General features: G+C 43.8%; 2 protein-coding genes and 1 long non-coding RNA gene across 11 annotated transcripts in view; 1 reads left to right on the top strand and 2 right to left on the bottom strand.

Moving 5' to 3' along the window:
* The first annotated feature begins 3,684 nt into the window (after positions 1-3,684).
* Positions 3,685-29,646, top strand: LOC143443511 (uncharacterized). 3 transcript variants are annotated; one of them, XR_013112590.1, is made up of 5 exons: positions 3,685-3,785; positions 3,952-4,153; positions 12,910-13,923; positions 16,765-17,128; positions 19,566-29,646. It is a non-coding gene; the product is annotated as an uncharacterized LOC143443511 (long non-coding RNA). The 3 variants fall into 3 exon arrangements; XR_013112588.1 differs by lacking the exon at positions 19,566-29,646 and having other exon boundaries at positions 3,687-3,785; positions 16,765-17,199; XR_013112589.1 differs by lacking the exons at positions 3,685-3,785; positions 3,952-4,153; positions 19,566-29,646 and adding an exon at positions 10,246-10,486 and having other exon boundaries at positions 16,765-17,199.
* A 3,482-nt stretch (positions 29,647-33,128) lies between these two features.
* On the bottom strand, positions 33,129-34,657 carry Znf239 (zinc finger protein 239). Its single transcript, XM_034511178.2, has one exon. The coding sequence runs from the start codon at positions 34,655-34,657 to the stop codon at positions 34,052-34,054; it is 606 nt and encodes a 201-aa protein (XP_034367069.1). The 3' UTR covers positions 33,129-34,051.
* Positions 34,658-62,548: 27,891 nt separating this feature from the next.
* Positions 62,549-63,039, bottom strand: part of Znf32 (zinc finger protein 32) — a 4,612-nt gene continuing 4,121 nt past the window's right edge. For all 7 annotated transcript variants that reach the window (XM_034512684.2, XM_034512688.2, XM_076940369.1 and 4 more), the window contains one exon: positions 62,549-63,039. This exon is cut by the window's right edge. In XM_034512684.2, coding sequence (XP_034368575.1) covers positions 62,733-63,039 — 307 coding nt within the window. In that variant the 3' untranslated portion in view covers positions 62,549-62,732.

The following is a 63,039-nucleotide window of genomic DNA, read 5'->3' as shown; positions in this document are numbered from 1 at the left end:
AAGGGCGGGGCAGGTGGTGCACTCTTATAGTCACAACACTTAGGGACAGAGGCAGGAGGATCTCTGAGGTCTCCATAGTCAGAGGCCAGCCAGAACTACTTAGTGAGAACCTGTCTCCAAAACAACTGATACAACAAACTTAATTTCTTTCTACTGCAGCTTCACTTTAAAAAAAAAAAAAAAAAAGATTATTTTAAAGTAATGTGTGTTTCTGGGTCTGGTATACACATGTGCCAGTACCCAAGGAGGCCAGAGGCATTAGATCCCTTGGAGAGATGGAGTTACAGGCAGTTGTGAGCCGTCTGACATGGGGGCTGCAAATCAAACTTCGCTTCCTCTGTAAGAACAGCTCACGTTCTTGTTAGTGACCCAGCCCCACTGCTTCGTCTTTGGTTTTTTAAAGACTTCAGCAGTCTCCAGGGCGGGCCTCAAGCTCCCTTTGGAGCAGAGAATGGCGTTTACCTGACTCTTCTACTGGGCCTCTAAAGAGTAGGATTAGAAATGTTAGCATACCCAGCTTCCTACGTGTTTTTGTTTGGTTTGGTTCTGGGATTTTTTTCTGTACCGGTCAATTCTCCTGCCTCAACCTAAGGGCTGGGATTACTGCTATGTGTCCTTGTGCCCATCTCTGTGGTAGCTTCTCCTACACCCAGCAAGGTTGGATACATGGAAAGGACACTGACTTTAGAGTCCTCTGTCAGCCTCACATTCCTGACTCAGCACCAGTTTCTAGCAAGTGTGGGGACAATGACTGGGACAGCCAAGGGGGCTATTGGTTCTTGACTTCCTCCTCTAGGAAAGAGGGCAGGAGGACAGAGCCAGGCCAGGAGGGAAACTGAGGGCTGGAAGACAGAGCCAGGCCAGGAGGGAAACTGAGGGCTGGAAGACAGAGCCAGGCCAGGAGGGAAACTCAGGGTTCCCTGTGAGAGCTGACACTGCTCTGCACTGAATAAAGTCCACTCCTCTGGTACAGATGACGGAAGAAAGAACTATGTCCCTGAAAGACAGATGTTCTATCACAGAGCTCAGTCCCCAGCACTTGAACTTTTGAGTTCTAGTCTATCTCTACATCAGTAGCCCATGATCCTCTTCCACCTTAGACAATCATTTTTGTTTGTTTGTTTGGTTGGTTTGGTTTAGTTTTTTTTTTTTTTTTTTTTTTTTTTTTTTTTTTTTTTTATTGTTTTGATTTCTCCAGATAGGGTTTCTCTGTTTAGCTCTGGGTGATCTTGAACTCTTTAGGTGGAGAAGACTGTACACCAACTCAGAGCTCTACCTGCATCTGGCTCCAGACTGCTGGGACTAAAGGTGTGTGGTGTGTGAGCACTCAGGCCAGCAGCCTCCAACCTCCAGTGTTAGGATCCCAGGCTTGAGGCACCACGGCTCTTTACCTGTGCTTTGTCAGGAGACACTCATTGTCCTTTTCAGGACTTGATAACTGTTCAGCAATATGTACTGCTGATATATATTTTCTAAAAAAACTACTTCACAAAAGTCATATTTGGCCTTGGGGGTGCACAACTTTAATCCCAACACTAGAGGCAGAGAGGCAAGAAGATCAAATGAGGCCAGCCTGGTCCAGAATTGAGTTCCAGGAAAGCCAGTGCTCCACAGAGAAACCCTGTCTTGAAAAAAAAAAGGGGGGGGGGGAATCACATTTGAATGAAAAAAATCACATTTGAATGAAAAGAAAAAAGAAAGAAAGAAAGGAAGGAAGAAAGAAAGAAAGAAAGAAAAAAAGAAAAAGAAAGGCCATGACTGCTCCAAGGTATGGTGGAGAAAGCTTATTGTAGATACTAGGAAGAGCATAGCCAGAGGCATCTGGAAGGGTTCTGAGTGAACATGATCCTGAGGCAGGCTGTGTGAGGAGACAGGTGGGGAGAGGGGAGAGCCAGGAGAGTAAAGGGTAGACAAAAGGTGCAGGTAACCAAGATGGCTGGAGTATATAGAGGAAGGCATCTGGGGAAAGACCAGGGCTGGTCTGCAGAAGTTTAGGGTAGGGGGACTGATATGACAGATAAACCCTGCAACAGGAAGAGACTGAGGGATGCTGGGAAACCCTGGTGGCCAGGTTTGATTTGATATGTTAAATAAGCACCACTTCAGCTGGCCCTTTGTCCTTGGGTTGAGACCTAACAGTATTTTATTCTGCAAAAGTGGTGAATGTTTTAAATCTTTGTAATGATGCTTTTGATAATGTCAACCTTGGAGTTTTCTGACCCACAACAGAGAGGAAGAAAGTCAGAGGTAGTTGTTAAATTAATGATTAGTTGAACAAAATAGTTTGGTATATGTGACAATGAGAGAAAGAATGGGGTTGATCCCGGAACTGAAGAGGCAGATGCAAGAGAATTACAAGTTGTAGAAAAAAATACATAATGCATCCATCATACATATATCATACATATACACATATATCATACGTTTATACATACATATACATCATAATACATATATATATATATATATCATACATACATCACACATGCATATATCATATGGACATGCATATATACATATACATGCATACATACATACTACACAATACACACATACATACATACATTGGACCTGCTGGTATAATCCTATAATCCCAGTCTGTATGGATTACAGAGTGACTTCCAGTTGGTCTTGGCAATTTAGTGAGACACAGCCTTACAAAAAATAAAATAAGAAACATAAAGCAAACAATCTTGGTGATTTTGAGGCCAGCCTGGTCTCTACAATTAATTCCAGACCAGCCAGGACTACAGAGTGAGACTCTATCTCAAAGGATCAAATTAGCTAGGTTTGGTGCCGCATGCCTTTAATGCCAGCACTCAGGAGACAAAAGCACGTACGTAGATCTCTGTTAGTTTTGAGGCCAACCTGGTCTACTACTAAGAACCAGGTGGGTCAAGGCTATTTCTTGAGATTCTGGTTCAATTTTTTTTTTTTTTTTTGAAGGAAAAAAAGAGGGTTGGAATGGTAAAAGATTCAACTAGGCCATGGTACCAACAATAACAAATAGACAAGCAAGCCAGAGAAGCCAAGGGAGATGGCTCAGTGTTTGTTGCTGGAGCATGAGGATATGTTTGGATCCCCAGCAAGCACTTAAAGATTGGCCCAGTGAATCTCTATATCCCAGATTTGGAGCTTTGGAGACAGAAGGAAAATGTGGGCTTTCTGGCCAGCCAGTCTAGCTGTACACACACACACACACACACACACACACACACACACACACACACACACACGGGGGATAGGGGACGGGAACACAACCAAATCAAATAGAAACTGGAGCTTCCTGTGGACAAAATCAGCTTTCCTCAAAAGCATCATAGAATGCCTGCCTTCAGGAGCCATTAGTCTTCCCACCCCACAGCAGCCCACAGAACATCCCTAGATGTTGCAAAGTCACTATGGCTGCTTTCTACAGAGCATTTCCTGAACCACAACACCCAGAATACCCTGCTGGGGATGGGGTTGCAGAGGTTGGGCAACATTTGGAGGACCGGCACATTGTTGCCCGAGGCCTGAAACAGTTGCCATTCTCTAACTATAGTTTTGGCTCTAGTGCCCCCCTCCCTCACACCCACTCCTTGGAAACGCAGGACAGGGAACTGAGTCACTTGGTGTAGGAGGCCCGCCTTCTACACACCCCACTACCAAACTCAGAGAACAGTTTCCGTGCCTGTTTCTCTCCGTTCGGTCCCTCTGTTGTGTAAGGACAAATCACTACAGCAGCCCATGCATACATTTCCTGTGGGTGTTTCTCCCTTTAAACCCTAACAGATAAACGAAAGGTCAGTACTGGGGCTAACTAGTGGACAAACTCCATGCTTCAGCAGCTGGGACTCACTGACAAGCTAGGGAGCCTCCTCCCCCTCCTCTCCCCTTCCCTCCTCCTCCTTCCTCCTCCCCCTCCTCCCGTCCCCACTTAATTTCCTCCTCCTGTTTTTTTTTCTCCAGGCTCTAGAGGATGTAGCTCAAGTTGGCCTCAGACTCAAGCTCCACCTGCTTCAACTTCCTCAGCAAAAGCACAGGAACTTCCGGTGTGCAGCACCACCTTCACAGAGTTCTTCCAGCCTTGCTGCCGAGAGGTGAATGTAGTTTTCTGCCAAGTGTTGATTCTATGCCTGTCTTGAAGTGCAGAAAGCCTTCTGAGCCTACGGTAAGCCTGAGCCTTCTTTGCGACAGGTTTCATGTAGCCCAGGCTGGACCTAACTTTCTATGTATATGAGGATGACCATGACATCTTTTTTCATGACATGTTTATTTGTTTTAGCTTTTTGAGACAGAGGGTTTTGTGTGTGTGTGTGTGTGTGTGTGTGTAGCCCTGGCTTACTCACTCTGTAGAACTGGCTGGCCTCAAACTCAGAGACCTGCCCGCCTCTGTCTCCCAAGTGCTAGAATCAAAGGTGTGCACTACCATACCTGGCTTGGCTTATACTCTGCTAACCTTGAAAAAGATAATTCAATTGTATCTTTTTCTAGAGTGTTGTATCATAGTCTTATGACTATGACTAAGTTGTGTGTCTGTGTTCTAGAAGGGGGCTAGGGCTTCAGAGTACAGAGATGGACTAGGAGTTAAGAGAACCTGCAGAGGACCTCGGTTCTGTTCACAACACCCATGCAGTGGCTTACAACCATCTGTAGTTTTGCTTCCAGAAGACCCAATGGCTTTTGCTGGTTGGCCTCTGTGGGCACCAAGCATGCGCATATGATGCGCGAATATCTGTGCAGGCAAAACACTCATATGCATAAAATAAATAATCCCCTTTCCAAGCTCTAGAAGGTTGTGGGGAAACATGTTAATGGTGGTTTTGCCTCTACTCTTTCTCTGGAGTCTTCAGACAGACTTCAGAACAGCTCTTTCTCCTTCGCTTGTCTAAACTCAAGGACCTCCTTGCAGCCAACTTATTTGCAGATCATTTGTATATTCTGCAGGGATAAACTGCCTCTCTTGACTCCTAAAGGTCTCCAGTGGCCCTTATAAACACACAGTGCCCCTGGCTACCAGCAGAGTCTGGGGAACAGGGTATTCTTCTGAGAAGTTCTGACTCTCTTCTGATGACCTGGGGAAAATATTACCAAAGACCATGAGCTATGGACTGTTGTTATCCTTATGCATGCAACTCATTGGTGTATCTGTGCCTCCATATACAAAGAACACTCTTAGAAAACAAAAAGAGGGGGGAGGGGTAAAAAAAAGAAAACAAAGAGTATACAAAACTAAAATCAAGCTGGGTGTGGTGGTTCCTACCTTTAATTCTAGCACTTGGGAGGCAGAGGCAGGAGGATCTCTAAGTTCAAGTCCAGCCTAGTCTACAAAGCGAGTTCCAAGACAGTCAGGGCTACACAGAGAAACTCTGTCTCGAAACACCAAAAAGAAAAGAAAATCACTCCAATTATTTAGGAGGCTGACACAGTAGGACCAAAGGTCTGAGGACAGCCTGGCAAACAAGCAGAAATCTCAAGGGGAAAAAAGAAAAGCAGACAAAGAAAACAGAAAATAATAAAGCTTAAGTCACAGAAACATAAAAGGTAAGTGCCAAAGTGATGTAGGTGTAACTCAGTGGCAGAACCCTCTCCTTGCAAACCTTTCCCATCTCCAGCACAACGGCTGCGCCACCATGAATAACAAACAATAAATATAATTTAAAATATGTTATTTGTTCCGAGAATATACTTATTCTGATACATGGGAATGAACTGCCTAATGTTCTAGATGTTATTGCAAACTAAATGAAGTTTCTCATAGATTTTAATCATGAAGGTACCTCTGTCCTTTCCCTACCTACAATCAAGGCAAAGGTCTTTTGAGGTAGTTATACAGTCCTTTCTCCAGTCTTGGGGGCAGGGGGAGGGGAGCACAGTATCCCATAGTGTTAAGAGGTTTCAGACAAGAAGAACATGAATAGGCATGTTTACAAGAATTGTCTTGTGTCTCTGTTCCAGCAGTTCTCAACCTGTGGACCGTGATCTTTTTGGCAAACCTCAGTCTCTACTTAAGCCCTGGTTTTGTGTTTCATCACCCAGTACAAGGGCCACATATAGACCATCCTATAACTTATAGGGGAAATAACCATATCAAGGTTGTCCCTCCAGATGTTCTGTTCTCAGAGGGATCACCTGTGTGTCTTGTGTTCCTTGGTAGAGTCCATACAACTACTCTAGTTCATGTTTGGTTCTCTCAAGCCTCTGTTTAGGGGCTGTGTTAGGTGACTTTTCCAGGAGCCATGTGAACTTCTGTTCACTCCAAATAGAACACAGATGACAGGCTAAAGACACAATTACACCCAAGCCACCATCATGAGCCAATGAGTGTACTGGAGTCATTCTCAAGAGTGTGGTGTAACCCATGGCAGCCATGTTACCAAAACCCTCACCACAGTGTGTGACCACTCATGAGAGCTGCAGGCAGCAGCACCGAAAAGTCTTTTCCCTAGCAAGTTTTTGCTAACATACCCTTGGCAGAAGGGTCTTATGAGTCTTTAATTTTCTGTCCCTTATTTTTCTTGAGCCTAGTAAATTTCCTTCAAGAGTCTAAAAGCCTCCTCTTAGGGAAAGTTTCAGTTTGGAAAAAATAGCCACATAACACTGTCAAAACTGTAAAAGCAATGAAAAGCAAATGTGAAGTGGAAACTCATCATTCCTATTGGGATGTTGGCTTTCCTTGGTACTGGCCATACTTGGCCGAAGCCCTGTTTCCATGGCTAAATTCTTGTGGGTTGTTTTGTTTTGTTTTGTTTTAATTTCAAGATAGAGTTTCTCTGTGTAGCCCTGGCTGTCCTGGAACTCGCTCTGTAAACCAGGCTGGCCTTGAACTCAGAAATCTGCCTGAATGTTGGGATTAAAGAAATGCACCACCATAGCCCAGCTATGGCTAAAATTCTTGTAATCATGTTTTTTTTTTTTTTTTTTTTTTTTTTTCAGTTGAGATGCACAGTGGGAAAACATGTTCTTTACACATGCCTCTAGACTTTTAAAACTCTGATGTTTTGTTTTATTTTCCTGTGTGTGTGTGTGTGTTGGGAGTGTGTGAGGATGTGTGGGGGGACTAGGGATCAGTGTTGGGTGTCTTCCCGTGTCTCCCGCCTTATTTTTTAAGATGAATTCTCTAATTGAGCAGTCTAGTCAGAGAACCCATAGGCTCTGATGTCTCTACTCGACACAGTGCTGGGGTCACAGATGTGCTCAGCCATGCCTGGCTTTTGTGTGATGCTGGGGGTCCACACTTGGGTCCTGCTTGCTTGCTTGCTTGGTAGGCACTTGACTGACCTAGCCGTCTCCCCTGGCCCAGTCCTTCCTTATACATGAATAAAATAATGGTGGGTGTAAATGTCACCTTTTCTTTACCTAGTCCCCCTACTGAAGAGCACCTAAGATGATTTGGCTACTGAGAATTGAGACACAATGACATGCATGTGCAGGAATCTGTTGTATGCTGACTTTTGTGCTTTTTGGGTTTATTATATGTAGGGGACATAGGAAGTCCTCAGTGACTGAAGTCCTCAGTGTGTCTACCATAGACATGGGCACAGCTACAACACAGACCAACTCCTAGAACCCATGGGGAAGGGGAAAGCCTTCTTTGGATGAACCTCAGAGGGATGAAGCAATGAAAACAAAATATGAACTGTAAACTCATCATTTCTGTTGGGACGTTGGCTTTCCTTGGTCCTGGGTATATTTGACAGCAGCTCTGTTTCCATGGCTAAATTCTTCCTGGGTCCAAGTCCCAGGGATTGACCAGCATGTACACAAACTTCTAGGAAGCCAGCCTGTGGAGACCTGGTGTTGAGACTTGCTAACTCCTCCCCTTGAGCCGAAGATAATAAACGGGCTGAGGCTCTGGTTATGGGGCAGTAGGTGCCAGTCCATTAGATGCACACTCTCCCCTGACTCCAGCTTTTCTGTACATGTGCGTGCGCATTACCTTCATTACCTGGCCATCCCTAGTGAGGGATCAAGGGCTTCCAACTGGGCTACATTTGTTGTTTTTCTTGATAACTGTGGTAGTTAGGGTTACTACTGCTGTGATGAAACACTATGACCAAAACAGGCTGGAGAGGAAAGGGTCTATTTGGCTTATGCTTCCACATCACTGTTCATCATCAAACCCCAACAGGACAGGAACTCCAGCAGGGCAGGCACCTGGAGGCAGAGCTGATGCAGAGGTGGAGGAGGACGCTGACTCCTGGCTGGCTCAGCCTGCTTTCCTATAGAACACAGGACCACCAGCCCCAAGGGTGGCACCACCTCCAATCAATCACTAATTAAGAAAATGCCTTACAGCTGGATCTTATGGAGGCATTTTCTCAGTTGAGATTTCCTCCTTTCAGATGACTCCAGCTTGTGTCAAAGTGACATAGGACTAGCCAGCACAGTGACAATCTGACTTGCTCTGTTTTGTTTACATTTCCCTAATGGCTAAGGGAATATTTTTTCCTATACAGTCATTTTTTTTCCCTTTGAAAATATTTATTTCATGTGTATAGGCATTTTGCCTACATGTATGTTTGTATACCATGCGTATGCCTTGTCCCTTGGGAGGCCAGAAGAGCACATTAGAGCCCCTGGAACCAGAGCTACAAATCATTGTGAGCCAACATGTGGGTATTAGGAATTGAACCCGGTTCCTCTGGAAGAGCAGCCAGTAATCTTAACTGCTAAGCTGTCTCTGCAGCCCCCACTTACTTACTTTTAAAAGTAGTTAACTTTCAGGTTGAGGATTTAGCTCAACATTACAACACTTACCTGAGCATGTGCAGGGCCCTGGGTTCTATCTCAACACAACACAAAACGGGAAGCCAACAAAATCCCCAGAAAATAAGATTGGGGGTGATGGTGTATGTAGAAGTCCACAGGCAGAGGCAGGAGGATCTCTCTGAGTTGGAGGCCAGCCTGGTCTACATAGGGAGTTCCAGGATAGCCAGGCTGCATAACAAAGACTGTCTGAAAAAACATACAAACACAAACCAAACCACACAATAACAACAGAAAAGAAATGTGGCACCTAAACTGGGTACGGTAATCTCATACTCGGAAGGCTGAGTCAAGACCACTGTTTAAGACTACTAAGGCCAGCCTATATTACATAGTGAGCTCCAGGCTAGCAGGGACTGACTTCAAAGTAAGACCTTGTTTCAAAACACATCTGTGACTTTTTTGGTCTACTTCAGCAGACTAGAGTCACTTGGGGGGAGGAAATCTCAACTGAGGACTTGCCTTCATCAGGTTGGCCCTTCGAGCATGTGTGAGAGCCGGCATTTTGTTGACTAATAATTGATCTGAGAGGGCCTTGCGCACTGTGGGTTGTGCCTAGGGCAGGTGTTTCTGGATTGTATGAGAAAGCAAGCTGTGCAAGCCAGTCAAAGGGGGAAGGGGAGTCCCTAGAGGAAAATAAATTTGACTTTCAGCAAACACTTAGAAAAGTAAATGGCAAAGAAGACAAAGAGATTAGATTGTTCTGTCATTGGGTTTCAAGACATCCTGCTAAGCTGAGGGGTGAGCCTGACATCGTATTTTCTTCTTTCTTTTTACTTTTGTTGTTTGAAACAGTATCTTAGGATTGAGATAGCCTGTAGCCTGGACCTTAAACTCATTCAATGGCAGAGGTTGGCTCTGTACTCCTGGTCTTCTTCCCTCCTTAGTTAGATAACTGGGATTAGAGTACTGCACTGCACCTTGCTTTATTTTCAGAAACAATACAAGTTCTAACCAACTTCAAGTTTAAGGCCAGCCTCTGCTACAAAAAGACCAGCCTCAGCTACAAACCAAGTTCAACAGAGGCCAGATTTTTGCAATCGAGACCCTATTTTATATATTTCTCTCTAAGTATTACTGTTTAGGTGCTGAGTGGTCTCAAAGCCTTAAGAATGCTAAGTGCATTCTCCACCATTGAGCCTCTCCGGATTGTGTTTACTTCTCTAAGAGACATAGTCTCATTGGCTACGATAGTCAGCCTACAAGTTCTGATCCTCCTGCCTCAGCCTCTCACTGTCTTCCTACCTTACCACTTTGATCCAGCAAAACCCAGATCCTTGCTATTGTTCCCAGGTTCCTGGGGTGTAGGCCGAGCAGGGGTAGAGAGCTGGGGATCACGGGGCTTCCCCAGGCTCTGCACACGAGGGAATTGTGGAACAGGTCCCACCGGGAGTAGGCTCCTAGAGGTTTCCACAGTGACAGTAAACAAGCCTCAAGCTCCTCAGCCATAACTGCCAAGCTCCTCCTCTAGGTAGGTGCAGAGAGAGAGAGAGAGAGAGAGAGAGAGAGAGAGAGAGAGAGAGAGAGAGAGAGAAACAGAGAGAAACAGAGAGAAACAGAGAGAAACAGAGAGAAACAGAGAGAAACAGAGAGAAACAGGGAGAGAGAAACAGAAAAACAGAGAGAGAAACAGAGAGAAAAACACAGAGAGAGAAACAGAGAGAGAGAAACAGAGAGAGGAGAAACAGAGAGAGTTTCCGGGTGTGTCTAGGAGCACGGAGACAAAGAGCTGGAGGTGAGGGCCGGGCTGCCAGCTGGGTGGGCTGTGAACTGTGCCCCTGGGGTGTTGGACCGCAGGCGAGGGATCTGTAGTCACCCAGAGTCTGGGCAGAGGGAGAGCTAATTGGCCCCAGCGAGACAAGGAGACAACCCTGTGTTTGCCCTGGAGAAAGCAGAGGAGGGAAGCTAGGAGAAGCCTATCCCGAGGAAGTCTAGAAATACTTTGGCCAGAAACCTGTGGCCATGTAAGGACTTGGAGGGTGAGGTAGCTGCACTTATTCCTTAGGGTACCTTCAGGGGTATTAAACAATAGTGGGGCCAGCCTTTTCATAGGTAGGCAGTAGTGTGCTTTTGCACAGCTGCTCTTGGGAGGGTGGCCCCATGAGAATGTTGGGTGCTTACTCCCTTGAGACCAGATCTCAAAGAACTTGACTCTTGCAGTTTTATTGCGGCTGGCTGGCCAGTGCTCCAGGGATCTGCTTGTAACTCTTCCCAAAGCTGCAGAGCTTCTAAAGGGGTGCCTGGGATTGGAACTCAGATCCTCTGGCTTGTACAGCAAGTGGGCTTCCTAGTGAGCCATCCGCAGCCTATAGGTTGTTGTTGGCAGTGTTCTGTTTTAGACAACACAAATTTGCATAAGGCTGTTAAAAACTCTTGGCCAGCGACAGTGGGCGTATGCCTTTAGTTCCAGCACTGGGGAAGCAGAGACCTGTGGATTTGAGTTGGAGGCCAGACTTATGTACATAGTGGAGTCCAGGGCAGCCAGGAGCACATGGGGAAACCCTGTTTCAAAAACAAAAAACCAGCCGACACCCCTACCCCACTCCCTTTCCCCTAGAGATTTGCTGATTGTGTGAATGTATTTTGCCTGAATGTATGCATAGGCACAGGTGGTGCCTAGTGTCCGGGACGGGAGTTAGGGATGGTTGTGAGCCACCTCGTGGGTGCCGGGAATTGAAAGTGGGGATCCTGAGCCTCCTCCAGCCCCATCTTTTCCTTCCTTTCTACTGAGGGGATGCTTTCCAATCTTTGAACTTTCTTTTACAATGTTTCATTTCTAAGCTGGGTATAATGGTGCACAGCGGGACTTGCTGCACTCTGGAGTTCATGTCCATCCTGGGCTACATAATGAGCTTGAGGCCAGCCTGAGCTACATAATGAGACTCTAGCTTCACAAACAAAACCCTGGAGTTGGAGAGAGAGCTCCATGGTTAGGAGGAGTTCTTGACCTAACTGAGCACAGATCTCTTAGCACCCACAGTGGACTGATGAGAGCCATCTAACTCCAGCTCCAGGGGATCTCATACCCACAGAGACACATTAAAAAAAAAAAAATCTTAAAACAAAATCCCAGGGCTGGTGGGATGATGGCTTAGCTGGTAAAGGCACCCATGGCCAAGATGACTGACCACTTGTGTGTGACCCTCAGAACCAGCGTGGTAGATAGAAGGGGACTCCTGTACACCTTTGGCCCCATATGTGCATGATGGCCATGGCCCTTCCCCACGCTAGATAAATAAAAATATTTTTAAAATGTAAAAGAAGAAATAATAAAATAAATAAGAAGGGCTGGTGAGATGGCTCAGTGGTTAAGAGCACTGACTGCTCTTCCAGAGGTCATGAGTTCAAATCCCAGCAACCACATGGTGGCTCACAACCATCCATAATGAGATCTGATGCCCTCATATGGGTGTCTGAAGACAGCTACAGTGTACTTACACAAAATAAATAAATAAATTCTTAAAAAAAAATAAATAAATAAGAAAAAAATTGAGCTGGGCAGTGTTGGTGCACACCTTTAATCCCAGCACTTGGGAGGCAGAGGCAGGTGGGTTTCTAAGTTCGAGGCCAGCCTGGTATACAGAGTGAGTTCCAGGACAGACAGAGATACACAGAGAAACCCTGTCTCGAAAAACCAAAAAAAAAAAAAAAAAAAAATCTTCAAATTTATTACTCACTTTACTCCGATACGAGCAACTTGTTTTCTGCATTTTTAATCAACTCCTAGGTTCTTTTCTGTATTTAATGTCCACTGGGAGCCCCAGAGAGGTAGCTCAGTAGTTAAGAGCTCACTCTACTCCTTCAGAGGACCTGAGTTCAATTCCCAGCAACATGTCAGGTGGCTGTAACTCAAGTTCTAGGCCAGAACCTCTGCCTGTACATACACATAATTAAAGATTAAAAAAAAAAAAAACCCTCTGGCTATGCTTTATTGAATACTTTCTTATTGAGACAGGCTCTCCAGTGCTTCCCTGACTTGCCCGGAAGATGAATGTACTTATTCCCACCTCCTGAGTGACAGGCCTACAGGCATGCGTGAGCGTGCGTGAGTATGCGTGGGCGTGCATGAGTGTGCGTGGCCTGCTAAGTTTGTTGTCTACAGTACTTGGGCTCATTAATTTTCTTAGCCTCTTTGTCTTTTCTGTTGTGTGCATGCAGGGTGGCAGAAAATGAGGTGCCTGGGAGAAACTCTTCTGTGTGTCCCCCTGATGTTGCCGACATCAAGGCTGATAACGGCTGCTCCCAGCAGGCCTTTCTCTGCCTGCTGCCTTCAGCAGCCTGTGCTAAACTGATAACACTCACTATGAAAGAGGCAGCAAAGAGCTATGATATGCCAGGACAGTGGAGGCAGCGGAGCTGGGGTGGCCTGAAGGCTTAAGAGAGCTGGGGGTGGCAGTGAGGTGGCTAAAGAGAACCAGCGCTCCTGCTTCCCAGCTGAAGACGTCCTGGCCCAGGCTGTCCCAACAGTCCATGCCTGGTTTCCCATCCCTACCTGGGACTACGACAAAGCTCAGCTGGGTGCGCCTCCTCCCTCAGCTCCCAGAGTGGTTGGATCATGCACAGCCAGTGCTCCTAACTCAAGAGGTCTCGGTGCTCCTTCTCAGGATTCTGATGTCTGCTCTCTGTCTGCTGCTAACTTCTCAAGTAGCCCAGCTTGTCACCAGTGCCAAGTTTCCAAGCTCAGACAGAAGGCAACTGCCATTTAATTGCTGAAGACGCTTCAGAGGCCTGGGAGCCTCTCATAGCAGAGTGGTGGGTAGGTGATGCTGGACCCCGCCCCACCCCCTTCTCCAAGTTCTGAGTGATATTGGGCTTGAAGGCTCTCATCCTGGCTCCAGATTGCAGTCTCAGCAGAGAGAGGTATCCTGGGTTGTCACCACTGAGTTTTATGGAAAGAGCCAGACACAGGGTGTCTGTCAACAAAAGAAATAGCTAAACAATTTAAGGAGAGGCCAGGACAGGAATAAAGAAAAAAAAAAGAAAAGAAAAAGAAGAAACAAAACAAAACAGAAGACAAGAAAGTGGAGAAGTGATAAGACCTAAGTGGCCAAGTCAGAACCTGTAGGTGCTGGTCCCAGCCGAGTCCCAGAGAGCCTGCCTCACTGCAGGGCTGCTACAATGCTGACGGCTGCCAAGGGTCAAGGGTCCTAGTGAGGAAAGTACACAGAGATGGTAAGATTGTCCTAACAGCAGCTGCTGCTGCTGCCTGCTCTTCCTGTCTGCAGCTGCTCGACAACAATGCTGAGGGGAATGGAAACTGTGGCAGGCTCACATTTACAGAGCTCCCTCTCTGCTTGCTCCCCTCCTCCCAGGACAGCATGTGTAATCCTCGCATTTAGAAGACTGAGGCAGGAGGATTTTGAATTTGAGAGCTGACTGGGCTACATAATGAGAGCTTGCCTCTCCATTCCCACCAAAGTGAATGAAGGCCAGACCTCCGGCTGTAGATGTAGTTGCCAGACGGTGGTGGAACACACCTTTAATCCCAGCACGGCATGTAGGAGACAGAGGCAGGCAGATCTCATGAGTTTGAAAGGTCCGGGACTCCCCAGAAAGGGATCCACTTAAGTCACAGGATAGCACGCACCCAAAGGACACACGAGAGACCGTCTTGCTGTAAAGCACATGAGGTGGTTTATTAAATCAGAGCTCTGGGCCAGCCCATATCCCCATATCTCACATAGGGGATAGAGGGACTGACCTCGTGGCTCGGGGCATAGCGCTTATATATGGGCGGGGTAGGGAAAAATCGAACTTTCGAGCGGGTGCACAGGATTGGTTGTTTTACCTTTTTTGAACACTAGTAGGCCGTACCATGGGGCAGGGTGTAGTTCTTCCCTTGGCCAGTCAGTTTCTGGGATGTTCTTAACAGGCCTTTGTACTGTAACTCCCCCTCCTCTGTAACTAATTAGATGGACCCAAACCTGCTGGCAGGTGCTTTTCTGCCCAAGGTCTAAGGCGAAAAATTTACACATATTTCATAAGATGGCCTTTATAATTTTTCACTCTACAAGTTCAAGACTATTCTGATCTACAGCCCGAGTGCCAGGACAGCCAGGGCTACACAAAGAAAACAACAACAATAAATAAGAGGGCATCCTATCCCCTGGACCTGGAGTTACAGATGATTGTGAGCCACTATGTGGGCTCTGGGAACCAAACTCAGCTCAGGTCCTCTGCAAGATAAGCAAATGCTCTTAACTGCTGAGGAACCTCTTCAGCTCTCTCTCTCTCTCTCTCTCTCTTTCTCTCTCTCTCTCTCTGTTTATATGTGTCTGTCTATCTATGTGAGTGTGAGGGGACTGTGGGGTCTTCTAGTCTCTGTGGAGACCAGAATAGGGTGTCCTCTATCACCCTCCACCTGTTCTCTGGATCAGGGTCTTTGCCAGAACCTGTGACTCCCCCCCCCCTCCCCCCCAAAAAAACCCTCCTGTCTTTGCTCCACTGGGAGCTGGGATTATAGGCATGTTCAGGACACCCAGTTTGTTACATGGGTCCTGGGATCTGAACTCTGGTCTTAATCACCAAACCATTTCTCCAACCCCTAGCAAGTCTTGTTTTGTTTGAGATGAAGTTTTGCTTGTGTTCAGGTGGTCCCAGAGGCAGTATCCCTGCCTCTTGCCAGGATTACTGGAGGCCCTACCACTCTTGGTTTGATAATCTTGTATTGGATGCTGGATTTTTTTTTTAAACCTATAAATTTTCAACTTTATTTGGGGATGTAATTAAGTTCCTTGAAAACAGCATGATCTATTTGGTCTTCATCCTTTATACGATTTGTTAGACAGGTCTATAACATTGAGCTAATTATTCCATGAATGGGCTATGGTTTTCATACACTTATGTACTGATCAGTGAATTGTCTGCTATGATCTGAATGGGGGTGTAGCTCAATAGTAGAGTACATGTTTTTTTTTAGGGGTGGGGGGTGCTTTTGTCAAGACAGGATCTCTCTCTCTGTAGCCCTGGCTGTCCTGGAACTCACTCTGTAGACCAGGCTGGCCTCAAACTCAAAAATCCATCTGCCTCCTGAGTTCTGGGATTTAAAGGGTGTATCATGCCCTGTGATGTTTCAATTTTTTACTATTCATTAAAAAAAAAAATGCTCTCAAGTCAGCGGTTGAGCTTGACGCCCCCTTTGTAACTGATAGATGACCCAGAGCTCCTGAATTCCCTACATGTATCTCCCAAGGACTGAGACTACAGGCCTGAGCTACCGCACCCACTATCAACACAAATTGTAGAATGCTTCTGCACTGCAGATCTGTGGAATTCTCTCATCAACTTTCTCCTATCCAAGTGTGTGAGCTCTAAAGTCTACAATCTGTGTCGCAGTCATCCAAGCTGCAGCTCCCAGCAGCCTAGGGAGCATAGCGAGTCTATGCTGAGGCCTTGAGTAGGGGCACTGGTGAGCTCATCTTTGTTTCCTGCCTCCAATAGATACTCTTTGTTGCCAGGTTGCAGATTCTCAACCCAGTTTTTGCAGAAGTGGAAAACTGAAAACATCAAGCATTTATTTCATCTTTATCCGAATTCTGTGTCAGAAAGTTTATGAAATGGACTGAAGAAAAAACAGAGGGGGCAGGGTGGCACATGCCTTTGTCACCAGCACTGAGGAGGCAGAGGCAGGTGATCTGAGTTTAAGGCCAGCCTGGACTACAGAGTAAACTTCAGGACAGCTAGAGCTAATTACATGGAGACTCACTGTCTCAAAAAATTAAAAAAGAAAGAAAGAAGAGAAAGAAAAAAGAAAGAAAGAGAAAGGAAGGAAGCAAGCAAGCATCTTTAGAACATAAGTCAAACAGATCTAAAATGGGTTGGTATTAAAGCTAGCGACACATGTAAGCAGCATTAGTCAAAACAGCTTACACTGTGAGGAGGCCAGTTTTGTAAAACCCCCCCTTACTTTAGTCTAACTCTGTATAGGTAGCCAAGCAACTGCAATCAGCTGTTTCACACAAGTGGGGCTCACTAGACACTTATAAAATCCTTTTTTTTTTCGTTCTTTTTCAGAATTTTGGATGCTGTAAGAAGTCTTTTGACATCTTCATTTATAGTCTACAGATATTCCTTTGCAGTTCTACGTGTAGGTTAATCTGGACTATAAAGTGAGTTCCAGGTAGCCAGGACATTAACACAGAGAAACTCTCTCTCAAAAACAAAGACAAAAACAAAAAAAAAGAGGAAGAGGAGGAGGAAGAAGAAGAGGAGGAAAAAGAAGAAAAAGACACTGCCGTCTCATTTTTTTCCTGGGGGGGGTGTATGTGCAGTTTTCAAGACAGACTCTTACTTTGTAGCATTAGCTGTCCTAGAATTCACTTGATAGACTGGGCTGGCCTTGAACTCAGAAATCCCTCTACTAATGCTGGCATCAAAGGTATGCATCACCTCTGCCTGGTGTGTCTTTATCTCTCTCTTTCTTTTTAAATTAAACCAGACTTAGTCATGCTCAAGGCTTTGACTTAGTATACTATAAAGATGCAAACCAGAATCAGTAAAAGGGAAAACTATGTGTGAGGTATAAGTCTGAGGAAAACCTGATCTTGATCCCAGCACTTCTTGAAATGGAGGTGGGAGGATCAGAAGCTGGAGGCATTTTGAAATGGGGGTGGGACACACACAGGGAGGGAGGGATGGAGGGAGGGAGGGAGAGAGAGAGAGAGAGAGAGAGAGAGAGAGAGAGAGAGAGAGAGAGAGACAGGCGAGAGAAACGAGAGAACGAACAACCAAACAAGACAACAAGGTCAAAAAGAATAAAATCAAACAAGCTTCCCAGACCTGCCCCACCCCCACCGTAGAGGTGTCATATGGTCACACTCCTAACAGCAAACTGGAAACTTGTCTAAGTGTTGCCTTCTGGAGAGGGTCACCTGAAGCTAGGAGCCACACACCCTAGTCTCTCATAGCTGTGAGGAGCAACTTAAGCTCATGGTGGAGGGTCACGGGGAGGCAGATAATCATGATAGATCTACAGCAAACAAGCAGAGATTAATGGATGGGTATGCACGATCATCTTTTGTTCATTTTTTGAGACAGGGTTTCTCTGTGTAGCCTTGGCTGTCCTAGAACTCTGACTGTAGACCAGGCTGGCCTTGAACTCATAGATCTGCCTGCTTTCAGCCTTCTGAGTACTGGGATTAAAGGTGAGTGTAACCAGCCTGGCCGATTATCAGCACATTTTGTGTGCTGACCTTGGGGAAATACTTTCCCAGGCAGCTGCTTTTGAGGAACAGGAAACCCTTTCACCTTAAGCTTTCTTCATATAATAAATCGATTTGGAGCTGTATAATGGACTATGAAAGACCCAGAACTGTGAGCTAGAAAAAAACCCATCCCCCTGAAGTTGCCTTTGTTGCAATATTTTATCATAACAAAAGGAAGAAACCTGCTGCTAGCTATTCGGTATAAAGCACATTGCTTGCATAATGTATGCACACCAGATCACCTAGATTGTTTAAGGTAGGTATTACATTCGGACACCAGCCCACCCACATACTACCTAAGCTCCCAAAGGCCAGCCAACAGCTCCCCTTGCAAGCAGATCTTTCTAAACAGTATCTCAGGCTTGCATTCACTCCCCTCCCCCTCTGTGTGTCTGTATAGGCCAGTGGATAGGGCTCAATTAGCTGCCCAGCAGGCCTCCAGGGATCCTCCTGCCTCTGCTTTCCCCACACTGAGAGGACAGGTATGCATTACTTTGTCATCTTTTTACTTGGGTGGTGAGGATTCTAACTCGGGCTTCATAGTTAGACAGCAAGTACTTTTAAGAACTGAACTGTCTCCGGAGCCCTGCAAGTTTTACTTCTCTTAGGCAAACAACATAAATGCCATGAACACTATTTTTGTTATATTTCGTCTTCCACCCCGTGAATGCTGGGTTCAGGTGTAAATCACAACTCAAGCTTATGGCTGCTATTTTTAAAGGGGGCCTACAGCAATCTTTTGGACACATTTATGGTTCTAGACGCGCTGCTATAGTTTCAGTGTACAGGTTCAGGCAGGTATGAGGTGTCAAGAGTTGGTCAGTTGTCTGTAACCACAGCTGTTCATCACCGAAGCAAGCTCACAAACCCAGGTTTTTCTGTCTCTCCGTGAATTTGGTAATACATTTACAATGACCACCGACACTTTGAAAGAAATGGTGTGCCCGGTTGTCCTTCATCTGGGATTAGCACACATATTTGTAGGCTGTAGAGCTAACAGCTAAATGTACTTTTGTGTTTACTCACAATGAAAGTATTCCAGTAACCAGGAATCTGGGTCATGTTCCACTGGGGTTGAGTAAACCAAGATAATCAGAACTCCTTGCATGTTTACGGTAGTCCTGTCATGTATGGGAGTCTGAACTATGCAAATTCAAAAAATGTGAACATTTAAAACTTAAGTTTCTCCTTCTAAGTTCCAAATATTCCGTTCCCTAATGCTTTGGGCTTTGTTTTTTATATTCAAAATGGCCTCTCTGTGTACTCCAGGCTTACCTCATATTCAAAACTAATGAATACCAAATTGTTATTACTATACAATGCCTGTTTAGCACAAGACAGTTTTAATGGGTGCTTTAAATTTTTCGTGATGATTTGCTAACTTGTGCTTCTATTTTAATACTCAAGCATCTTTTTCAAACTCTAGTATTAACTTTTTTAGCGTTTCTGGGATCGGACTTAGGGTCTTGCAGATTCTTGGTAAGCACTCTCCCCACTGAGCTCTGCTCCAAGCCCAGACCAAGAAATGTTAGTATTGTTTTCTGAAAACAGGCATGTCTCTTTTTTTCCTTTGCGTTCTGAAGGTTATTTTTTATTTGCGCCATTCTGTAGGGACAGAAACTGCGTACTCTGTTCGGCCTCCATTTTCGGATCTGATCCGGGCAGGTCTGATCCCGGCAGTTTGAGCAGGCGCAGAAAGAGCGACAACGCAGGCCGAATGACTCATCCTGCCTTCCCGCGTCCAACCAGGAACGGGCTCGGATACGCATGCGCTTTCCGAAGTTTGTGTAGTTCCGTCCCTCTGGTTTTCGTAAAAGTCACCTAGGGAGAAGCGGCTGAGTCACTTCCTCTATGCTTTTACCTGAGGCGCTGGGAAGGGAACCCAGGGTCTCGCGAGTGCCAGGTGAGCACGCCGGCCAATTTCTCGGTTTTGTTGCGCAGTTCTGCTAGGCCAGCGTGTCAAAGCATGTTATTGTCATCACTACTACTTCCGCCGCGCTCTCCAGCGCCACGTGGCTCCCCTCCTGTTAGAACACGGCTGTCACTCTCATTTTCGTCCCGGGGGCCGCACGCGTCCCCAGGAACCTGGGCGCGGCTGTTTCTGCGCACGCACAGCGCCGTAAACACCATTGGCGACAGGGCACAGCTCGCCCCCTAGCGAGCAGCGCCGGGGACACAAAACGACGCGCAACGACACTCTTGCGCACGCGCGGTGCAAGTTAGGCGGAAGCGCGGGATCGCAGTTTGGCGCCTCGGAGAGGGCGCGCCGCGCAACCGGCAGCCAAGGGCCTGTGCGCACAAAGGCCTGTGCGCAAGACGCACGCGCCTCCAGGGGTTTCGGGAAGCTGCGCAAGGACGGGACGGTGCTCATCACGCCGTTTGCCTCCGTTGTGGGGTCTCCTCTAGTTTGAGGCGCTTGTATTTGGGGTTTGTGGTGTCTCTGAGCTTTTGCGTCATACTTCATAATGGAGGACGCCAGACCTAGTGCGAGCTACTAAACTTGCTAGATAGAACCGGATACCGGAAGTTTCTAGAGCAAGCTCCCGGAAGTGACCCAGTCAAATTACTAATCCGGTAAATGTGATACTAGTTCCCAGGATCTTAAGAGGAGGGGGTACGGCTGTGTAAATGTGAGACCACAAGAGTTTCGTGGAGAACGCACCCCTTCACACTGTGCCCCCATTCCTCTCCTAAGGTGTTGATGCAGAGAGGGAGTTTCGAGCTACATATGAGTGACTGGCCCGGGATGACAGATTCAGGTCATTTCAGAGTCCATGTTTAATGTAGTAATGATTTGATCAAGTGTTTTATATAATGGGAACCAAGTTATAAATCAAGAAAGACGTTTTAAATCCTTGTGTTTCTCACATTTAATGCTGACCCTGACCTACGTTAAGGAGAGGCAGCTGTGTACATGAGTAAAAATGTTTGCTTTAATATATTGGTTGCTTTAATTAATTTGGCCAAGTTGATTTGAGTCAGTGGTCTTTTTCCTTTCATCTTTGGAATTAACACTCCCACCAGAATTGCAGGAGGGCCCTTCTATGATAGCAGGCGACGAGTGAGTGTGTGTGTATCTGTGTTTGTGTCTCCTGTGTTCTCAGTTGTATTGCAGATGTTTGTTTAGCCAGCCCTGCACCCACCCCACATACTCTTAACCATTAAAAATGTGCATATCAGCTAGGCTGCTTGCACACACGTTTAATCCCAGCACTTCAGAGACAGATGCAGGCAGGTCTTTTTTAAAATTTGGTTTACAGAGTGAGTTCCAGGACAGCGGGAACTTAACAGAGAAACCCTGTCTCAAACAAACAACAAATAAATAAATAAATGTGCATTTCTGTAGGCATTAGTTTTCTGCCTTTATTCTTTAAGATTTCCTTGAACAGTCCTGTTCATTTTGGTGTAAACTTTATACTTGTTAATTCTCTCCTTATCTCTACCCTCAAACTGATGAAATTTAGTATTGCTTTAAATCAGCAGATTGAATTAGAATGGTCACATTGATACTAACTTTACAATTTATGGATACTTAGTCTTTTCTGTTGTTTTGTTTTGTTTTGAGGCAAGGTCTCTCTACATAGTCCTGGCTATGCTGGAACTCACTCTGTAGGCCCGGCTGCCTTGAACTCAGAGATCCTCCTTCCTCTGCCTCCCAAATGCTGGAATCAAAGGCATGTACTGCACTTAAGTCTATTTAATTTTTTCAGCAATGTTGGTCATCTTCCATGGGGATGGAAAAATTTTGGGATGCAAAAATTGTTTGTATTTGAGTATTATTAGTATGTGGAAATTTAGGTAGTTATTGTATATTGAACTTGTATCTGGTGACATTATTAGTTCTGATAGTTTATGTACAGATTGTTTTAGATTTTTGTTTTTTAATAGATTTATTTGTTTTATGTGTATGAATTTTTTTGCCAGTCTCCTGGAACTGGAGATAGAGATGGTAGTGAGCCACCATGTAGGTTCTGGGAACCAAATTGGAGTTCTCTGCCCAAACAACTAGTGTTCGTAATAACTAAGACATCTTACCAGCCCATAGATTTTTAGTTTTTGAGGTAGGATGTTGCTACGTGTATTTGAGAAAATTCAGTAAAGAAACTACCAACATGACCACTCCATTAGGGGGTAAGGTTTTAATTGTGGACAACAGAGAGAAAATATCCAGAGGCATCTGGATGAGTCCAGAGCTGAGAGAAAAGAAAGCAGATAGGACATGGCCAGGGCTAGGAAAGTGGGAAGACAGGAGAGAATAGTGGAGGATAGTGAGAGAGAGGTTAGGGTGGACAAATTATGCAGATCATAGCATAATGATATAGCTGACTAGCTGGGGGAAGAGTCTCCTTTTGGGGACCAAAAACCTTTCACAAGTTCCTGAGGGATGCTGGGTTTTTTGTTTGTTTTGTTTTGTTTGCTTTTGTTTTTCAAGACAGGGTTTCTCTGTGTAGCCTAGGCTGTCATGGAACTCTGTAGATCAGGATGGCCTTGAACTCAAGGATATGTGCCTGCCTGTGTCCTAAGTGCTGGGATCAAAGACTTGTGCCATTACACCTGGCTTAATTTCTTTACTTTTTCAATTCTCTTAATCATTCTCTCTCTCTCTCTCTCTCTCTCTCTCTCTCTCTCTCTCTCTCTCTCTCTCTCTCTCCTGTGTGTGTGTGTGTGTTTAGGGTTCCTTCCACATTCAGGTTCTGGAGATTAAACTCGGGATTGGTGGCAAGCACCTTCACCTGCTGTGCCATCTTGCCACTCATTTTTTTCTCCACTAATTATTCCTTATACAGATTCACCAGGAAATTTATCTGGGATCTACAGTTCCTTTTTTGTAATTTATTATCATTATCACTTTTGAAACTGTCTTCTGTATCCCCCCACGTTTTGTAGATAACAGCTCTGATCCTCCTTGCCTCTTTCCCTCTGGGTGCTTGGATACAGTCATGCCTCACCAAGCGGTAGCTACATTCTTAGCCTTCCTTATGTAGATTTTTTTTTTTAAGTTACAGGCTTAATTACTCTGTGTTTGAGTTTGTCCTTTAGAACATAGGTGTGGCCGTTTCTTCCTAGGGACACCATTTGTCATTCCTAGATAGGTGAAAGGTGGTACTTATTCAGCAATCGGGTGACTTAGTTCACATGACCTCAGTCACACTAAAGGCTTTTTATATCCTTCTTTCTGTCTCTGTGTGACAATGAACCAGAGGTCAGCAGCACGGGAGGGACTAAAACCTTAGCTTTGTCCTGTTCCTTAATATTTCAATAGATATCAGAGGTGATATCCTCTGGTTCATCCTCCCAGGGTTACGTCTCCATCATTTTTTGCACATGACCTAGTTCTAGCCCGCTGATTACTTTTTCTTTTGATTCTCTTCCTTGACTTCCAGGGGTGCCACATGATCTTTAAGGTCTTTCCCCATCATCCACAGGTCTAACCTTATCTTCCCATGTCTGAATGTTTGTATGGTCTATTAGCATTTCCTGTCTTCACTCTCTGTCTCAGACTCCTCTCTGGCCAGTGTTTTCTGTCTCCCTGGGGGCAGATTTTTCTTGGTTATCTCTCTAGTGATGCTCCATCCATTCTGTCTGCATATCCTCTTGAATGTTCAGAAGACCCAAACTATGTGTTCAGACTTTGTCTGGTGGCCTCCTGTCAACCAAGCCTACCCCTTTCTCTTGTTTAACATCTCTCCTTCCACCGTGTGGGTTTGGGAGATTGAATTTGAATTCAGGTTGTCAGCTTTGGTGGCAGGCAACTTTACCCCATGAACCATCTCTCCTGCAGCTGGCTTCACCTCATCTTTGTCCTCACTTTCTTGGTGCTAGAGGCCCAGGCATTTCTGCATGACTCAGAACTGGTCTACAGGGCCCTGATCCCTTGATTTTCTCTGTGCTGCAGCAGAAACAGAAAAAGGCCTTGGGAGGCCATTTCCCTTAAGACACGAGCAGTTCCAGTTAATTTTTCCATGTGGCAATACAGCTATCAACTCTGTACCATTAGGGGCTCTGTAGTTGTCTTTGGTTTCAAATATGATTTGCTCCTTGGTGAATATAGCAGAAAACCTAAGGATGTCTATAATCCCAGCTACTTGGAAGGCTGAGGCAAGAGGACTGAAAGCACAAGGCCCTGCCTAGGTGTAAGGCCTGCCCTGCTGTTCACATTGCTCTGACTTTCCAGAAGAGAATTGGTATCAGTCATTGTGGGGTTTCTTTCTTTTTTCTTTTATAAATGGTTTCAATGTGTACTGCTAATTGCACAGGCACTCACTCTGTGGGTCAGGCTCCCCTGATTAAGTTGTTCTTATCTTTTGAAAATTGAGCAGTGGTGGCGCACGCCTTTAATCCCAGCACTTGGGAGGCAGAGGCAGGCGAATTTCTGAGTTTAAGGCCAGCCTGGTCTACAGAGTGAGTTCCAGGGCAGCCAGAACTACACAGAGAAACCCTGTTTCGAAAAACCAAAAAAAGAAAGAAAGAAAGAAAGAAAATTGAAATTGTGGGGCTGGAGAGAGGTGGCTCAGTAGTTAAGAGCACTGACTCTTTTTCCTGAGGTCCCGAGTTCAATTTCCAGCAACCACATGGTGGCTCACAACCATCTGTAATGAGATTCAATGCCTTCTTCTGGAAGACAGCTACAGTGTACTCATATACATAAAATAAATAAAATCTTAAAAAAAAAGACCTTTAAGCCGGGCAGTGGTGGCGCACGCCTTTAATCCCAGCACTTGGGAGGCAGAGGCAGGTGGATTTCTCAGTTCGAGGCCAGCCTGGTCTACAGAGTTCCAGGACAGCCAAGGACTACACAGAGAAACCCTGTCTCCGAAAACAAACAAACAAACAAAAAAAAAACCAAAAAAAAAAAAAAACCTTTAAAATTGAAATTGTGAAAAAAGAAAAAAAAATTGAAATTGTGTCTTTAGCATTTTAAACCTGTTTCTGGACTTTATCTTTTCTTCAAATGATTCTCTTCTCTTTACTTTCCCTTCCCTTCCAATCTTCTTTCTTTTCTCTGAGGTTTCTTCCCCTTCTACCTGCCCCCTCCTCTACACACAGCTTTTCTCTCTGACAGTCTCACTGTGTAGTCCTGCTTGGTACTGAAGAGCAAACTCCGGAGACCCTTCCTCAAGTCTTAGGACATTGTGGCCACCCAAAAATCACAAGAAACCATACCTGGATGCAATCAGCAGAAGTTTATTAGGGGAGGAGCCGGCGGTCAAAACAACAAGCTCTTTAGCTCCAAGAGCAAGGTTTTAGCCCCGAGTGGTGGGTTAAAGGGTCTTTTATAGCATGTGGTGGGTGGAGGAAGGCATTTTCGCACGCTTACACATGAATGGTTGCATTTTCGCGCGCTTACACATGATTGGTTGTTTTACAAATTTTGAACATAGCACTGGGAAGACCAAGGGAGGGGTAACCAAGAACAGTGGAACATTTCAGAAAATCTAGCCCAAATGATCTAGAGTCATGTGAGATCACTCTGCACACTCATTCTTCTCAAAAATGTGGTTTTCACCATGCTATTGTGTCCTATTCTGCCATCTCAGATTACTATCTTTACTTTTTCCGGCTATAGGGCTATGGCCCCACCTAGGTGGTAGCATCTTTATCTGTAGTCAGGAATGCCTTCCTGCCTTGGGCGAGGCTTGGGGAATGTAATCCAGCAAGTGTCCTTCACCTGGAATGTGAAGGCCCGAAATCTTATTTTCAGTTCTGAGTTCTGCAAGGCGAAAAATCTACACATATTTCATAAAATGGCCTTTATAATTTTTCACTCTACAGTACCTGGAACTTACTATATAAACCAAGCTGCTCTTGAACCTGGTAATTCTCCTGCCTCTGTCTCCTGGATGTGTTTCTTTTGATTGGAGGAACTCTATAGTAAATAGTGACTGAAGTTCTGTTCATACCTCAGTCACAGTTAAAAAGAAAGAAATCCCACGACTTCTTGGAGTTGACTTTTGGGCAGGGTGAGACATGGGACTCCGGGTTCCCTGTGCTATTTGTTGAAGACATGTCTTTTTTTGATGAGTATTTTTGGGATCTTTGCAAAAAGTCTGGTATCTGTAGCTGTGTGAGCTGATACATGAGTTTTGTCTTTTGTTTCATTGATCTACATGTCCACTTTTATATCAGTACTATGCTCATTTTTTTACGTTAGCTGTATAATAGAACTTCAAACCAGGTATAGTGACATCTCCAACATTGTCTTATTTTTCTTTCTTTCTTTCTTTCTTTCTTTCTTTCTTTCTTTCTTTCTTTTTTTTTTTTTTTTTTTTTGGTTTTTGGAGACAGGGTTTCTCTGTGTAGCCCTGGCTGTCCTGGGACTCACTCTGTAGACCAGGCTGGCCTTGAACTCAGATCCGCCTGCCTCTGCCTCCCAAGTGCTGGGACTAAAGGTGTGCGCCACCACTGCCTGGCTTTATTTCATTTAGTTTGTGTATAGATGTGTTTATGTGTGTGCAGGCAAATGTATGTGAGTGAATGTAGAGGCTGAAGATTATTGCTTTTTTCTTATTTTTTTTATGAGACAGGGTCTCTTTTGAACTGAGTGTGCTTACTGATCTAACTAGACTGGCTGTCCAGAAAGCCCAGGGATCTGTCTGTGCACCTCCCGAGAGCTAGGATCACAGGCACACACTGCCACACACAGCTCCTTTCATTGTTTATATGTAGGTGGTGGGACAGAACTCAGATCCTCACGCTTGTGCCGATATCAGTTACTAACTGAGCCGTCTCCCTGGCTGCCGTCATCACTAAACAGGACCAGAGGTTTTCTTCTCGTAGATCCCTAAACAACACAAGAACTATTCTTTTGGTTCAGGATTGCCTAGGCTATCTGTACCCTTTTGTGCTTCCATATGGATTGTATTAAGCCTGTAGATAGCTTTTGGTAGGATTTTCACAATACTGATTCTTTTGCTTATGAGTATGGGCAATCTTTCCCTCTTGCACTGCCTGCCTCGATTTCTTTCTTCAGAGTTTTGATTTCATTAATTTTCTTGACCTGTCTCCCTCTCCCTCCAGAGAGGTCACAATATTGATGTAGAACTTAGTGCAAAGTAGACACTCTGTTACCACAGCACACGACAGCCCAGAACTCCTGGACTCAAATGACCCTCCTGCCTCAGGTCCTGAATAGACAGGGTTATAGGCATGAAACATATTATATGGCCATTTAATTGTTAACAATCACATTTTTATTTATTTTGTGTGTATGAGTGTGTGTATATATGTGTGTGGGCTCGTCGGTGTCACAGGAGGCAAGTGGAGGTCAGAGGACATTCTTCCAGGTAAGTTGTTAAATTTTTTTTTTTTTTTTTTTTTTTTGTTTTGTTTTTTCCAGACAGGATTCTCTGTGTAACAGTTCTGGAAACTCCTTTTGTAGATAGGCTGCCCTTGAACTCACAGAGGTCCGCCTTTCTGCCTTTCTCTTCCTTCCTTCCTTCCTCCCTCGTGCTGGGATTAAAGATATATGTTACCATGCCCTGCTCAGAGGCTGATAGTTTATTTATTTATTTTTTAAAACGATTTACTTTTTTTTTTAAAGATTTTACTTATTTTATATATATGACGTGTACACTGTAGCTGTCTTCAGACATGACAGAAGAGGGCATCAGATCCCATTACAGATGGTTGTGAGCCACCATGTGGTTGCTGGGAATTGAACTTAGGACCTCTGGAAGAGCAATCAGTGCTGTTAAACTCTGAGCCATCTCTCCAGCCCTGTTTTTTTTTTGTTTTTTTTGTTTTTTTTTTTTTTTATTCAGGATTGTTTTGGTTCTCCTGGGTCTTTTGCATTCTCATTTGAAATTTAGAATTTTTTCACTTTCTGTGAAGAAGAGCATTGGAATTTTGATGTGGATTGCATTGAATCTATGGATTGCTTTTGTTGGGGTAGCCATTCTCACAATAATAGTCCTGTCAGTCCATTCACATGTGAAGTGCTGCAGTTTGAATGAGATGGTCCGTGTCCATCTTGGGCATTTGGACACTTGGTGTACGTGGAGTACTGAAATAACACACCATCTTTGTGATTTCAGCCAAGCAGTAAAATCACCACTATCTTTGTATTGGGGTCAATCTGTGTTTTTTTAAACCTTTTTTGACTATCAGGACTCTTGTCTTTCTTATAATTTATGCTGGTGTTAGGCCTGTATTGGACAAGTGTCCGGTGACTAGGAGATCTGTTGGTAGTTTGGTAGCCTCCTTTCTTTAATGCCAGCACTGACACTAGTATGTGGACTGAGTAGGTTCTCCTATTCCCCCATGGCCTCCTAGCTCATCCCCTCTATGGTGGCTAATGTTCTAGCTACACAGTGCCTCTCAAGTGTGTTGAGAGACCAGGCGGCAAGGACAGCATGAAGATCTGTACGGGGCCTGTCTTCAGATTTGTAAGATCTGCTAAGTATCAAACACCTTGCTAAATGCAGCTATAGGTCTTTAACAGTCTTCAGGAGCCTCACAATGCTTGGATCCCACAGCACTGAGTAGCAGATTGGTGGCTTCAGAGGTTGATGGCACCTGCTGACCTCAGGTTCATGGTGATCAGACCTCATACTCAAATGGGGTCTGTTCCAGGTGACCTGGGCCGAACTACCTTTCTCTGTCACTTCACTGACTGACCTAACTTCACACCACCTGAACTTTGGGACTTGTAAGCATTTGGTCATTTTGCTCACCAAACCACCTCCTGGATTTGTTTTTCAACCTGGGACAGTGGAAGGTTAAATTTAGGCTTCCTGGCTTGCATGTTTATTGTTTTCTGAACTCCACAATAGCCCAGATTTAAACAATAAATGGCCACCACTGTCTTCCAAGTCATATACATCCTCAAAATGGGATTTCTCTCCTTGACCTGCCCATCCGTGGAATCACTCGCTTTTCAGAACCTGCAAGTGACTCTGAGGCCTCTGAGCTCATCCTGTGGTTTAGTACCATAGAGCCGTCTGCCTTATTATTTGGGTGAGGTTTCTGCTTATCAATCCTAAACCAGAAGGATATCACAGAGACAGCAACTAGTCTGCCGTCTCCCATAGAATTCACATTCTTCCCTTCCTTTTCTTTTCTTTCTTTCTTTCTTTCTTTTTTTTTTTTTTTTTCCAGACAGGGTTTCTCTGTATAGCCTTGGTTGGCTGTCCTGGAACTCACTCTGTAGACCAGGCTGGCCTCGAACTCTCCCCTTCCTTTTCTTCCTCTTTCGTGATGGTAATCACACCCTGGGCCTGACACACACACAGAAACTCTCTACCTGCTGATCACACCCTGGGCCTGACACACACAGAAACTTTCTACCCGCTGAGCTTTATCTCCAGTCCTGCTTTTAAAAAAAACAAAAAAACCCAAACATTTATTTTTTGGATGACTGATTTGCCTGCATGTATATTTGTGCACTGTGTGTGTGCCTGGTGCCCATGAAGCCAGAAGAAAGCATCACATCTCCTGAAACTGGACTTAATGGATGGTTGTAGCTGCCATGTGGGTGCTTCGAACTAACTGGGTTCTCTGTAAGAGCAGCAGGTGTGCTTAGCCGCTGAGCGTCCCTTAGCCTCCTCCCACCCACACCCCACTGCTTTCTCACTGGTAAAGTGCCCTTACATTTCCAGGACAGACCTCACTTACATCACCATGACATATTATTATGCTTTAGAGATTGCTGTGCTCCTTTGGGTTTTTATTGAGAGACTTTTGCTAAGTGGACCAGGCTGGGATCTTCCTAGCTCTGCCTAAAAAGTGTTGGCATTGTAGGTGTGAACCACATCTGTAAGATTGTTGTTTTCACCTTACTATGTTTTTAAAAGACCGACCTTTCCCTTCCCTTCCCCTTTCCCCCTTCCCTTCCCCCTTCCCCCTTCCCCCTTCCCCCTTCCCCCTTCCCCCTTCCCTTTCCTTCCCCTCCCTTTCTTGGGTTTTAGAGACAGGGTTTCTCTGTCTAGCTTTGGGTGTCCTGCAACTCATTCTGTAGGCTGGCCTTGAACCCAGAAAGATCCCAGCCTGCTTCTTAAGCCATCATTGGTCTATTTTTATTATTTTAATTGTGTGTATGGGAGTGTATGTGCATGTGAATGCAGTGCCCATATAGGTCAAGAGGTGTCAGACTCCCCCTGGAGCCAGGGTTATAGGCAGTTGTAAGCTGCCTGATGTGGGTGCTGGGAATCGAACTCAGGTCCTCAGGAGGAGCAGCATATGCTCTTAACCACTGAGCCATCTCCCCAGCCCTCGGCTTCTATTGTAACAAGTAGATTAGGTTTGTGCTTTATGTTTGTGAGATACTCATATAGTTTCCTTATGATGTCTTTTGTGGTTTTGGTTTACTGGTGCCGGGAGCCAAACCCAGGAAATTACCTGCTGTTTTAGAAAGTCTAGTCAGTACAAGGTTAAGAAAGGACATTCACAGGTCTCAAGTCCCAGGAACTTAAAGAACGTCTGGCATTTCCTTGGAGCTGATTATGACAGCAGGATGGTCTAGGTTGATAAGATTATGACAGTGGGAAGGTCTTAAACAATAAGGATTCCATAGTAGGATAGCCCTAAACAATGACCCTCGCCCAAACTTCTCAGTTTGCTGTGTCTTTATAACCTGCCCCCAAAATTAAAGTTTCAGAGCTTGATCAGAACCTCAGACTGCCTCTCATTCTTTGTGTCTCTTGTCCTTTCATTCGTTCGACCCCTTCCCTAAGGTCTCGTCGAATCCCCGCTGGCTGGGGCATACTGGGTCATACTGATCTCACAAATGGATTAGGAAGAGATTCTTCTTGGGAGATTCTGTGTAGATTTGTATCTTTATTTTTTGATTTTCAAGACAGGGCAGGGTTCCTCTGTATAACAGACCTAAAAATTGGGATTAAAGGCATGTACCTAAATTATGTATCTTTCTTTAGAAAACAAAACAAATGCATTTTTTATGTGTGTATGGGTGTTTCACCTACAAGTATGCCTATGTACCAACTTCATGCCTGGTGCCCAAGGAGGCCAGAAGAGGTTGTCAGATCCCTTGTGTTAGAGATGGTTGTGAGCTGCCACGTCTGGAAATCAATCCCAGGTCTTCTGGAGAAGCACCAAGTGTTTTGAACAGCTAAGCCATCTCTCCAGCCCCTATTGTATCTTTCTTAAATGGTTGGAAGAACTTACTTGTAGCATCTAGGCCATGACTTTTCTTTGAAAAAATGCTATCAGCTACCAATCCAATTCAGTAGGGCTACTGAGATAGCTACTCAAGAGCTGTCAAGAAGCCTCAGCAAGTAGGGGTATTACTAACAAGTTAAGGACCTGAGTTCATTCTCTGGAGTGTGATGGAAATGGAGAACAGTGTCTTCTGGCTTCCATCTATGCAAGGCAGCATTTGAATGCTCGAATGCATGCAAAACAGATAAATGCACTAAAGTGTGTTTTGCTTGCATATATGTATGTGTACCACGTACATTCTTGGTGCCCGTGGAAATCAGCAAGGGGCCTTGGAACCCTGCAACTGGTGTCACAGATGGTTTTGAAGTTATCATGTGGGTCCTGGGAAATGAACTTTGGTCCTCTGTGAGAGCAACAAGTCCTGTTAACTGCTATCTCTCCAGCACTGATCGGTGTATTTTTAAAAAAAGACATAGCTATTTAAGGTATCTTGACTGATTTGTTAGTATGTGCCTTTAACAGAAAGTCTTCTCTAAGCTGTGAACTTGCTGCTAAAATCCCTATATTCCTCTTAGTGTCTGCAGGATATGCAGTGTTGCTCCTCTATTCATGCTACCCTGACTGTTAGCATTTTTCCACGATCCTGGTTGTAGTTCTGTATTTTCTGTTTGTTCATTTGCTATTTCATTAATTTTAAGCTCTTACCTTTATCATCTCCTTCTCTTTGTTTTGTGTTAAGTGTGCCTTTTCTTTTGAGATGGACTAGCCCTGAAACCAAAACAGATTGTTCTTTTCCTTACCCTGCATGTGAGCGGCATAAGCTGCACCTGCTTCTGCACTGACAGAATGCCCACCCACCTTCCTAGCCTGGGAGGTCTTGCTGAGATCTCATCCGATGCTTATCTTCCTCTTGTTCTCATTATTGCTGTAGTTTTGTTTTTTTAAAGATTTATTTACTTATATGTATACAGTGTTCTGCCTGAATGCCTGTAGGCCAGAAGAGGGCACCAGATCTCATTATAGGTGGTTATTGAGCCACTATGTGGCTGCTGGGAATTGAACTTAGGACCTCTGAACAACAGCCAGTGCTCTTAATCACTGGGCTATCATCTCTCCAGCCCACTGCTGTAGTTTTATAAACAAACATTTACTATTGTTTTAGGACTGTCCTGAAAATAGATTAGACCCCTTTAACAAAGGCACATTTTTTACTAGTTTCTCCATTAGTCTATATGCCCCCCCCCCCCCAGGGTTTCTCTACATAGCCTTGTCCTGGAACTCACTGTTAGACCAGGCTGGCCTTGAACTCAGAGATCTTCTTCTTTTGCCTCCCCCTCCTAAGTTCTGGTATTAAAGTTGGGGGTGGGGCTCTCCCAGCTCCACTTGTCAATTTTATCAAGTCTTACTACGGTTTCCAAAGCCTCTGATTGGCTGCCTCATGTTCCCTATGTACTGTTTCTCCAATTCTGCCTGAGCTCTGCTGGATCATCTATTCTCCATATGCTGGGTCATCTCTCCATATCCCCAATGCTGGTTTACTCTCCTAACTTCTCCGTATGCTGGGTCATCTCTCCGTATCCCCAATGCTGGTTTACTCTCCTAACTTCTCCGTATGCTGGGTCATCTCTCCTTATCCCCAATACTGGTTTACTCTCCTAACTTCTCTGTATGCTGGGTCATCTCTCCATATCCCCAGTGCTGGTTTACTCTCCTAACTACTTTGGCTATATTGCTTTGGGGTTTCTCCCTTGTTTTTACTATGGAAGTATCCCCAACAAACTAACTTCACTCAGTACAAACTAATTATGTTCATTTGTGAATAGCTACCTGAGAGGAGGGACTGAGTGGCCTTCCCATCACATTAGTATGTGGGGAAACACTTCCTGCAGTGTGAGTATAAACTGATGTACGTTTTTGTATTAAACACAACAGATCACAGTGCCCATCATTATTACCTCTGGCTCCCCCACCCCACCCTCAAATGGGCACATTGTGTGGTCACAGTTTAAAGAGGGCTATTTAGGGACTTAAAGGGAATATGAAAAACAAGGCACGTAATTTCAGAAGGAACATGACTTCTAATTTCTCAGAGAACATGAATGAAGGGAGCCATGCTGTGTTTGGAGAAATACAGAGTTCTTGCAGGTAAAATTGTGGAATATACTAACAACACTGGCAGGATTGCATCCCAGGTTGTTTTTTGGTTTTTGTTTTCTTGTTTTCCCTGAGACAGGGTTTCTCTGTGTAGCCCTGGCTGTCCTGGTACTCACTCTGTAGACCAGGCTGGGCTCGAACTCAGAAAACAGAATTGCATTACACTCCACCCATATGAGGAACCAGAGTAATCCATTCATTGTATAACATAAAACGTGCTGGGGCCTCGGATACTTTAAATGAAGGATTGATTTCTTCTGTGAGGGGCTATATTAGAATAACCCTTACTATTTTTTTCCTTTGAGGAATACACAGTTAAAAGTATTAAAGTGGGGCCCTAGGAGACAGCTCACCCAGCAAAGCTCTTGTCTAGGAAGCTCGAGACAAAACACACATGAAAACGTTAGGTGTGGTGGCACACACCTGTAATCTTAGCCATGGTGAGTTGTGAAGTGGAGACAGGTAGATTCATGGGACTCTAGCATAGCTTACTTGGTGATATTCCATACCACGACTGACACACAAATCCCCAGTCTCACACAAAAATGTGATAGGCATCTGAGCACTTGAGATGTCTTCTGACCTCCACACGCGTGCACACATGCATGCACACACCAGCACAACACATGCACCCCTCTCTGCATGAACACACATTCCTACACACACAAAGTATTACGCTGGAAACTGTGGGAGGCAGGTACCAGAGCTCAAACTTACGGTCTTATACGTGCTGGTAAGCGTTCTACCTCAGATATGCACACTCAACTATGAAAAATATTTATCTTTGCAATAAAAGCTTTCTGAACTCCTGAGTGGGCTCATGTTACTTAATGAGGCTCCTTTCTGTGAACCCGCTGGTGGATGTGGAGGTTGGAGCTCTGACTGAAACCTTTTCCACACCTGCTGCATTCGTACGGCTTCTCTCCCGTGTGGACTCTCTGATGGATGAGGAGTTTGGAGCTCTGGCTGAAGCCCTTCCCACACTTGCCACAGTGGTAGGGCTTTTCCCCAGTGTGCACTCTGAGGTGGATTCGAAGGTCTGAGCTCTGGCTGAAGCCCTTTCCACATTCATAGCACTGGTAGGGCTTCTCTCCAGTGTGGGTGCACCGGTGGATGTGGAGGTTCGAACTCTGGCTGAAGCCTTTTCCACACTCCCCGCACTTGTAGGGCCTCTCTCCCGTGTGGACGCGTTGGTGGATATGCAGGTTTGAGCGCTGACTGAAGCTCATACCACACTCCTCACACTCATACGGCTTCTCTCCGGTGTGGACTCTCTGGTGGATGTGCAGCTTTGAGCTCTGACTGAAGCCCTTCCCACACCTGTCACATTTGAAAGGTTTCTCACCCGTATGGACGGAATGATGGACAAGCAGACTTGAGCTCCTGGTGAAGCCCTTCCCGCACTTGTCACACTTGTAAGGTTTCTCATCCATGTGGACTGCTTGATGTGGAAACAGACTTGAGCGTGGGCGAAGCCCCTCCCACAGTGCTCGGAGCAGCTGAGGCCCCTCCCACAATGCTCACACAGGCAGGCCTTTTCTTTCAGGTGGTGTCTCTGATGACGCATTAGTTCTGAATGAAGTGAGTCCACACCACACCGATCGCGAGTGTATAGTTGCTCTGAAGTGGGGATTTTCTTGAAGAGATGACCATCTGGGTTGGTGATAAGCATCCCCTCCGAATCACCACTCACGGGATTTCTCTGTGTGGTCTCTCTGAAGACTCCAAGTGACTACTGGTGACTTCCATCTAAAAATGTCGTTAGTGTTACAGTCAAAGGAGACTAAAGAGTCTTTGAACTGGATATTTTGGCAAGTTGTCTCAGCAGAGAACGCTGGAGGTGCTAGTTCTGTTCTATCAGGTATAAGCTTGACTTGACGATTCTCTGACAGTGGTGTACGGGATGACAACCCTCCCTATTCCTTTTCTCTCCCTCTTTCTTCAGTCACAAGAGACCTTTTTCCCCTGAGGCTCCTTGCACAACTTCACAGAGGAGTCCTGTCTGGCCATTTGTCTTGGGATTTCAAAGATAATTTTTTTTCCCCCCACTTTCAATGTTTGTGAAAAACTTTAAAGAGTCACCGTGATTTGTGGTTTTTGGAAAAATGGCAAATCACTTCTCCCGATTTTTGACAGCAATCTGTTTCAATATCTGTGTGAACTTCTTGAAGATTTATAATATAAACTCAACTTCCACCTACTGACTGGCCATTTCTTCCAAAATTAGCCACTAGGAAACCCACTGTGGTAAATCCTGAAGTCTTTTCTCTTTCTCTCGTTTTAGAGATTTTTATTTCATGTATTAAGTGTTTTGCCTGTAAAGATGTTTGTGCAGCACGTGCCTGCCAGGTACTGCTGGAGGTGAAGGAGGTCACTGGCTCTCCACCCGGTGGGTGCTGGGGACTGAACTTACAAGAGCCAGGGGTGCTCTTAGTTTCTGAGTCATCTCTTCAGACTCTTGAAAGCCTTTCTGTTGAAGATTCTCCACAGAATTTGTGTTTGACTCCCCTAGGAAACGGAAAATTTAGTGATAAGAACAAAGGATTCCAGACTAGGAGCACCTAAGGCCTGAACACTTGGTAGCCCAGAACTTAGCTAGCATTCTTTCCTTTTCCTTTCCTTTCTTTTCCTTCCTTCCCTCCCTTTCCTTTTCTTGTGGTGCTATGGATTGAACCAAGGATCTAGTCGAATATTCTAGCACTGCACTGTAGCCTCAGCCCTTAGTTTACGTTTATATTTTATCTTTTGGGTTATTATCAGAAGAGGGAAACCTGTGCTCACAAGACAGGCATTTCTTCTCTACTTTTAAGCAGAGCTGAAAAAATATACATATATATGTATATATATTTACTACTGTGAAAGGCCATGAGTCTTGTACCTCGTCACAAGTAACATCTCATTCCATTTCACTTTATTTTTTGACTCACTGTCCATTTAATCGGTCTGCTACTTTCCTGTTAGAACTATAAGGTACAAAATAGAAATCTTTTTGCCTGACAAGCCTGGGATGAAAGACAAATACATTGCTGGGCGGTGGTGGCGTACGCCTTTAATCCTAGCACTTGGGAGGCAGAGGCAGCCTGGTCTACAAAGTGAGTCCAGGACAGCCAAGGCTACACAGAAAAACCCTGTCTCGAAAAAAAAAAAAAAAAAAAAAAAAAAAAAAAAAAAAAAGAAAGACAAATACATCAAAAATGATAATACCAAATTAAAGTCTATAAACATACATAATACATAATAGTGTACACCAACCAGCTGTGGAAGCAGACTGCGGGCACGAAAACTCAAACTTCATGTCTCTAGAGTTCTGAAAAAAAAAATAGGGAAGAAAGGTACAATAGGTTAAGAAACTATGACCCATTTAGGAGAAGTGAAAGTAGCTCACTGTGAAGGAGCGGGAGCCCAAACCTCAGCCACTCCTCTTATGATGACAGTTGGCCTTTTTTTTTTTTTTTTTAAATTCAATTATTTGGATCAACTGAGACCTTCATTTTAGTGTGTTCCTTGCCTCCCAGCTGGCCTCACCAGAACACATGGAATCACAGGGCTCCATGACCACATCACTCCTGGTAGTTGGCTGAAGCAGGCTCTTTTTTCTATTTAGATTCGATTTCCCCCTTGAACTCTGACCGGATGGCTCTGTCCTCTGTGCTCAGGATTCTTTGGGATTGTTTTTCCTTTGTTGATAACTGTGGCTTGTAGTAAATATGGGCATGATTTAATGAAGCATTTCACTGCTGGGATAAGAATTTGCCATTTCAAGAAGATGAAAGGACATGCTGGCTCTACTTTCAGGAGGAGAGGCTAAAACATTTTGAAAACATTAGAAAAATGATCTGGCATAAACAAGACAGTGAAAGGGAAGAAGGGAAGAATTTCAGTTGACACAATTTAAATAAAACATGGCTTTTCAAACAAATGAGAAGTTTCTTTTGGATCGCAGAAACTAAACAATATTTATATGTATACTTCAACTATTACTTGGTTTAAATGGGCTTATTGGGAAATGTTATCCTTTTTACTATTTTCTACAGAGAAAGTATTTTCCTCTTTATCAAGTAACTCTGGACTTTGTGATTACAACCTGTTTTTATGTTCCAGCTATGTAGTTGTTTCTCTGAAATTGTATATAAAATGTTTTTACATTAAAATGAATTACTGTACAAAGTACTACATTATGCCATAATAAAGATACCAATGCTTAAAAAAAAAAAAAGAAAAGAAAAGGGAGATGAGAAGAAATCTAGGTTAAATCTGGAATAATGATCTCCCTCCCTCTGTTTCAAGATAGAGTCTTATTATATAGCTCTGACTGGTCTTGAACTTGTGATTATCCTGACATCTGAGCACCAGGATGATAGACATTCACTACCACTCCTGGATGCGTTACTTACTTATGAAGAATGGCCTGGATCTAGAAAATATGGGATTTACTTCTGGCTCTGCTGCCCTTCTCTTCAGCTCAGTCACAGTTCTTTAGTGGCATGAAATACCAGCATCAGAGCAAGGAAGGATCCATCCACCATGAAGACCCTATGATCCTAATGGCAAGCTTGAGGTGACTTTCTATCTGTGGCTTTATGGAGGAATTGAAAAGCTGGAGGCCAGAGGTCAACTACCAGTGTCTTCCTTTCCTCCTTCCTTTCTCCCTCCTCCATTCTCTCTCTTTCTTTCTTTCCTTCCTTCCTTCCTTCTTTCTTTCTTTCTTTCTTTCTTTCTTTCTTTCTTTCTTTCTTTCTTTCTTTCTTTCTTTCTTTCTTTCTTTTGTTCGTTCAAGATAGGGTATCACTATGTAGCCCTGTCTAACCTGGAACTCACTATCTAGACCAGACTGGCCTGAACTCACAGAGATCCGCCTGACTAAGCTTCCCTAGGGCTGGGATTAAAGCAGTGTGCCACCACGGCCTAGCAAATATTTGGCAACTTAAAATTTATTATAGTTAAATACGCAGACATGTTGGTGAAGGGGGACAGGACAATCAGAGCATCAAAGATCTCCTTAGGCAACATCTTACCTCCCATTAGAATCACTGTCAATAAGCACATGCAGGGAGATTTCACAATAACACTGGGTGCACGGAGAACGGGAGAACGAGAGAGGATTTCTGTTCTCCCTCCAGCAGGGCTAGGCGTGGTTTTGATGCACCTTTTCAGGCAGGACTTTTCAGCCACTGAACAGCTGTTTAATTAAGTTCCCCATGTCCTCCACTTTCACAGCAAACAAGGATCACTGTTAACACACCTATCACTTGCTTTCTCACAGCCATAACCAAATACCCAAATGAACAACTCAAGGAGAGTTACAGTTTATTTGAGTTGCAGTTTTAGACGCCCATCATGGTAGGGCATTGTGGGAAGCATGCTGTTCAGCTAATAGCAGGCAAAAGTAAGGCAGAAGAGCAGGAAAAAGCCAGGGCAAGATAAGCCACCCAAGGCTATGCTTCAACCTACTGACCTGCCTCCTTCACCCAAGCCCACTTTCTACAGTTCTACCACCTTCCCACAGTCTCAGAGTTTTAATCCACAATGAAACACTCCTGAGGCCAAAGCCCTCCTAATCTAATACTCTCTGGAAACACCCTTAAAGACTCAGGAAGAAGTGTGCTTCACTAATTCCTAGGAACCTCTCAATTCAATTATCAGTCAAGATTAACTGATTATATGTATGATGGCTACATATAATCTGCTCACCAGGAAGATGAGTTCTTTGAAGAAAAGCTTCAGTTTACAATCTTGTTCCCCCACTTAGTATGAGACTGGGCACGTACTAACTTTGAATGATCTCCAATGAGCTACAGTTTTGATCTCAGTTTTCCAAAGACTTTTTTTTGTCCCTAACCTCTGACACCTCTGAGGTTGGGAAGAGGTGAAATCCTTAGGGGGTAGGACCTAGTAGGAAGAATTTAGTTCACTGAGGATGTGCCCTTAAAGATGATATTGGGATCCAGGTCTTTCCCATACGAAGTGAACAAAACTCTTGTCTCATAGGTCCAAAATTGAGTCAAGAAATGATAGACTAGCCGGGCAGTGGTGACGCATGCCTATAATGCCAGCACTTGGGAGGCAGAGGCAGGTGGATTTCTGAGTTCGAGGCCAACCTGGTCTACAGAGCGAGTTCCAGGACAGCCAGGGCTACACAGAGAAACTCTGTCTCGAAAAACAAACAAACAAAAACAAACAAACAAACAAACAAACAAACAAAGAAATAATAGACTAAACCAACTGAACTGTGAGCAGACATAAATCTTTGCTTCTTACAGACTCATTAACCAAGATATTTTGGTCTTAACAATGAGGAGCCGGGTAGTGGTGGCACACCTTTAATCCCAGCACTTGGGAGGCAGAGGCAGGCGGATTTCTGAGTTCGAGGCCAGCCTGGTCTACAGAGTGAGTTTCAGCACAGCCAGGGCTATACAGAGAAACCCTGTCTCAAAACAACAACACAACAACAACAACAAAACAACAAAACAACGACGACGACGACAACAACAACAACAAACCAATGAGGAGTAACTCCTCTAACATACATGAGTGAAATGTCTGATAGAAGTCAACTTCTGGACAACAGGGCAAAAATGCTCCGTAGAGCCTCTCAGAAGAGCTTGGCTGGATGTTTTGAGGAGCACTCCACGCGGTGGCAAGGCAGTGTAGAAAGAACTAACGTGGAATTTCCGGGACAGCAGACCCTATGCTGAACTTGTTGATACCGTTTGCTAGATACTTAATATTTTAATGTCCCAAATGCTCTCGTTCCCTCAAATACCCAATCTTACAACCTTGACAATAAAGAGAAGCTTGACAATAAAGAGAAAGATCACAAGAAAAAGAGAAAGATCACAAGGTACACAACCTTACTCTAGGCAGGTACTCAATGCTGATTTCCTAGATTGTTATAAGAGAGAAAAGCTGTATCTAGCTCAGAGATGAGGCATTTTTGGTGAAAGAAACTCCAAGTTACCTGGAGCTGGTCATCTTCTCAGGGAGGGGCAGATTCTTCGTCTTCGACAGATAGTTCTCTGACATGCTCATCTCCTCAGATTAACCTATTTCTGTACTGAAGTTTTGGAGTAGGTGTTCTTAGGTTCTGTGCATCTTCTCACTGCGTGTATTACAGCTACCCAATGTCTCTTGCCAGACTTTATTCTCAGAAATCTGACTAGTTTCTAGGATGCAGAGGGGAGTGCTGCACAGCGGAAATCTTAGTACCTCTAAGTCTGTTAGGGGTTTCTCTCAAGAGTCCCTCATGGTCTCCTGATGTCCACCAATATCATCATTGGAAAAAGGCCAAATCATTTGATCGAAGAAGGCCAACCACTTAGTCCTCAGACCCACCCAGGCCAGAGCATGGCCAAGCAAGAAAAGGGTGTCTTCGGAGCTGCGGTTTGCTCTGCTGCAGGGGCCTGGCCCTCCGTGAGGGTGGCCTTGTTCACGGGGTGTGACTTGGGGTACCGCGGCTGCTAACACGTGGGATCTTAGCTGCAGGGCGCCTTCCCAGCCTCTGAGCCTGGCTCCGAGTGGCGATGCCCGCCTCTTCTGGATCTGGACGCCGCTGCCCGCCCCTGAGGCAGCCCAGCACTGCTCACCTCTTGCGCAGGTAGAACCCTCACCTGGTAACGCAGGACTCCGGGGCATCATCGAGAACTCGAACTACAAGTCCCAGCAGGCCATGGGCAGGGAAGCGCTACTTCTGAGTTCACTTCCGGCGACGATGGGCCACCGCTACTCTTAGGAGACCCAGTTTGTGGTTGTGGCTGACCTTGGATGGATCGAGTTGTTGTTCTTTCTTTTCGTTGCAGACACATACAGTTTCATAATACTCCCCAAGGTGTCTTTTACTTGTTAAGATGATGCTGGAGGGTAAATAATCAGTATAAAACTGTCTTCAACCTTAAAAATATTCTGAAGCTGTTGCTAACCACTTTAAGTGAACAGTGTAGTGTATGTAACCACAGCATGCAATCTTATCACCAGGGAAGCTAAGGCAGGAGGTGAGTTTGAGAAGCCTGTGTCAAAATTTAAAAAAGAAAGAGAAGACTCGATCACTGGATATTCCGTGTTCTTATCTCTGGAGTACAGTTTCCAGATAAGTATTGTGCAGGTCACAAAAGCCTGTAATTCTAACTCCAGTGAACCCAACACCCTCTTCTGGCCTCAGGCGCCTGTGTTCAATTCCCGCCCCCCCCTCCCCCCAAGCTTAAAAGCAAAATTTTTGTTTTGTTTTTTTCAAGACAGTTTCTCTGTGTAGCCCTGGCTGTCCTGAAACTCCCTCTGTAGACCAGGCTGGCCTTGAACTCAGAAATTCGCCTGCCTTTGCCTTTCAAGTGCTGGGATTAAAGGCGTGCGCCACCAACCCCGGGCTAAAACAGAACATTTTTAAAAAATTAACAATAGTGTATTTGGATATAAAGAACTAAAAAAAAAAAAAAAAAAAAAAAAAAAAAAGTGGGTCATAAGGTTGATTTAAAAGATCAGTGAACCCCCAAATCAGAAAAGGAATTTTAAACATAAAATAGACCCCCAAAGAATGATGCTATTAAATCTGAAACAAAATGTCAACAAACTTCTAAGGAATCGATAATATTATGTGTAGTTAAGTTTCACTTGCCAAAAGGATTTCAGAGTGCTTTTTGAGTGTGTGCAACCGTCTCCTGAAAGGGTCTTTGGGTAAACCTGTGACATGCATATCTAACCCGCAGCCCACACGTGCCTCAGGAAAGCTGTGAAAGTCCATCACGAAACTCACAAACCTCAAACATGAGACTATTTTCACAACTCAATTATATAGTTCTTTTTTTTTTTTTTTTTTTTACAAATATCTTCTGTTAATTTATTTTCCTCTATATGTGTATGGACACCCTTGCCACCATGTGTGTGGCAGTCTGAGGACAACTTTAGGAGGCAGCTCCTTCTTTCTACTCTGTTAGTCGTGGAAATTGGGCTCAGTCTGGCAGGATTGGCTGGCACGTGCCCTCACCAGAATAGCCCAACTGCTCTTTTGAATGTGGCCTTTTAAAATGACAGTGGTGTGTCACAGAAGGTTGGACACACTGTTAACAGTTGCCAGAACTTTTTTCTGCCCAGAGCATCTTAGGTATTTCATAGCAGAAACTAGTAACAGTTTCTGGGAAACTTTCTGGAGGCTGGGAAAGGAGTATAGTTAGAGCCAACGCTATCTGGAATGCTTAAATTAGGTGTTGTGCTTTCAGATAAAAATAGATTATAACATTTAAACCCAACATTTATGGTACCAATTTCCACTTTCTAGGAATCCAAGGTGCGTGTTTTCTTGATGATTTTTATTTCTATGATGTTCAAACCTAACCTGAGAGTCCTGTGTTTCCAATGCCAATACCAGTTGGTATATATTTCATATATGGCTACTGTATTTACATACATTTTCTTTCTCCCTTCCCTCCTTCCAACTCTGTTTTAGTTTGCTTTCTATTGCTGTGATACAACATTAAGGCAAAGACAGCTTGGAGAGGAAAGGGGTCATTTGGCTGAAGCTCCCCTGCCACATTCCAGTCCATTACTGAGGGAAGTCAAGGCGGGAACTATAGACAGGAACTGAAGCAGAGGCCACAGGCCGCTCACTGGCTGGCCTTCATGGCTCACTCATCGGCTTTCTTAGTCTTCCAGGACAATTTGCTTAGGGATGGCACTGCTCATTCTGGGCTGGGCCCTTCCACATCAATCTAAAATGGAGAAAATGCCCCACAGACTTCTCTAGACATCAAACTGATGGAGACATTGCTCAGTTCTAGTTTCCTCTTCCTAAATGACTCTAGCTTGTGGCGAGTTAATAAAAAATTAATCAGCACAAACACTTCCCTTTGTCTGCCTCAGATCAAATTCATGGCCTTCTATTCTTTATTATTAGCCCCCCTCTCAACATATATATATATATATATATATATATATATATATATATATATATATATATATGCTGTGTGTGTTCTGATATACATGAATATATGTGTGTATGCATTCTAATATATATATATATATACACACATATATATATACACACACACTTAGTATTGCTTGTGTGTTTTTAGGACTGACTACTTGTATTGAATTATCAATTAGGTGACCCATCCCTTGAGGAGACCGACTCTCCCCTGCTCAGCAGTCATGAAATCGCCTGAAGCTCTTTGAGGAAGGGTGGGTCCTTCTGAGACTTCCCCTATGCATTGGTGTGGTCATTGTCTGGGTGTTATTTAGGCCACCATATTATTGAGACTTTATGGGTGCAGTTTCTTTATCATTCCTAGAAGACACAATCTCACAGAAGACATCCTGGTCCTCTGGTTCTTGCAAACTTTTTACTCTTTTCTTCTTCTCCCTCCCTCCCTCCTTCTCTTCTCTTTCTTTCTTTCTTTCTTTCTTTCTTTCTTTCTTTCTTTCTTTCTTTTTTTGTGTGATATTCTCTGAGCCTTAGATGCAGGGGCTTGTGTCATGGTGTGGCTGTATTAATTGGCATTTGGCAAACTATGGTGGTAAGCAGTTCTCTGCATTTTGATCAGTTGTAGCTTTCTGTAATTGTCTCTGCTGCAAAAGAAACTCCCAGGATGAAGGAGGAGAGCGCACTTATCTATGTGTATAAGGATAAGTATTAAGAATGCTGTTAGAGGGGCTGGAGAGATGGCTTAGCAATTAAGGGCACTGACTGATTTTCCAAAAGTCTTGTGTTCAATTCTCAGCAGCTACATGGTGGCTCACAACCATCTGTAATGGGATCTGATGCCAATGCCCAATTCTGGTATGTCTGAAGATAGCTACAGTGTACTCATATACATAAAAAATTAATAATTAATTCTTTAAAAAAAAGAATGCTGTTTCAGATTATACTGTTTTGGGGAACATGATAATGTGAAGTTACCTACGATCCATGGACTTACCACCCACAGATAGGCTTTAGTACCAGATATGTAGGCCTTCTTTTGTTTGGGTCTTAGGTCTAGTCAGATGGCTGTTGGCTACCCCTAAGATATGATGTGTACAGTGTGTTCTGCCTGGTGCCTGTGGAAGTCAGAACTGGGAGTTAGATCCCTGGAACTGGAATTACAGATTGTTTGCTTGCTTGGTTTTTCATGACAAGGTTTCTCTGTGTAGCCCTGATGTCCTGAAATGTACTTTGCACAGGATGACCTTGAACTCAGATATGGCTGCCTCTACCTCTAGACTGTTGGGATTTGTGGAGGGTTCCTGCAAGCTTTACAGCAGGCAGGGAAACCATCCTTGAAGAGACAAGAAAGAAATTCAGTTCAGCCTGGTTTAGGTACCAGTCCTAGGCCAGGACTTTGAGACGCCAGTTCATTTATTTTATCCATATTTAAGCACAGCACAGTTTTAGAAAAAAGTTTTCTGACAACAACTAACAGCCTGCTGAGTATGGCAAAGCTTAAGACATTCGTTGAAGCTTTTTACAAAGTACATATGGCTTTGTTCATATGCTGGGTTCTTGTTGACTTAGAAACAATACTCAAGATAAGGGGGAATGACTGAGGTAAACAGTACCTGTGAGAGTCGGGATTGCCCTGGCCCTAAGATACCACTTGTAAAGTACTAATAACATTGTAATAACATTGTAAAGTACTAATTACATCTCTCACAAGAATGACCTTTATGACTTAGAAGTAATGCTCAAGGTTTTAGGGGGAAAGGGTCTAGGATAAGTAAAACGTAAATTCTGGGAGGTAAGGAGGCAGAACCTAGCTCAGCGGATAACAGAGGATTGCCAAGTTGTAAACTATATCCATTCCTAGAATTCCAGGAAAAAGATAGGCTAAACATAGCCTTCCTTTGAAGGATGCCTGTGTAAACTTTCCTGGCTTCTCCAGTACCCATCTGTGTGTAAGGACTTTTTTTGCCCTTTATAGGTATTAAAGGTGTGCACCACCTTGTGGGCTATAGAAGGTTGTTAACCTCAAGGTGTTGGAAACTGAACTTGGGCTCTCTGCAAGAAAAACAAAACACCTGATCTGATTCCCCAGCTACATTTTTGGGGATATTTTTGCTCCGGTGGACACTGTGGTTTTATAGGTATCACAGTTAGGCAGGATTAGCCTCAATGGCTGACCCTCCTACAATAATTGTTAAATCAAGAGATGCTCCACACATTTGCCTGTGGGAAGAATTGTCTGAACTGAAGGTCCTTCCCAGATGGCCAGGGCTTGTGTCAGTTTAACAACCACCACTGCCACCACCACCTAACTAAGTGAACATGGTGGCAAATGCCTTTAGTTCTACAACTCAGAAAGCAGATGCAGGGGAATCTCTGAGTTCCAAGGTAGATTAATCTACATAGAGTTCTAGGACTGCCAGGACTACATAGAACTTATTTCAAAAATGACATCATGTAAAATATTCTGTATATATTTCTTTCACCCATTTGCTATATCATGCTATTTAATGCCATGACACTTCTTTGTTTTTGTTTGTTTTTTTCCAGATTACCTTTCTATTGGATAAAATGGGGTGTTGGAATCACGCACTATTGCTGAGTTGGAGTTATTCTGTGTCTTGAATTCCAGCAGTGTGCTTTTTATGAAACTGGATACCCTAGAGTTCGGTGAGTATATATTTAGGATTGGAATGTCTTCTTGGTTAATTGTTCCCTTAATCAGAGTGAACAGAATGAAGTAGCCTTGCTTTTCTTTTCGTTTTTTTTAAGACAGGGCTTCTCCGTGTAGTTATGGCTATCCAGGAACTAGCTCTGTAGATCAGGCTGGCCTCGAACTCACAGAGAGCCACCTGCCTCTGCCCCCTGAGTGCTGGGGTTAAAGTGCACTACTACTGTCCAGCTTGAAGTAACTTTTTATCTCTTCTGAAGAATATTAACTTGAAGTCTGTTTTGTGAGATGTTAGATGTTGTAATGATGCTTCCTAACCCATTGGCTTGGGATATTTTTCCCATCATTTTACTCTAAGGTGGTACCTTTTCTTGATAGTAAGTTGAGACTCTTGTAGACAACAGAGGGATGGATTTTCTTTCTTTTCTAAGAATTAATTAATTTTTGAGACAGACTTTTCTGGTGTAGTCCTGGCTGTTCTGGAATTCACTCTGTAGACCAGTCTGGTCTTGAACTCAGAGATCTGCCTGCCTCTGCCTGCTGAGTGGTGGGATTAAAGGCAGGCCCGACCATCACGGTCTGGTCGGATTTTGTTTGTTTCTTTTGTTTGTTTGTTTGTGTGTTCTTTCGAGACAGGGTTTCTCTGTGTAGTCCTGGCTGTCCTGGAACTCAGTAGACCAGGCTGGCCTCAAACTCCTGCCTCTGCCTGCCTCTGCCTCCCAAGTGCTGAGATTAAAGGCGTGGGCCACCACGGCCTGGCAAATTTGTTTCTTTTTTAAAAAAGATTTATTTATTTATTTTATGCATATGAGCATGCCACCATTACTCTCTTCAGACACACCAGAAGAGGGCACCTGACCCCATTACAGATGGTTGTGAGCTACCATGTGGTTGCTAGGAATTGAATTCAGGACCTCTGGAAGAGCAGTTGGTGCTCTTAACCGCTGAGCCATCTCTACAACCCCTGGGTTTTGTTTCTTAATCCATTCAACCTATTGGTCTATTTTCTTCCTTTCTCACTGAAACTTACTTTGTAGACCAGGCTGACCTGGAACTCATAGAGATCTGCTTGCCTCTGCCTTTTGAGGGCTTGGATAAAAAGCTTATATAATCCTTAGGTGTAGTTCCTCAAGAGCCCTATTTTTTAAAAAATATTTATTTATTTATTTTATGTATATGAGTACACCATTGCTTTCTTCAGACACACCAGAAAGGGTATTGGATCCCATTACAGATGGTTGTGAGCCACCATGTGGTTGCTGGGAATTGAACTCAGGACCTCTGGAAGAACAGTCAGTGCTCTTAATTGCTGAGCCATCTCTCCAGCCCCCCCCACTTTTTTTTTTAAAGACAGGGTCTATCATTGGCCCAAAAGCTCATCCATTTGGCTAGGCTGACTGCTTGTCTCTACCTTCCTAGTGCCTTACAAGTGCATGCCCCCGTACTAGCTTTCTTCACCTTGATTTTGGAGTTCAGAATCTGTAGGCCGCTGACCCGACTCGGCCAGTCAAGATGGCACCGGCCTCGGCCTCTGGTATCGGCTACTAGTAAATAGTGCACTGCGCATGTGTCAACTCAGTTTGGCGCCAAACTCCTCCCGAGCAGGGTATGCTAATGGGGTACCACGATCCTGACCAATCACCCCCTCCTGGGCGGGGTATGCTAATGTGGCATGCTAATGAGGCACTGCAGTTCTGACCAATCGAGCACCTCCACGCGCTTCCCCCCCCCCCCAGGGCTGAGGGTATATAAGCAGCTCGCCCTGGGCATTCGAGGTCTCCTCCTGAAAACTAAAAGAGCGCTTCTGCAATAAAGGCTGTTGAGAAGGATCCGGTTGTTCGCGTCTTCCTTGCTGGACGAGTGGGGTGCGACAAGAATCTATGTAAAGCAAACAAACAAACAAAAAAAAAAAAACAAAAAAAAAAACCAAACAGCCAGGTGGTGGTGGTGCACGCCTTTAATCCCAGCACTTGGGAGGCAGAGGCAGGCGGATCTCTGAGTTCGAGGCCAGCCTGGTCTACAGAGTGAGTTCCAGGACAGCCAGGGCTATACAGAGAAACCCTGTCTCAAAAAAAAAAACAAAAACAAAAACAAAAACAAAAACAAAAACAAAAACAAAAACAAAACCCCCCAAAAACCAACAACAACAAAAAAGAATCTATGTAAAGCAAGAACTTTACTGACTGGCCTATCTTCCTAGCTGTGTGTCTGTTTTTAAAATATTTACTTTATTATATATTACCAACAATTATTTATTACTTTTTCTGTTGATTTTTTTTTCGAGACAGGGTTTCTCTGTGTAGCCCTGGCTGTCCTGGAACTCACTCTGTAGACCAGGCTGGCCTCGAACTCAGAAATCCGCCTGCCTCTACTTCCCAAGTACTGGGATTAAAGGCATGTGCCACCACAGCCCGGCGATTTTGGTTTTTTTTTTGAGATAGAGTTTCTCTGTGTAGCCATGGCTGTTCTGGACTCTCTGTAGACCAGGCTGGCCTGGAACTTAGAGATCTGCCTGCCTTTGCCTCTGGAGCTCTGGGGTTAAAGGCTTGAGCCACCACACCTGGCTTATTAATACTTATTGTATTTGTATCTTTCCAATCATTTCATTTCTCTAGGGTCATGACAGGATTATTATGCACTAATTTCTATAAGGTTTTCTGTTGCATTTACTTATACTAACCTCTTGTTATTTTTTTCTTATGTATGATATAAGGTAGAGTTCATGTTTATCCACATTGCTAATTGCATCAATTATGTATTAAAGAAACCTCAGAGAAGGCATCAAAATGCATTGATGCCACATTAAAGAATGAAAAAAAAAAAGACTTCCTCTTGGAATAGTTTACTGTCTTGCTCAAGAACGCAGGGTTTTGTAGTCGGTATAACAAAAGTTATATTTTATTATGCTGAGGGTCATCACACAAGATCCGTTCTCTCACTAGCCTTAGCCTATCCCGCCAAAGCTGCTCACCTGTGTGACGTGTCTTAGCAGAAGGTTGGGTCAGTCTCTCACGGTTTGAGAGTGAGAATCCAGGGGCAGATACTCCAGTTGTAGGGCAGTCAAGGTGGTGTCTCCCAAGTGTCTTGAGCAATCCTGGGGACGTGCAGAGCACTGCTCTTGGTCTCTGCCTCTGTACTGTCCAGTGGGAGTCTTGGAGTTCTAGTCCCATATCTGGTTATCTTGAGTGAGTGATGTCCCTGGGTTCTGGTTATCAGGTGCAGCCTTGGGTGTATTGGGGTTCCCGATTAAGCTATTTTTACAAGTCTAAAAGGCAGTTTTAGTTATGCTTATCACATGTACCCTCAGATAGCCCAACTTTGAATTTTCTATTTATCTTCAGCTGTCTTCTATCTAGCTGTAGTTTGTGGTCTGTAGCTTGTCTGTCTTTGCCTGTGTATATGATCTGTTGGCTTCTGTTGCTGGACAATGTTGCCTGTCTGTTGTGTATATCTGATCTGTGTCTGTTTCCAACACAGAACTGTGCTCTGTATTTACTGAGCAGCACAGAAAACTGGTATGGGAAATGAAGGGGAAATTCTTTTCTACAGAAACCTTTAACAGAGCTTTACAAGGGAAGAAGCTAACTTTACTGACCTGCAATACCACTCAAATCCATGAATAGATGCTACCAACCTATATCCATATTTTGATTCCAACATTTATGGAATGTTCATTGTTTATGACTGCTTTCAACCTGTGGGCAGCTTTCAGTGAATGTTCCCAATACATTATTCTGAGACACTAAACAATATATAACAAGCTATGCACCAGCTTATGTTGTAAATTCTGATTATATGAATAATCCGCATAGTAAGATTGGTTACGTGTTATTTTTTGGGGGGGGGGGTTTCAAGACAGGGTTTCTCTGTGTACCCCTGGCTGTCCTGGAACTCACTCTGTAGACCAGGCTGGCCTCGAACTCAGAAATCTGGCTGCCTCTGCCTCCCAAGTGCTGGGATTAAAGGCATGTGCCACCACCGCCAGGCGGTAATGTGTTCTCTTAAAGGCAGGTTAAACCTAAAGTTTGTGGGCTTCTGGGATTTTCTGGATCCAACTTTGCAGCAGGCTCCCCTGCTTCCTTCCTTTCCCTGGAGTTCGGGTTGGGGGTGTCTGTGAATAGTTTGTATTTATCCACCAAGGCCTTGGTGAGAACATGTATGGCTTTTCCTTCTCAATTGGTCACAGAGACTCCGGTTGGACTGAAGTGGCTTCCACTTTAGTCAGCAAGTCTCTTCCTAGCAAGGCGTATGGGCATGACCACGAAAGAGCAAGATACCCATGAAAGAGTGAGATCCACATCCCTTTCCCAAGTCAACCAATCTTGGGGGGGGGGTTAATTACATGACTATGAGTCCATCCCCATTGCCCCCTGTACACAGGCCTGTCCTTGAGATAATGGTTCCAGAGGTTGTTTTAGGATGGAGTGTTGTGCCCCTGAAACTTGATGGGCTTCCCCTCCACTTACGGGCTTTGAGCCCTGGTTCCCCTAATCACCCATTTCCTCTAGCTCTGCACCTTAGCTTCCATGGGGGGTTTCCTCTCAGGGCATTCACTTTCCCAGTGTCCTACCTTCTTACAACAGGGACGAGGTGATCTCTCTGCCATCCTGTCATCCTCCCTTCTCTTTTATTTGTATTTCCAAATGCCATCTTCTTTAATTGTCTTTTTCTTTAGGCGCTGCAGATGCTGCCAAGAGGATCTTAGCCAATCCCGGTGTGTGTTTATCCTCCGGAGTCTCTATTGTTATACACCTTCTCTGCCACTGCACAAGCTATGCAGTTGTCTTTGCAACTTAAGACTGGTGCCACTTGGTTTATAAAGGCCATATTTAGCCGGGCGGTGGTGGCGCACGCCTTTAATCCCAGCACTTGGGAGGCAGAGGCAGGTGGATTTCTGAGTTCGAGGCCAGCCTGGTCTACAGAGTGAGTTCCAGGACAGCCAGGGCTACACAGAGAAACCCTGTCTCGAAAAACCAAAAAAAAAAAAAAAAAAAAAAAAAAAAAAAGGCCATATTTACTGCAAACTGGTTTTCCTTGGCTTTCTGTGACTACTGTTTGGCTTCTGGGTTGAAGGGTGTGAAAGCTCAGTAAACTTCTAGCATGCTGTATCTGGCTCACTTTGGAAACATTTGTGGGCTACCTGGAGGCCCCCCCTCACACATTAGATAGAGTCTGGCACTATGTTGAAGTCCCAATCAGTCTGGGTAAAGGAGAACCCCTCGTTGATGTAGTCAGGGTTTGTAGTTGGTGTCCTTCTGAGCCCAGAACCAATTACCTGGCCTCGGTCAGGATCCTCTCTTTCCTCAGAGGTTAAGGTGATCTGGAGCAACTGGTAACTCAGTCAGTCAACAGGTTTTCCAGTGCAGGAGTGAGGATTAAAAAGAAAAAAGACGATTAGACATTATTGCAGCATGACCCCAGCTGTTGGATTCTAAAGATCCAATACCACAGGACATGCTCCCCCAGAGATACTCATGGACAGGACTTGCTGTAATAACATGAGGTTTATTGATGAACTGATAATAGCAGGTACCGCCGGGGTTCTCCTGTATGAAGGCAAGAAGAACCGTGAGCCAAAATTGGGAGCAGTATTTATACCATATTCACAGGACTCATAAAGACAGTTTTACCTCTTAATCAATAACTACAAAGGCTGACTTCAACAGCTGTTCCCAAGCTCGGTTTCCATTCCCAGGCCCAGTTGCTAAGTAACTCAAATTTGCACTTAAGAAAGAAGGTCAGCTTAAGTAGCTTCTATTTACCCAGGTTTTACTGTGCTAAGGGCTAATAAACTCTTATTTTGGGCCCTTTCCTCTGCAATGTTTGTTGAGCCTTTGAAATGTGCTTCTCCTGGGATGTGTCCCTCGTGGAAGTTAATGTTTGAGTTTAAAACCAAAATCAGAGCTTTTTATTAATTTTAAGTTTCTACACAGCCAGTTCTGAGGCTGAAGGCAGGTTTATTCCTGCTCCCACCTTTTCTTTTAAACCATTTTAATTACATGCAAGTATTTAGGTCAGTTCTAGGTTGAGGAACCAACAATACAATAGATGCAAATAGTCACGGAACAAACAAGGCAATAGACAAAGTCCCCTTGATGATCACTCCTGTAATCACTCTTATGATTGCTGTTTCTAAGGGCTCATCAGGATGACAAAAATATCTGAGCCTACTTCCCTGTCCTAGCCCACAGTCATATCCATGCCTGAGGCCTACTTCTTGTTCTAGCCTAAGACTTGGATTACTGACTGAAATTACTTCTGTGTTTTAGGCTAAAATTAGATTCCTGCCTGAACTTCCTTGTCCGGGCCCAATGTCAGATTCCTGCCAAGCAGCCCCAAAAGCTCTTCACAGGTAACCATGCATGAAAAGAACAGTCTAACAAATCAGTAAGTTTTGCAGGCTTTTTAGAGAATTTGGGATTTAGTCTCTAAAATTAATTTAGTAATTTGTCATTTAAAGGCCTGATTAATTTTTACCAGAAAAGGGAGGTTCCCAAGGAGTATGATAGTCCCAATTAGTGTCTAATGCTTTCATGAGGTATTTTAGGTTACTAATGATAAGGTGGCATTTATGATCTGGGTCTGTAATTTCTTTTCCTTTTTTGTTTGTTTGCTTGTTTTTCTTTTCTTTCTTTCTTTCTTTTCTTTTCTTTTTTTTTTTTTGTTTTGTTTTTTTTTGTTTTTTGTTTTTTTTTTTTTTTTTACGAGACAGGGTTTCTCTGTGTAGTCCTGGCTGTCCTGGAACTCACTCTGTAGACCAGGCTGGCCTCAAACTCAGAAATCTGCCTGCCTCTGCCTCCCAAGTGCTGGGATTAAAGGCATGTGCCACCACGGCCCGGCATTTGCTTGTTTTTCTGAGACAGTTTTCTCCATGTAGCCTTGGCTGTCCTGAAACTTGCTCTGTAGACCAGGATGGCCTCGGACTCACAGAGTGCTGAGATTAAAGGTGTGTGCCACCACCATCCAGCAGTGAGTCTGTATTTTCTACAAGGCCTAATTGTGTCACAACATACTGTAGGACAATTCTAAGTGTGTCAGCCGTTGCAGCAGGGAGGAGGAAGGCTCTACCCACCCGAGGGGTTCCACAGTCCTGTTGGCTACTTTGGAAGGGTCTCAGTTCAGGGGTTTGTTTCTCATTATCCTTTTAAACTGTTGTCCTTTGGCAAGTTCCATGCCCTTCGCCGTTTAGAGATACTGTGGCCCCCATCCCACTGTAACTGTGTTGTAGCATACCCACCCTGAGATCCCCAGTGATACCTCCCTTTTTATAAGATGCAACCCTGCTGGGGAGTTTTGGAGCCTCTCTGATCAAGAGGCCTGATCAGTTAGCTCCTGTCATTCTCCGGGTCCTGACTGAGCTTGAGGGCAAGGGCTAGGAAATTGTCTTTTGACTTTCTTTCCTCCCTGGTGTAGGCTTCCAAGCTTTGTTGGACACCCAGAAGGATGGCTTTGCCAGTCTTGTAACTTTAAACTCTGTGTAGCATTTTAATAAGGCTTGGTCAAAACAACCCAATTTAAAAAGAGCTTTGGTTTTGTTATGACTCAGTTTCCCCAGGTGGTTAAAACCTAATGAGGCCAGCAAAACCACCAGTTATGACCTTGATTGTACTTACATCCTCCTTCTTTTAAACCAGTTCATGTATGTTACCATAGTAACACAGTATATATGTATTACATGGTACAGTTTTACAAGTATAAACCAGTTTTTGTGTCTGTAGAGCACTATAATCTTGGGGATTTTCTTTCTTTAAATTTTTGAGATAAGTTCTTTCTACATAGTCCTAGAACCTACTCACTTTGTAGACCATGGTATCCTTGAAATCACAAAGATCTGTTGGCTTCTGCCTTGAGCGCTGAGATTAAAGGTACAGCCATTACATTTGTCTATAAACATAGGGATTCCGCCGCCCCAAGGCTGGCTTTGAATTGAGAGATCGACCAACTCCTATTCCCCGAGTGTTGGGATCAAAGGCCTGTACCACCACCAACCAGTACCTTAGGGATTTTTAATAAACTTTAATCATCTATCATATGTCACCCTTAAACCTCATTTTCAGAGCTGGAGTGATAGCTCAGAGGTTAAAAGCACTGACTGCTCTTCCCAGCGACCACATGGTGGCTCACAACCATCTGTAATGGGATCCGATGCCCTCTTCTGGTGCGTCTGAAGACAGCTACCATCTCATTTCCATAAGCCTTGTGCAGCTTGCTCAGACCTCCTGTGATGGACTTTCATTCCTTTGTCTTTATTTTCTGTTTAAAATTCCTAGGATAAAAACCCCATCATTATTTAAAACATTCTCCTCTTTTTAATCCTTTCCACCAAAAGTATAAAGACCTCATATTTAATCCTTCTCAACAACTCTCTCTTTTTCTTTTCCTCTCTCCCTCTTCTAGTTACTGCTTATTTCATCTTCCTGGGCGAGAGTTTAAGCCGATTTATATTCCTGGCACATCATAGCAAACATGATTGCCTGTATACATACTTACAACTTCCAAGCTTTCTCCTATTGCACGTCCCCAGAAAATCTTCTGCCCATCTGGACTTAAAGTTTACACTTTAGCCGGAGTTTTGGCATATTACCAGTGAACTTGAGCAGGAGAATTCTCTTTGTATGCAAGAAAAGGCAGGAAGAACATACCGACAAAACCAACGATGTTTTCATGTTGAACATGCAATTGCAGTGTAAGAGGACAGGGAACATTTACTTTCCTTATTCAGGCTAGGGCAGAGAAGGGCATGCAGCCCTAAGGTCTGTTAGAAAAGTAATTTCTTTTTCCTCCAGATCCATCCTTAGATCTTCTGTACTTTCTCATTATGCTCATTTTGATTTACTGTCTGTAAGTTACAGAATAACGTTAGCATCCTTTGTCCCAAGGACCCCTTATGTCTAACCTAGAGGTTCTCAACTTATGGGTTCGAACCTCTTTAGAGTTTGCATATCAGATGTTTACATCACAGTTCATAACAGTAGCAACATTACAGTTCTGAAATAGCAATGAAATAATTTTATGGTTAGGGATCACCACATGAGGAACTGTATTAAAGGGCTGCAACATTAGGATGGTTGAGAACCACTGCTTTGACCCCAAGTCCTTTCTCATCTGATCCCCAGCCTCTCCTGGAACTCTGAGGCCTTTGTCTTTCCCTGTAGTACATTAAAGGTTTTGTTCATATTTTGGGATCTGGCACTGATTTATCCCTGATAATCTAACCTTTTTTTTTTTTTTTTTTAAGGTATTCTTTTTTTCTTTTTAGATTTATTTATTTTATATGTGAGTACACTGTTGCTGTTTTCAGAAACACCAGAAGAGGGCATCAGATCCCATTACAGATAGTTGTGAGCCACCATGTGATTGCTGGGAATTGAACTCAGAACCTCTGGAAAAGCAGTCAGTGCTCTTAACCACTGAGCCATCTCTCTAGTCTGATAATGTAATCTTTATGATAAGGTTTCAAAGACCCTGCCTTGGTAGACCTCATTGTTATCCTATGCAGGCTGTTAGTTGGGGAATTTCTCATCTGCTGTTACCACCCCATGCAGGTGCATGTTCTCTTCCCCAAGCAGCCATGGCAGCCCTTCTTACTACCTGACCAGCTTCAACAGAGAAGAGAATATTCAATAATGACATCAACTCAGGCTAGTAGAGTTCTTTTGTGATACTTCAATTCTCTTTTAAAATTTTGGATTTCTGAACTAGTTGGGGAAGTGTTCACAAATCCTATCTCTCCCCAACCTAGGGGAACACCCTGAGTGGAAGTATTGATTGAGAGTGTTCCTTTGTGAACTGGAGACAGGGCTCAGTGGTTAAGAGCACGCAGTCCTCTTGCAAAGGACCTGAGTTAGATTTGCAGCACCCATATCAGGCAGCTCACAACTGCCTGTGACTCCTGGTGATCTTATACCTTTCAGACCTCCTCCTGCACATACAACACGCACACGCACATTAAAGGAGAGAGAGAGAGAGAGAGAGAGAGAGAGAGAGAGAGAGGAATGAAAACTTTAAAACCCTAGCAGAAATGAAGCTACCAGAAGACAGGAGGAGCTCCTGTACTTATGGTTTACTTTGTAAAAATAGATATTTTAGCAGAACCATCTAAACATTTATTAAAATCCCAGCAACAATCTTCACAGAAATAGAAAAGCAACCTTACAAGCACAGAGGCACAGAAGACCTCAGACAGACAAAGCAATCCTTAGCTAAACAAAAACAAGGCAGGAGGCACTACTATAAACATTTTCAAGTGACATTGCTCAGTCACAGAGATCACATCAACCCGACACTGGTGCTAAAACTGAGATGTAATGAACAGATCAGAAGGCCGATTACAGACCCATGAAGCTATAGCCTCCTGATTTTGAGAAAGATGCCAAAACTACACACTGGAGAAAGGATAGCCCCTTTAACAAACAGTGCTGTGAAAACTGGGGATCTAAGGGTAAAAGAATGAAAGTTTGGTGCTTAGAGTTTTCTTACACAAAGGTCAATTTTGAGCAGATCAAAGATGTTAATATAAGAATTGAGACTCTAAAGCTGCTAGAGGAAACTCAGGACAAATACTTCAAGATTTAAGTGTCGGTAAGGGTAAGATACAGGTACAGGCATAGGTAAGGACTTTCTGAATAGGACTCCAGTCACTCAGGAGATAAACCTGACAGTCAACAGATACATGGTATTAAAAAGGTTTTATACAATTAACAGTTAACTGAATAAAGATGCACCCAATGTTGAAGGAGAAAATCTTTGCCAGCTATACATAGTACAGAGGACTAATATATAGAATATACAAAGACCTAAAAAACTAAATACCAAGAAAGCAAACAATCCAGTCAAAAATTGGCTATGGCATTCCTGTTGAGATTGCTAACCCAAACTGAAAGCATGTCTTCTAAAATCAGGGAGAACAAAGGGGTGTCTAGTCTCTCTGTCTCTGTCTCTGTCTCTGTCTCTGTCTCTCTCTCTCTCTCTCTCTCTCTCTCTCTCTCTCTCTCTCTCTCTTCTCTCTCGTATGTGAACCCACTGTTGCTGTTTTCAGACATACCAGAGCTCTTAACCACTGAGCCATCTCTCCAGCCCTGTCTCCACTCTCTATTTCGATATAGTGCTCAAAGTTTAGATAAAGCAACATGGCTGAAGGATAAAGAGGAAGAATTGAGTAACTGCTTGGAAATGACAGGACCCTAAATATCCCATCAGGAAATTCCTAGGATTGATAAACACTTTCAGTGAGTAATAGGATACAAAATCAACATGAAATATCAATAGCTTTTCTATATACCAACAATGTGCTGGGGAAAAGATTAGGGAAAAGCCAAATTCATAACAGCTTCAAAGAATACCCAGGAGAAAACCTAGCTGAGGAGAAAGAGATCTCAACAATAAGAACTTTAAGATCCTGAAGAAAACATGAGATCTAGCATGCTGCCATGCATTGGCAGAATTAATATTGTAAAAACAGCTACATTATCAAAACAATCTAGAAGTGCAATATAATCTCCATAAGAAATTCCAATGGTACTTTCCATAATACTAGAAAACATTTGGCTCTCACTGATCCTTTGGCCCTCTGACCACGTCTGTGGAGTCAGAGACCACCAGACAGTAGCTGAGTACCCCAGCCTCCTCCAACCACAAACCAGCACTAACTGTCTCCACTTAAACAACAGCACTTAGCCAGGACCAATGAGCCACGGGAAGACCAAGCATTATTTTAAACACCCTTCTAGTCGAAGAGCGCTAGAAATGCACTCCAAAGGTAGGAACTCACCGCGACCCACTTACAACTGAAAATTAAAAAAAAAAACAAAAAAACCTCCAAATCTTAGCTGGGAGTGATGGCTCACTCCTTTAACCCCAGCACTCAGTAAGCAGAGGCAGGCAGATTTCTAAGTTTGAGGCCAGCCTGGTCTATAGAGCTAGTTATAGGACAACCATGGCTATATAGAGAAACCCTGTCTTAAAAAAAACCAACCAACCAACTAAACCAAAACCAAAACCAACCAACTAACCAAACACCTATGCCCCAAAACCAAAAACCACCAAAACCCAAATCTTAAAAGTATGAGGTCAGAAATCACACTTTTACTGTTGAACTGTGGTGTTGCATCTTGAAGAGAAAGTTCAATAATTAGGACCCTATCATGGAGAAAGATTTGCCTTCTGATACCCTGTGTAATAATATGTGGGAATTCTAGACTGCCTGCTGCTTGGTATCCCCTCCCACCAAAGGGGGTTTATATTTGCATAGAGAGGTCTGTAGGATTGGGGGTCAAATAAGCAGCTGGCAAACCAGGCATATGTAAACAGATTGCTGTCCCTTCCCTTCCTTCTCCCTGCCCAATTACATTTTTAGTAGGTGTCAGACAGGGGCTGAAAAATTTGATTTCTGCCAAGTTTTCTGATGATCTAATGTCCTTGAACTGTATTTGTAATCCATTATGTTAGGTACACATGCTTCTCTTCAAAGGATGTTTCTGATACTATGGCAGACATGCTGTAAGGGTAATGGGTTCAGTGACCTGCTTATTCATAGTCTTTGTCCATGTAATTAGCTAAGATGAGGCTTGACTGGAGTAAGAGAGGTCCTTAATCCAACAGGACTGATGTTATGTGAGGAGAGACAAAGAGACATAGGGTTGCCAGGCCATGAGACCCTACAAGTAGAAATGAAATGCAGGAGTTGAAGATTTCTATACTCTGTGCTCTTCAGAGGGACTGTCACCCTGCAGATACTTTATCCTCTGGAACGCTCAAATAACACACTATTGTTGTGTCAACTCACTTGGTTTGTAGTATTGTTTCAGTATATAGACAATGAATATTTGCTAGATGGTGGTGGCGCACGCCTTTAATCCCAGCACTTGGGAGGCAGAGGCAGGCGGATTTCTGAGTTCCAGGCCAGCCTGGTCTACAGAGTGAGTTCCAGGACAGCCAGGGGCTACACAGAGAAACCCTTTCTTGAAAAACCAAAAAAAAAAAAAAAAAAAAAAAAGAAAAGAAAAGAAAAAAAAAAAGGGGGGGAACCCCCCAAAACAACAACAAAAAAACCCAAATCAGAAACTGAATATTCTAATTGGGCATAGCCGCACACATTGTTAATCCCAGTACAGAGGCAGGCAGGCAGATCTCTGTGAGTTTGATGCCAGCCAGGTCTACATAGTATGTTCCAAGACAGCCAGGGCTAGGTAGTCAGTCTTGAAACAAAGAAAATGAATATTGTAAGGTTGCTGCTAGTGAGTCATACCCCTGCTTTTGAGTGTGGGTAGAGCGTGAAGCCTGTTTCTGATATACTATTGCAAATGTGATGGACTGTCTCTGCTGTAACTCAGCTGCATTATCACAGAGTATTCATTTAGTAACTGCAAGGATGGCTTCTTTGTTCAAGAAAATGGCTACCTGATGTCAGAAGACGTCTGCTGGCTCCTTAAACTTAACCCAATAGCCAGTAGGAAGCTGGAGCTCTCAGCTCTACAACTATTTTTGTACATTCTGTCATCACCTGAATGCACTTAGGAGGGGATCCAGATAAGAACAGGGCTTGCCTGACACTATGGGATCTTTTGCCTAATTGTCAGATGTCAGCTGAGAGTGTAGGCGCCTAGTATTTCCCTAGGCTGGACATCAGCAGTGACTCATTACTGTGGCTGGAGGTCGGCTGTGGTTTGGCTGAGATGTCCACAGGCTCACGTGTTAGAACGATTGGTCTCCTGCTGGTGGCATGTCTGGGAAGGTCATGAAACCATCAGGAGGAGGAACATTGCTAGAAGTCATGTCACCCTGGGCAGGCTTTGAGGTTTTATAGCACAGCCCTGTCTTTCCTTCTGGACTGCTGATCCAATGTGCTGAGTTGGCTTCATGCTCCTTTGGCCATACCTTTCTCGATGTGGAACTAAGCCAAAATATGCTTTCTTCCGCAACTTGCTTTTCTCAGGGTATTTTATCACAGCAAGAAAAACAAAATTTAGAGGGTTGATGCTGTCTGTTGAGCTGAGCCTGGCAACCGGTGAATACATGGAGCTTGTACACTACAGTGGCTTCTTTTTTTACATGGTAACTGATTTCCCATAGTGCAAGTACTCCCAAAGATACAGGCAACACTGCAGACCTTGTAAGGGCTTTTCATGCCTATCATTAGAAGCAATGTGGCACTGTTTTCTATTAACTTAAGCAGTTATCAGCCTGTGTAGATAGAGGTGACCCAGACATTACCTTTTCAAGAATGAATGACAAAGAACTTGTATGCAATGTTAAAACTGCCTGCTTGTTACTGTGGTGTACTTTATGTGTACAGATCTAACTGTGAATTCAGTAGATGGTAATGATTATATAGACTCATGCATATACCACTTAAGGGCTTAGGACTTTTCACTTCATAAAGTTTCCTCCTGATTTTTCAATCAGTTCTTCCTGTTCTATGAAGAAACACAAGGGGAGTCATATACATACACATATATGTGTGTATATATATTCATATATGTATGTATATTCATATATGTATATATATATTCAGATTCTGTGAATGCTGGATTTATTCATAATATTGTCCATGTTTTGTTGACATATTTTATTGCTGGATTTACTTTCACTGCATAAATATTTCATTTTTTTCTTTTCTTTTTTTTTTTTTTTAAAGATTTATTTGTTGTATAGACAGCAGTCTGCCTACATGTATGCTTGCAAACCAGAAGAGGGCAGCAGATCTCGTTATAGATGGCTATGAGCCACCATGTGGTTGCTAGAAATTGAACTCAGGACCTCTGAAAGAGAGCAGACAGTGCTCTTAAACTCTGAGCTATCTCTTCAGCCCCATATTCCAGTTTTTAAATTTCAATTTTAGGGCCGGGTGGTGGTGGTGCACACCTTTAATCCCAGCACTTGGGAGGCAGAGGCAGGCAGATTTCTGAGTTCGAGGCCAACCTGGTCTACCGAGTTGAGTTCCAGGACAGCCAAGGCTATACAGAGAAACCCTGTCTCGAAAAACCAAAAAAAAAAAAAAAAAAAAAAAAAAAAAAATCAATTTTATTTCTTGCGTGCAGTCATTAAGAATGGGAACGTTGGGCTGGAGGGATGGCTTAGAGGCTAAGAGCACTGTCTGCCTTCCAGGGGTCCTGAGTTCAATTCTCAGTCACATGGTGACTCATGACCATCTATGATGCTATCTGGTGCCCTCTTCTGGCCTGCAGGCATACATGCAGGCAGACTGCTGTATACATAATATATAAATAAATCTTAAAAAAAAAAAAAAAAAAAAAAAAAGAATGGGAATGTTAGTCTTGTATACATCTTCAAATGTTACCGAAGTATTCCTGGGGGTACTCTTTATCACTGATCAAATCCACTGAATGACTGTCCAAAGACCTTTGACATAATTTACCCCTGTAGATGATAATTTGCTATCATGAGTTTTTTGAGATTAAGCAGGCTACAGTTTATAAGATCTTCTACAAAGAACAGAATGGTACCTGTGCTGGATGATTGCATGTCAGCTTAATACAAGCTAATGTCATGTGAGAAGAGGAAACCTCAATCAAGAAAATGTCTCCAGAAGATTGGGTTGTAGGCAAGCCTGTAAAGCATTTTAATTAGTGATTGATGGGGGAGTGGGGTGGGGGGGAGGCAGCCCATTGTGGGTGAGGCCATCCCTGGGCTGGTGGTCCTGGGGTCTGTAAGAAAGCAGAATGAGCAAGCCATGAGGAATAAGCCAGTAAACAGCACTCCTCCATGGCTTCTGCATCAGCTCCTGCCTCCAGGTTCTTATCCTGCTTGAGTTCCTGCCCTGACTTCCTTTGAAAATAAACCCTCTTCTCCCCAACTTACTTTTGGTCATGGTGTTTCATGGTAGCCATAGTAACCCTAAGACAGTGCCTTAATGTGAAAACTTTTCTACATTATTCATCAGTTAGTTATTAAATGCTCAGCAGGAAGAATTATAGTGGCTTCAGATTAAAATAAAAAATCTCTCTACAAACCTCTCCTTTCTTCATTTTCTCCAAATCTCATTCCCCAGAGGTTAAAATAGAATTCAGAGGGAGTTATGCTTCCAAATTGTCAGTGTGTAGGAGCACAGCACATATTGCTGGAAGGGACACTTCATCACTGACTGTAGGTTAGTAGAGGCTCAGTTACAACGACAATTTGGTCCTTTCTTTCTAGGTTTCCCAATCTCAAGACTTTGCTACTGTCTCCAAAGGAGTTAAGAGAAGGCCACTGTGTTTCTCAGGGAGTTTGGACTTCCCTTAAGGGAAAGTAACATACAAGCACACAATTCTTAGAAAACCAGATAGTGAAGTGTAGGACTGAAGCAAATCTCTATGTGCATATTCCAAACCTTTGCAAGCTTGTAAGGGAAACTTGTTTTGTAAGGTTGGGGCCTCTGCTATGGATACTGGTAGTTGGTTACATTACTGGGATGACTCATTATTTAGGTTCAATAAAAAGATTACTAAAACAGATTTATCCCTTGGATTCCACCCAGTGGTCCTGAATGCAGATTAAATTGAATATGTATAGAAGGAAATGACCTTGAGATTAAATAACTTTTTTCTTTTTCTCATTGTGAGCTTGTTCTTTAGTGGTTGAGCTATCTCTCTAGCCTAGGAGATAATTATTTAAAAGGCTTATGGTATTGACTATAAATCTAAAATCTGTATCTGCTATACTAAGAAAAAGGTCAATTATGACAGGAGAAGTTAATGAGAATGCCTCAGGAAATTATATCAATATAAAGAAATTATGAAAAATACCTGATAATGATAAACAGGACATTTATTTTTCATATTCATTTGGGGGAAAGGGAAAAAGTCAGTTTGCCCTATCAAATGCTGGTCCTTCTGAAAGAACTTCAACTTACCCTAAGACACTGGATAAAGTCTTGATTACTGAGGGTTTTGTACTCTTAATCTGTAAGAAGAACTTCCTTTGAAGAGAGTGCTTACAGAGTGAGCCGTTGTGAGCAGCTTCGTTGGTGCACAGCCAGGCTCCCTCTCTGAGTGAAACTTTTCCCACATTGGCCACAGAGATAGGGTGTCTCTCCCGTGTGGATTTTTCCATGCAGAATACAATTGCCCCTGGTGTGGAAGCTCTTCCTGCAGTGGGAACACGCATAGGGCTTCAGACCTGTGTGAACTCTGATGTGCACAATTAAGCTTCCTTTCTGACTGAAAGCTTTTCCACACTGGTCACATCTATAGGGCTTCTCACCACTGTGAACTCTTCGGTGAACAGCAAGGTTACTTTGA

The sequence above is a fragment of the Arvicanthis niloticus genome, chromosome 9, assembly GCF_011762505.2.
Source record: "Arvicanthis niloticus isolate mArvNil1 chromosome 9, mArvNil1.pat.X, whole genome shotgun sequence".
Classification (NCBI taxonomy): Eukaryota; Metazoa; Chordata; class Mammalia; order Rodentia; family Muridae; genus Arvicanthis; species Arvicanthis niloticus.
The sequence above is the reverse complement of the archived record's forward strand: the minus strand, read 5'-3'. Positions and strand labels throughout refer to the sequence as shown.

Excerpts from the sequence above, each read along its gene's own strand:
- Znf239 (XM_034511178.2), bottom strand. The coding sequence starts at position 34,657 with ATGGATGAGAAACCTTACAAGTGTGACAAGTGCGGGAAGGGCTTCACC.